This window comes from Chiloscyllium plagiosum, unplaced genomic scaffold (assembly GCF_037043375.1).
Source record: "Chiloscyllium plagiosum isolate Xiang-an unplaced genomic scaffold, Cpla_swu_hap1 HiC_scaffold_5, whole genome shotgun sequence".
NCBI lineage: Eukaryota > Metazoa > Chordata > Chondrichthyes > Orectolobiformes > Hemiscylliidae > Chiloscyllium > Chiloscyllium plagiosum.
This window is the reverse complement of record NW_028270143.1, coordinates 123,856,093-123,928,181: the sequence shown is the minus strand read 5'-3', so window position 1 is coordinate 123,928,181 and position 72,089 is coordinate 123,856,093. Positions and strand designations below refer to the sequence as shown.

The window sequence follows — 72,089 nt, the reverse complement described above, 5'->3', positions numbered from 1 at the left end:
CAAAGGGGTAGCCATGGGCACACGTATGGGCCCCAGCTATGCCTGTCTCTTTGTTGGCTACGTAGAACAGTTGATCTTCCGTAATTACACTGGCACCGCTCCCCACCTCTTCCTCCGCGACATTGATGACTGCATTGGCGCCACCTCGTGCTCCCGCGAGGAGGTTGAGCAATTCATTAACTTCACCAACACATTCCACCCTGACCTTAAATTTACCTGGACCATCTCTGACACCTCCCTCCCCTTCCTGGACCTCTCCATCTCCATTAATGACGACCGACTTGACACTGACATTTTTTACAAACCCACCGACTCCCACAGCTACCTGGATTACACCTCTTCCCACGCTACTTCTTGCAAAAATGCCATCCCGTATTCCCAATTCCTCTGCCTCCGCCATATCTGCTGCCAGGAGGACCAGTTCCACCACAGAACACACCAGATGGCCTCCTTCTTTAGAGGCCACAATTTCCCTTCCCACGTGGTTAAAGATGCCCTCCAACGCATCTCGTCCACATCCCGCATCTCCGCCCTCAGACCCCACCCCTCCAACCGTAACAAGGACAGAACGCCCCTGGTGCTCACCTTCCACCCTACCAACCTTCACATAAACCAAATCATCCGCCAACATTTCCGCCACCTCCAAACGGACCCCACCACCAGGGATATATTTCCCTCCCCACCCCTTGCCGCCTTCCACAAAGGCCGTTCCCTCCGTGACTACCTGGTCAGGTCCACGCCCTCCCCACAACCCACCCTCCCATCCTGACACCTTCCCCTGCCACCACAGGAATTGCAAAACCTGCGCCCACACCTCCTCCCTCACCTCCATCCAAGACCCTAAAGGAGTCTTCCACATCCATCAAAGTTTTACTTGCACATCCATCAATATCATTTATTGTATCCGTTGCTCTCGATGCGGTCTCCTCTACATCGGGGAGACTGGGCGCCTCCTAGCAGAGCGCTTTAGGGAACATCTCCGGGACACCCGCACCAATCAACCAAACCGCCCCGTGTCCCAACATTTCAACTCCCCCTCCCACTCTGCCGAGGACATGGAGGTCCTGGGCCTCCTTCACCGCTGCTCCCTCACCACCAGACGCCTGGAGGAAGAACGCCTCATCTTCCGCCTCGAAACACTTCAACCCCAGGGCATCAATGTGGACTTCAACAGTTTCCTCATTTCCCCTTCCCCCACCTCACTCCAGTTCCAAACTTTCAGCTCAGCACTGTCCCCTTGACTTGTCCTACCTGCCTATCTTCTTTTCCACCTATCCACTCCACCCTCCTCTCTGACCTATCACCTTCATCCCCACCCCCACTCACCTATTGTACTCTATGCTACTTTCTCCCCACCCTCCTCTCATTTATCTCTCCACCCTTCAGGCACTCTGCCTGTATTCCTGATGAAGGGCTTTTGCCCGAAACGTCGATTTTCCTGATCCTCGGATGCTGCCTGACCTGCTGTGCTTTTCCAGCACCACTAATCCAGAATCTGGTTTCCAGCACCTGCATTCCTTGTTTTTACCTACTGTTTCCTCAGTGCTCTGCTATAAAATCCTTGATAATGACTCTAGCATCTTCCCCAATACTAACTTCAGACTCACTGGTCTATGTTTAGATTAGATTAGATTACTTACAGTGTGGAAACAGGCCCTTCGGCCCAAGTCTACACCGATCCTCCGAAGAGCAACCCACCCAGACCCATTCCCCTTCATCTAACACTACGGACAATTTAGCATGGCCAATCCACCCTAACCTGCTCATTTTTGGACTGTGGGAGGAAACCGGAGCACCCGGAGGAAACCCATGCAGACACGGGGAGAATGTGCAAACTCCACAGTCAGTCACCTGAGGAGGGAATTGAACCTGGGACCCTGGTGCTGTGAGGCAGCAGAGCTAACCACTGAGCCCAATGAATACTGTTTCTCCCTCTCACTAAGCCCTGTGTTGTCCATCATTTCTAGTAATTTATTCATATCCTCCTTTCTGAAGACAGAAGTGAAGTATGAATTTAGTTTGTCAGTCATTTCTTTGTTCTCCATTTAAATTCCATCATTTCTGACTGTACCGATCTACATTAGTTTTCATTAATTCTTCTCACTTTGCATTATCAATAGAAGCTTTTACAGCCAGTTCTTACGTTCCTCACCAGCTTACTGTCATACTCTCTTTTTCCCTTCTTAATCCTCTGGTCCACCTCTGCTGACTTCCAAATTGTTGCCAATCCTCAGGTCTGTTGCTATTTTCTTACCAATTTGTACTCCTCATCTTTGCATCTAACACTATCCCTACCTTCCCTCATCAGCCATGCTCGGGACACTGTTTTTCACTTTTTGAGTGTTTACCATTGCCTGTTTACTGCCATTCCTTTCAGTAACATTTCCCAATCCATCAGAGCCAGCTCACACCTCATTCCATTGCAGTTTCCCTTCTTAAGATTCTGGCCCCTAGTCTCAGAATCAACTACCTCACCCTCCATTTTGATGAAGAGTTCTATCATTTTATGGTCACTGATCCCTAAGGGGTCTCTCACAATTACATTACCAGTTAATCTTTTCTCATTGCACAATACACCAGTTGAAGATGGTCCATTCTCCAGCTGGTTTCTCAATGTATTGGTCCGGAAAACTATTCTGTATACATTGTTAGGAATTCTTCCTTTATGGTATTCTGACTAATTTGATTCGCCCAATCTATATGCAGATTGAAGTCACCTATAATTACAGATGTTCCTTTCCTGTTGGTTTGGACTAGGCCAGACCCCCTGAAAACATTTCAAGAAGTTAACCTAACATTTCTAGTTGTCTTAAGCAGGTGTAAAGCGGATATTCCAGGAGTGATGCAGCCAGACCAATCACCTATTTTTAAACAAAACAAAGCTTATATACACATGTACAAATTAAAACCAAATTTAGAATAACATAACTATTTGAAAATCCAACTGACACAAAAATGCAATTTAACAAAGCTATTCTGATTTCCTGCAGCATCCTATAGGCACACCCCTTGGCAAAAAGATAAATTCAAACACAGGCCAGAGATGTCAGACAGAGAGAGAGGATCTGCGTGGAGCTGTTTCCTTGGTTCCCAGCTAAAGCTTGACCAGAAACTGCAAACAAACAGCTTGCTCAAACTAAACCAAACCCTGAATTGGGAGAACTGGCCATTCCCTTTTCATTGTACAACAGTTTAAAAAAAAACACTTGAAAGGTTTTTTAAGTAGATATTTCCAGACGTATTGGAACCTCTGCCTTTATAACCCCTCTGAAAAAGAAATCCAAGGACAATATAATCTTGTTAAAGGAACAGCATTGTCACACTGTATGCAACTCAGATCTCAAATTTAATGTCAATCCCAACACCAGCACTATGGTTTGGTGGTCTACATGTCACTCCCACTCATGTTTCTTACCCTTTGATATTTCTCAAGTGCACCTACAGAGAGTCTACACTCGATGAGCGAAAATCTTTCCTCACAGCGCAGTGGCTCAGTGCTCAGCACTGTTGCCTCACAGCGCCAGCCACCCAGGTTCGATCAGTTTGCACATTCTCCCCGTGTCTGCGTGGGCTTCCTCTGCGTGGTCCGGCTTTCCCCCCACCCCCCCCCCCCCCTCACTATCCAAAGATGTGCAGGTTAGGGTGAATTGGCCACGCTAAATTGCCCATAGTGTTCAGGGCTGTATTTAGTCATGGTAAATATGGGGTAGGGGAGTGGGTCTGGGTGGGTTCTTCTTCAGAGGGTCAGTGTGGACTTGTTGGGCCAAAGAGCTTGTTTCCACACTGTCGGGATTCTAATTCAAAATATTGTAATTGTATCCTATTGACCTAGTAATGCAACTCCACTGCTGTTTCCTTTATTCCTGGTTCCTCAGTTCCCATCACTGGTCACCCTGTAGCCATGTACTCATTATCCCTATTAAAGCACAGCCATTTACATTGTTTTGCATGGTCAATTCATCCACTTTATTTTGAGTGCTCTGTGGTTTCAGGCACAAAGCCTTCAGGGTGGTCTTTTTAACATTCCTTGTCCCATTCCCACTATCGTTTTACTGTTGCATTGTTTGATACTGGCTTTTGAATGCTCTGCTAAACATTTCTCTTATTCCCTTTTCTGTCAATTGTTCTTGTCCCTGATTTGCCTCCCTCTGACTCCTTCCATAGGTTTCTATCCCCCTGTCATAGAGTCATACAGAACGGAAACAGACCCTTCATCCCAATCAGTCCACGCTGACCATAATCCCAAACTAATCTAGTCCCACTTGCCTGCTCCTGCCCCATATCCCTCCAAACCATTCCTATTCATTCCTTCCAAATGTCTTTTACCCACATCCACCAATTCATTCCACACTCGAACCACCCTCCGTGTAAAAGATTTGCCCCTCATGCCTTTATTAAATCTCTCTCCTCTCACCTTAACAACATGCTCCCTAGCCTTGAATCCCCACCCTAGGGTAAAGGCAACTATCATTATCTCACGGCTGTAAGATTGTGAGCATGGACAGCAACAGGAGGGAGGGAGCGTGTGTCAATGGAGCAAGATTTGTGAGTGGCCCTCTCACCAAACCCACCCTTGATCAAAAGCTGCGCTCCCACTGTCAGGGCCAGGTTCCCCTTGAACCCGGGTAATTGCAATTTACTCTACACTGTGTTTTACTCTGATCCATTGTTGATGGGGAGTTAAAAGTAGGTGAATTGAGCAGATTTTGCAAAGGTGTCTCAACTCCCAATCAAAAATGGTGCATTTTTCCATTGACGTATTTGAAACATTAACGCTTTTGAATTTTTTTGGCTTGTTGCACGCACTCTGTTGCGATCCTCACTAGTAAGACAATAACTGTAGTAAATGTGAGTAGATATGATGCTTGTAGGCAATCAATTCAGCTGAAAAAGTTGGTGGGCCATACAATTGTTTGTCTCTTTGAAGTGTGCCTTGAAACTGAAGAGGTCAGGAGCACTTTCTTAGAGGATGAAGCTGGGGAAATGATAATGGGGAACTAGGAAATGACAGAGGAGCTGAATAAATACTTTAGATCATTAGAGGACATTAATAGCATTCCACAATAACAAAATAATCAAAGGATTATGGTCCCTATGAAAGAAATAAATGTAATAATTATTACAAGAAAAAAGGTGCCAGGGAAGCTAAGCTAAAGACTGATAAGTCCCCTGACCCTGATGGCTTGCAACCTCAGGTTTTCAAGGAAGAGCTACAATATAGGGCATGTACTGGTTATAATCTTAGATCCTGGAAAAGTGCCAGAGGATTGGAAAACTGCCCCTGTAGCCCCTTTATTCAAAATAGGGTCATAGAGCTGTACAGCACGGAAACAGACCCTTCGGTCTAATTCATCCATGCCGACTAGATATCCTAAATTAATCTAGTCCCATTTGCCAGCACTTGACCCATATCCCTCTAAACCCTTCCTTTTCATAGACCCATCCAAATGCCTTTTAAATGTTGTAATTGTACCAGCCTCCACCACTTCCTCTGGCAGCTCATTCCATACGTGCACCACCCTCTATGTGAAAACGTTGCCCCTTAGATCCCTTTTAAATCTTCCCGCTCTCACCCTAAACCTATGCCCTCTAGTTCTGTACTCCCCTACCCTTGGAAAAAGGCCTTGAATATTTACCCTATCCATGATCCTCATGATTTTATAAACCTCTATAAGGTCACCCCTCAACCTTCCTTGCTCGAGGAAAATAGCCCCATCCTATTCTGCATCACCCTGTAGCTCAAACTCTCCAACCCTGGCAACACCATTGTAAATCTTTTATGCATCTTTACAAGTTTTGCAATATCTTTCTTATAGCAGGGAGATCGGAATTGACAGCAGTATTCCAAAAGTGCCCAAAACAGAAATTGCTGGAAAAGCTCAGCAGGTCTGGCAGCATCTGTGGTGAGAAATGAGAGTTAACCTTTCAGGTCCGGTGACCGTTCCTCAAAACACATGTTCTGAGGAAGGGTCACTTAACCTGAAACATTAACTCTGATTTCTCTCCATAGATGTTGCCAGACCTGTTGTGCTTTTCCAGCAACTTTTATTTTTGTCTCTGATTTACAGCATCCGCTGTTCTTTCGGTTTGTATTGCAAAAGTGGCCTGACCAGTGTCCTGTACAGCCGCAACATGACCTCCCAACTCCTGTATTCAATGTCCTGACCATTAAAGGCAAGAGTATCAAACTCCTTATTCATTATTCCTGTCTCCCTTCGACTCCATGCTCAAGTATTTGTGAATGTGCATTCCGAGGTCTGTTTGTTCACTCACACTCCCCAGGACTTTACCATTAAGTGTCAAAAGGGAAGGAGATGAAGAAAGATAATTAGCTTAACATCTGATATTAGAAAAATGTTCGAGTCGATAATACAGGATGTAAAGCAAAGTGTTGAAAAATACATAATATTGATCAAGTTCAATCAGTATGGCTCCAAGAAGGGCCAGTCACACCTGACAAATTTAGTTGAATTCTTTGAGGATTTAGCAAGCAGGACATACACTGTAAAGGAGAGCAGTGGGTGGAATGTGTTTGGATTTCTAGAAGGTGCATGATAAGGAGGCACACATTAGGCTACTTAATAACAGCTCATGGTGTTGTAGGATGTCTGTTAGCATAGATAGAGGATTGGGTAACTAATAGGAACCCTACAGTGTGGAGGTAGGCCATTCAGCCCGTCAAGTCCACACCGACCCTCTGAAGAATGTCCCACCCAGATCCACCCCCACCAAACCTATCCCTATAACCCTGCAATTCCCATAGCCAATCCACTTAACTTGCACATCTTTGGACTGTGAGAGGAAACCGGAGCACCCAGAGGAAACCCACCCGGACAAGGGGAGATTGTGCAAACTCTACAGTTTGCCCAAGGCTGGAATCAAACCCCGCTCCCTGGTGCTGTGAGGCAACAGTGCTGACCACTGAGCCACCACGTAGTAAACAGAGTTGGGATAAGGGAGGCATTTTCAGGAATAACTAGTGGGATGCCACAGACATCACAGCGGGAGCCACAATTATTTACAATATACATTAATGACTTGGATGAGGAAGGTGAATTTACAACAGCCAAGCTCGCAGATGACACAGAAATAGGTGGAAAAGCAGGTGGTGAGGATGAGGCAAAGAGACTGCAGAGGGACATGGCCAGGTTAAACAAGTGGGAAAACTGGGCAGATGGAATTTAATGGGAAAATATGAGGTCACACACTTTAGCAGGAAGAATAGAGGGTTTGAATATTATTTACATAGGGAAAGACTGCAGAAAGATATCTTTTATCTGTTGTCACTGGAATTGTTACTAATCGGAATGACATACCAGTCTCATTGCTAATGATCATGAAACCACTGACTGTTGATAAAACCCATTTAGTTCACATTGTATGCTTACGTTGAGGATATCTGGTCTGGCCTACACATGACTGCAGATCCATAGCAATGTGCTTCATTCTGAACTGTCCTCCATAATAGCTTAGCAAGCAACATCATTGCTGAAACACCACCCAGAACAAAACTGTGTTGGGGCACTTACACCACAGGGAGTGCAGCTATTGAAGAAGCCACCTTGCTAGCAACTTCGGAAAGGCATTAAATACTGACCATGATGATGGCCAGACTGAATAAACCAAACAAAAAAAATTGTGTGCACAGAAACACGTAACTCAAAGGCACACCAAAACACATAAACAAATACACGCTCAGAAAATACACTCCACACACACACATACACGCACACACACACACACACGAACCCACGCAAATATACATGAAGGAACATAAACGGGGAAATATATATACACATTGGTTATGGGTAAATTGTTGGAGGTGATTTTAAAAGATAGGATTTGTAGACATTTAGAGAGGCAAAAATTGATCAGGGGTAGTCAGCATGGTTTTGTGCAAGGAAATCGTGCCTCACAAACTTGACTGAGTCTTTTGAGGAAGTTACCAAAAGATTGATGAGGGTAGAGCAGTAAATGTTATCTACTTGGACTTTGGCAAAGTCTTTGACAAGGTTCTGCATGGTAGACTAATTAATAAAGTTAGATCACATGGGGTTCAGGGGGAGCTTGCCAGTTGGATACATAATTGGCTTAACAGCAGGAGATAGAGAGTGGTGATGGAGGGTAGCTTTTCGGAGGCTTGTCACCAGCAGTGTTCCACAGGGAATGATTCTGGATCCACTCTTGTTTGTCAGACTGGTTGGACCGAAGGGTCCGTTTCCATGCTGTATGACTCTATGACATGTAGAAGCATATACACAACAATTAGATGCACATATACGCAGAAATAAATATGCACAGAAAATACACACAGGCACAGAAACAGTACACATGCAGCAAAACGTGCAACAAATACACATACACACTCAAAAATGTATAGACGCAAAGAAACATTCACATATACAAACACACATATGTTGACTGAAACAAACATACACACAGAAAATACATACAGATAAATATAGCTACAGACACACAAAACAAATGTATACCTGCACTCAAAACACACACAACAAATACATGTATTTACAGACAGAAACAAATATAGACACAGAGAACACACACAGAGAAACACATACATACACAACACACACATACACAGAAACATATATGTAAAGACTCAAAGCAACACATACACATGGTTAAACATTGACCTTTCAGAGTGAAGCTCTGAAACCAACTGATACAACTGGAACGGAGATGATGTGGAGGTGCCAGTGTTGGACCAGGGTGGACAAAGTTAAAAACCAGGAGAAAGTGAGGACTGCAGATGCTGGTGACCAGAGCTGAAAAATGTCGTGCTGGAAAAACACAGCAGGCCAGGCAGCATCCGAGGAGCAGGAGAATCGACGTTTCAGGCATAAGCCCTTCTTCAGGAATGAGGCTGGTGTGCCAAGCGGGCTGAGATAAAGGGTAGGGGGGAGGGAATTTGGGGGAGGGGCGCTGGGAATACGATAAGTGGAAGGAGGTGAGGGTGAGGGTGATAGGCTGGAGAGGGGGTGGGGGCGAAGAGGTCGGGAAGAAGATTGCAGGTCAAGAGGGCGGTACTGAATCCGGGGGTTGGGACTGAGATAAGGTGGGGGGAGGGGAAATGAGGAAGCTGGAGAAATCTACATTCATCCCGTGTGGTTGGAGGGTTCCTAGGCGGAAGACGAGGTGCTCTTCCTCCAGGCGTCGTGTAGCCAGGGTCTGGTGATGGAGGAGGCCAAGGACTTGCATGTTATTGGTGGAGTGGGAGGGAGAGGTAAAGTGTTCAGCCACGGGGTAGTTGGGTTGGTTGGTGCGGGTGTCCCAGAGGTGCTTCCTGAAACGTTCTGCAAGTAGGCGGCCTGTCTCCCCAAAGTAGAGGAGTTAAAAATCACACAACACCAGGTGATAGTCCAACAGGTTTATTTGGAAGCACTAGCTTTCAGAGCGCTGCTCCTTCATCAGGTGGTTGTGGAGCAGGATCATAAGACACAGAATGTATATCAAAAGATTATAGTGTCATGCAACTGAAATGATATATTGAACAAATTTAGATTGTTCAATATATCATTTCAGTTGCATGACACTGTAATCTTTTGATATACATTCTGTGTCTTTTGATCCTGCTCCACAACTACCTGATGAAGGAGCAGCGCTCTGAAAGCTAGTGCTTCCAAATAAACCTGTTGGACTATCACCTGGTGTTGTGTGATTTTTAACTCCTCTACTTTGGGGAGACAGGCTGTTAGGTCTTCCATCTTTAGAATGGGTTGCAGATTTCAGTTCATTAATATGTAAATCCTAAAACCTAGAAATCCCGGAAATGGAGATGAACCTACTCCATAAGGACTTTGTGAATGACTAACCAAACTGGCCTGATAACCTTTTCCAATCAGATAAAATAAATCCAAAAAAAATCTGGGCTGCAGACTGCCCCGTCTGTCACTAATGGAAAATGTGTGTTTACAACATGCAACATCTGCCTGTTCCATTTTTGTTTTGTCGTACTTTGGGTTCACCTTGTACACTTCCCTGGGGATAAATGCATTCTCTGCTAACCCATTATCCAGGGAGCACATGGAGAAACCCTGGGAGTGAACAGGAAGTGTGGTTCGGGGCTAATGACTACTTCCCCCTCCATTTAGGAAAAGAAACACATTTTTGACTGTATTTTTGACTGATGCTGCTGGTTACACACTGTCGCTCGTCTTAGCGACTGTTTCCTGAAAATATCCACTCTTCCAACTTTTTAAATTGTGTTGACACCTTACCTTTCCCTGGAAATCAGTGTTTGATCCCTCCCAAGATGGGGCAGTTAGAAGTAACAACTAAACTAACTTGCATTTATAGAGTTCTTTTAGTAGAGTAAAGTGTCGCAAGGTGCATTACCTGGGAGACGTAATATTGAATTTGACTCCAAGCCACATCTAGAGATATTAGCACAAATTATCTCAACCTTGAAGAGGCAAAAGAGTCTTAGAGGAGAACAGGTGGGCAGAGACTTCTGGTTTCATACCACACCGTGGCATCATCCCTCACAATCTCTGCACCCTCCTCTCGACTTACAGCTCTCCAAGGTCATAAGACTGTAGGATATAGGAACAGAAGGAGGCCATTCAGCCCCTCGAGTCTGCTCTGCTGTTCAATTGGATCCAACATTCCTCTTTCCTGCCTTTTCCCTGTAACTCTTGACTTCTCAACTCATCAAGATTTGATTTGATTTGATTTATGTTTTCACATGCACTAGAGATACAGTGAAAAGTGTTGTGTTAGTGCTTCACATGAGCTCATATTATACAAGTGCATCAGGGTAACAGAACAGCGTGCAGGATATAGTGTTACAGCCACAGAGACGGTGCAGAGAGAGATCAACGGTAACGTTAAAGAGGTCCTTTCAGATGTCTGATAACAGCAGGAAAGAAGCTGTTCTTTAATCTATTTGTACGTGTATACAAACTTTTGTATCTTCTGCCCAATGGAAGAGGGTGGGAGAGAGTATAACCGGGGTGGGAGGGGTCTTTGATGATATTGGCTGCTTTCCCCAGGTAGTGGGAAGTGTAGGTGGAGTCAGTGGATGGAAGGTTGGGTTTGTGTGATGGTCTGGACTGTGTTCACACTCTCTGTAGTTTCTTATGGTCCTAGGCAGAGCAGTTACCGAACCAAGCTGTGATGCATCTCGATAGGATGCTTTCTGTAGGAGTATTGTAAGGGGCTGAGTACACAGCCTTACAGGGGGCACCGGTGTTGGGGATTACGGTGGAGGAGATATTGTTACCTACTCTTTCTGACTGCAGTCTGTGGGCCAGGAAGTCGAGAATCCAGTTATATAGGGGGCAGCAGAGACCTAAATCCCAGAGTTTAGAGATGAGGATTTTTGGAACTGTAGTGTTGAAGGTGGAGCTGATATCCTTGTTATCCAGATATTCCAGGGATGAGTGCAGGAGAATGGAGATAGCATCTGCTGTGGAGGTATTGGTAGGTGAATTACAAGGGATCAAGGCAGTCAGGTAGGCTGGAGTTGATGTGAACCATGACTAACCCCTCAAAGCACTTCATAACTATGGAGGTCAGAGCCACCAGGCAGTAGTCATTGAGGCACGCTGCATGATCTTTCTTTGGTTCTGGGATGAGAGTGGTCTTCTTGAAGGAGATGGGGATTTCAGATCACCATTGGGAGAGGTTGCAGATATCAGCAAACACTCCTGCCTGCTGGTCCATGCAGGATCTGAGTGCACGGCTGGGGATTCCTTCCAGGCCGGCCTCTCTCCGTGGGCTCACCCTCAAGAAGATCTGACGTCTGTGGCGGTAACCGTGGGTACAGGTGCACCTGAGGCTGATGGGATAGGTGAGATCATTTCACTGACCTTCTACTCAAAATGAACATGGAATGCACTGAGCTCATCGGGGAGTGATGCGTTGTCAGCGATTCCACATGATTTAGCTTTTGAGGCCCGTTATATCGTGCGAGCCCTGCCGTAGCTGACATGTGTTTGTGTGGTTGGTTTGGGTCTCATGCTTAGTTTGCTTCTGATGGCCTGACAAAGGTAGTACCTGGATTTCCTGTACAGATCATGGTTCGTTAGACTTGTACACCTGGACTTCAGTAGGGAGCGGGTCTCCCGGTTCATCCATGGTTTCCGGTTGGGGAACGTTCGGATTAACATCACCAACACGTAGTCTTCTACACACTTACTGATGAAGTCTGGGATGGTACTGCCATGCTTGTTTGGGTTGGCCGCTGAGTTCTTGAATATGGACCAGTCCACTGACCCATAGAAGCCCTTCTGTTGCCTGAGACCAACACTTCAGTTTCTGCTTGTCAGCTAGGAGGAGGGACACAGCGATGTGATCTGATTTTGCAAAATGTGGAAGTGGGGTGGAGTGATAGGCATCTTTGATGGCAGTGTAGCAAAGGTCAAGGATGTCTGGACCTCTGGTGGGATGGGAGACATGTTGTGGAATTTGCTAGCACATTCTTCAGGTTGAAGTCACTGGCTACACTGATCAAGGTATTCTGTCTCGAGACTGTTTGTAGAGTCGGACACCTCATCAAGTGCCCTCTTCAGTTCCGCATGGGGAGGGATGTAGACTTGGAGTTAACATGAAATTTCAGGTCCTGATGACAAGGATAAAGGTGCGAGATTTCATGGTTTTGAAGAAGCAAAAATGGACGTTGCTGTGCAAAGTTAAAACAGTAATGAAATCTATTATATATGCAGCTGATATACTTACTTACCCAGATTGACTAAATGTTAACCTTTTAATGTGCTTCTACACCCCCACATCAAACAGCAAACATGGTCCTGCAAAATCCCACTGGTTTCTCAGCAAGCTCCCAGACATTAGTGACACGGTGGGTCATCAATTCTGAATAAAACTTTACAAAGGATTTCAGTTCTTCTCTTTCTAAGACAGAGTTTTGGAACTCCCTCAAAAGCTGCTCAAACACAGACTGCCTCAGCAGTAGCTCACCTCCTGGCAGTGTGCTCTTGTGATGATGACTGGGCTGTTGTCTATCAATACAGCTGACTGTCTCACTCTGCCATTTCAGACAGGAGTGAAGAGTCAACCACATTGCTGTAGGCCTGGAGTCATGTGTAGGTAAACATTGAAGTGTAGTAAATAAGGGCAGGAGTAGTCCATTCGTCCCATCATGCCACAATTATGGCTGATTGTCTGTTTCAACACCTTATTTCAGTTGATTAGATTAGATTCCTGAAGAAGGGCTTATGCCCAAAACGTCGATTCTCCTGCTCCTTGGATGCTGCCTGACCTGCTGCGCTTTTCCAGCAACACATTTTTAAGCTCGATCTCCAGCCCTCACTTTCTCCTAGATTAGAGTAGATTCCCTACAGTGTGGAAACAGGCCCAACCAGTCCACACCGACCCTGCGAGGAGTAACCCACCCAGACCTATTTACCTCTGACTAATGCACCTAACACTGTGGGCAATTTAGCATGGCCAATTCACCTGACCTGCACATCTTTGGACTGTGAGAGGAAACCAGAGCACCCGGAGGAAACCCACACAGACACGGGGAGAATGTGTAAACTCCACACAGACAGTCACCCGAGGCTGGTATTGAACCTGGGACCCTGGTGCTGTGAGGCAGCAGTGCTAACCACTGAGCCACCGTGCCACCCTTAGTCAGAGTCATCGAGATGTACAGCACGGAAACAGACCCTTCGGTTCAACTCATCCATGCTGACCAGATATCCTCACCTAATGTAGTCCCATTTGCCAGCATTTGGCCCATATCCCCCTAAACCCTTCCTTTTCACGTACCCATCCAGATGCCTTTTAAATGCTGTAATTGTACAGGTAGTTCTCATACAAAGTGTATTCAGGCAGTGTGATACGGCCATAATGTTGCAGAAGGTATTTTCGAGAACGCTAACCTCTGTTTGCAATAACGCGGTTCCAGCGATGGTGGTTTCACATGCTTGGTTCTGCACATGTGCTGACGTCAGCTGCTGTCAGAGTATGCGAGAGGTACAGTGCTATACACTGGGGCAGCTTCATCTGAAACATTAAACTCAGGAATGCTAATTGCTCTCCCTCTGAGACAAGAATATTCCTGTATCATTCCTGTATAATCCCTGCATAATTCCTATAGGCCAGCCTTACTCTTATACAGAGGAACCCCGATTATCCGGCCTTTGACTATCCGAATTTCGGATTATTTGAACAAGATCGCAAAGTCGCGATGTTTGGCTGAACTGTGTTATTCGGCGGTTCTATTATCTGAACAAAATACTCCCTGCCCGTGGCGTTCGGATAATCGAGGCTCCTCTGTATACACCATTTCCCTTTCTAATTTGTTCTTGTACCTGTGTATCACCCAATCTAAACCCACCCCCGAGAAACAGTCAGAAGACCATCAATCATAGCCATCCACTTCTGATACCGTAACTGTACCTGGAGGCGATGACCCTCTGTCCCGGCATTAACAATATTTTTTCAACATAATGTGTTAAATTTACTTTTGTTTATTTAATAAATATAATGTAAACCTTCAATCAGGCCATGTTACATTTTTGTGTGAGGTTTTTGGGTGATTTTTGAATGATCGTGAGTGATATTTTTTGTTGGTCTGCCCCAACCCCACTTTTCCCAGTATTTCTATTCAGCGATTTCCTATTATGCGAGATTTCACTGGAAAGCAACTGTGCCATTATAGGAGAAGTACTTGTGTCAGCTTCCAAAACTTCCTCTGGCAGCTCATTCCTTCCACACACCTCTTTCTGTGTGAAAAAGTTGCCCCTTAGGTCCCTTTTAAATCTTTCCCCTCTCACCCTAAGCCTGTGCTCTCCAGTTTTGAACTCCCCTAACTCGGGGAAAAGGCCTTGGCTATTCTCCTGAGTCTCTAGAAATGCATCTTATTCATTAATCTACGGAGTGTGGCAGAGAATTCCTCTGGGTTACCACCCTCCGACCAGGGACCCTCAGTCTGAGATAGCACATTTCCTTCCCTGAAGAATTATTGGATCTGGATTACCTGATTTGAGACAAATTGACAATTCCCAGATTACTAATTAGATTTGTTAGTTAATTGAATTTAAATCCCACCAGCTACCATATTGGGATTTGAACCTATCCCCAGGTAATGTGTATACTCACGAGGCCACCATCTTACTCTGTTGCTTGCAGCAGTTTCCTGGAGATTAATTGATGATTGCTGCAGAATCCAAGACTTTCCTGAACGTGAGGCACTGGGCGGCACGGTGGCACTGGGCAGCACGGTGGCACAGTGGTTAGCACTGCTGCCTCACAGCGCCAGAGACCCGGGTTCAATTCCCGCCTCAGGCGACTCTCTGTGTGGAGTTTGCACATTCTCCCCATTTCCCACAATTCAAAAACATGCAGATTAGGTGAATTGGCCATGCTAAATTGCCCGTAGTGTTAGGTGAAGGGGTAAATGTAGGGTCTCAGTGGGTTGCGCTTCGGCGGGGCGGTGTGAACTTGTTGGGCTGAAGGGCCAGTTTCCATACTGTAAGTAATCTAAAAATCTCCTAAGTGACTTGAGTCTGGAAAGAAGGAATTACCCGGAGAGGCAGCCTCACTACACAGGACTTTAATACCCCTCGGAATTAAAATCCTGTCCTGTGGAGCAGGCACAGACCCTGACTTTGGAACTATTTTATCCAGTTTAAAGAGCAAATGTGTACATTTCTAGAATTAGAATTACTACAGTGTGGAAGCAGGCTCTTTGACCCAACAAGTCCACACCAAACCACCAATGAGTATCCCATCCAGACCCTCTACCCTACCCTATATTTACCCCTGACTCATGCACCTAACCCACACACGCCTGAACACTATGGGCAATTTAGCGAGGCCAATTCACCCTAACCAGAACATCTTTGGACTGTGGGAGGAAACCCACACAGACACGGGGAGAATGCACAAATCCAAACACATAATTGCCTGACGATGGAATGGAACCTGGGTCCCTGGTGCTGTGACATAGCAGTGCTAACCACTGAAACACCATGCCACCCTTAGCACTTAGTTCTATAACACTTTTCAAGACCTTAGGACAGACCAAATCAGTTTACAGTCAGTTAAAATGCTGAGATGTGGGAAATGAGGCAGTCAATTTGTGCATAAATTGCAATCTCTTCAGCAGCCATTCACTAAATGATCAGACCATCGACGTTGAGTAATGTAGCTTGAGGGAGGACTATAACACAGACACAATGGGGAACAGCCCTGGCTTAGGCCCCAGGGTAGTCTAAAGTGAGTGCTGCCTTTTTGGAGATGATGTGAAGTGGATGTTAAATATTGCATGGGAACCAGATGGTGAAATGTCGTCCCTAATAACTGCTGCGAGAGTTCACCTCTGCCATCCTGACAGCAGTCCACATCTGAAATTTCCCATTGTGGCTGGTGACTTCAACCAGGCCAACCACAAGAGAGTGCCGCCAAACTGCCACCAATACATCCCCCTGTCACACCAGAACATCAACACATCCTCATGTCCCACCAGAACATCAACACATCCCCCTGTCACACCAGAACATCAACACATCCACCTGTCCCACCAGAACAGCAACTCATCCCCCTGTCACACCAGAACATCAACACATCCACCTGTCCCACCAGAACAGCAACTCATCCCCCTGTCCCACCAGAACATCAACACATCCTCCTGTCACACCAGAACATCAACACATCCCCCTGTCCCACCAGAACAGCAAATCATCCCCCTGTCCCACCACAACATCAACACAACCCCAGTCACACCAGAACATCAACACATCCCTCTGTTCCACCAGAACAGCAACTCATCCCCCTGTCCCACCAGAACATCAACACATCCCCCAGCCCCACCCGAACATCAACACATCCCCATGTCCCACCAGAACATCAACACATCCCCATGTCCCACCAGAACATCCACACATCCCCCTGCCCTACCCGAACATCCACACATCCCCCTGCCCCACCAGAACATCAACACATCCCCCTGTCCCACCCGAACAGCAACTCATCCCCCTGTCCCACCAGAACATCAACACATCCCTCTGTCCCACCAGAACATCAACACATCCTCCTGTCCCACCAGAACATCAACACATCCCTCTGTCACACCAGAACATCAACACATCCCCTTGCCCCACCAGAACATCAACACATCCCTCTGTCCCACCAGAACATCAACACATCCCCTTGCCCCACCAGAACATCAACACATCCTCTGTCCCACCAGAATATCAACACATCCCTCTGTCCCACCAGAACATCAACACATCCCCATGTCCCACCAGAACATCAACACATCCCTCTGCCCCACCAGAACATCAACACATCCCCATGTCCCACCAGAACATCAACACAACCCCAGTCACACCAGAACATCAACACATCCCCATGTCCCACCAGAACATCAACACATCCCCATGTCCCACCAGAACATCAACACATCCCCCTGCCCCACCAGAACATCAACACATCCCCATGTCCCACCAGTACATCAACACATCCCCATGTCCCACCAGAACATCAACACATCCCCCTGCCCCACCAGAACATCAACAGATCCACCTGTCCCACCAGAACATCAACACATCCCCCTGTCCCACCACAACATCAACACAACCCCAGTCACACCAGAACATCAACACATCCCTCTGTCCCACCAGAACAGCAACTCATCCCCCTGTCCCACCAGAACATCAACACATCCCCCAGCCCCACCCGAACATCAACACATCCCCATGTCCCACCAGAACATCAACACATCCCCATGTCCCACCAGAACATCCACACATCCCCCTGCCCTACCCGAACATCCACACATACCCCTGCCCCACCAGAACATCAACACATCCCCCTGTCCCACCCGAACAGCAACTCATCCCCCTGTACCACCAGAACATCAACACATCCCTCTGTCCCACCAGAACATCAGCACATCCTCCTGTCCCACCAGAACATCAACACATCCCTCTGTCACACCAGAACATCAACACATCCCCTTGCCCCACCAGAACATCAACACATCCCTCTGTCCCACCAGAACATCAACACATCCCCTTGCCCCACCAGAACATCAACACATCCTCTGTCCCACCAGAACATCAACACATCCCTCTGTCCCACCAGAACATCAACACATCCCCATGTCCCACCAGAACATCAACACATCTCCCTGCCCCACCAGAACATCAACACATCCCCATGTCCCACCAGAACATCAGCACAACCCCAGTCACACCAGAACATCAACACACCCCTTGCCCCACCAGAACATCAACACATCCCCCTGTCCCACCAGAACATCAACACATCCCCCTGCCCCACCTGTACATCAACACATCCCCCGTCCCACCAGAACATCCACACATCCCCCGCCCCACCAGAACATCAACACATCCCCCTGCCCCACCAGAACATCAACACATCCCCCTGCCCCACCAGAACATCAACACATCCCCCTGCCCCACCAGAACATCAACACATCCCCCTGTCCCACCAGAACATCAACACATCCCCTTACCCCACCAGAACATCAACACATCCCCCTGCCCCACCAGAACATCAACACATCCCCCTGTCCCACCAGAACATCAACACATCCCCCTGTCCCACCAGAACATCCACACATCCCCCGCCCCACCAGAACATCAACACATCCCCCTGCCCCACCAGAACATCAACACATCCCCCTGCCCCACCAGAACATCAACACATCCCCCTGTCCCACCAGAACATCAACACATCCCCTTACCCCACCAGAACATCAACACATCCCCCTGCCCCACCAGAACATCAACACATCCCCCTGTCCCACCAGAACATCAACACATCCCCATGTCCCACCAGAACACCAACACATCCCCCAGCCCCACCAGAACATCAACACATCCCTCAGCCCCACCAGAACATGAACACATCCCCCTGCCCCACCAGAAAATGAACACATCCCCCTGCCCCACCAGAACATCCTGAACTGCTGCTACACCATCATGAGAGATGCCTAACACTCCATCCCCCATCACACTTTGGAAACCCGATCACTTTGATACACGTGACTACAATCAATCAAATCAAAATGGGATCTAATTTTTGGCCCAGCCAGCGACTTTCTCATCTTGTGAATGCAGGAACCAAACGCATCTTCGTGCCCTCATTGACATGAATGCCTTGGAAGAGGAGACCAAGTCTAACCTACCCAGGTTTGCTGATGACATTAAGTTTGAGTGCACAGGCAAACTGTGCAGAGAGATGTAGATAGGTTTAAGTGAGTGGGCAAGGGTCTGGCAGATGGACTATCACATTGGTAAGTGTAACGTTATCCATTTTGTAAGCAAAAGTACTAGGTCAGAGTATTATTTACACGGTGAAAGAGTGCAGCATGCTGTTATGCAAAGGGACTTAGCATTAAAATCATTAAAAGTTGATTTGCAGGTGCAACAGGTAATCAAGAAGGCCAACAGAATATTGGCTCTCATTGCAAGAGGATTTGAATTTAAGAGCAGGGTGGTTCTGCTGCATTGATACAAGGTGTTGGTGAGGCCACACCTGGAGTATTGTGTGCAGTTCCTGTCTTGAGAAAGACTATACCTTCTTTGGAGGTGGTGCAGAGGAGGTTGAGGGAGTTACCCTATGAGGAAAGGTTGAACCGTCTGGGATTGTACTCACTCGGATTTAGAACAGTGAGAGGGGATATTGTAGGAACGTATAACATTATGAAAAGGAATAGATAAGATCGAGGCAGGCAAGTTGTTTCCGCTGGTGGGTGAGACTAGGACTAGGGGACATGGTCAAGATTAGAGAGATGCTGGAAAAGCACAGCAGGTCAGGCAGCATCCAAGGAGCAGGAAAATCGACGTTTCGGGCCAGAGCCCTTCATCAGATGATCAGACCATCGATGTTGAGCAAAGTTGCTTGAGGGAGGACTATGAGACAGACACAATGGGGAACAGCCCTGGCTTAAGGCCCATTGTAGTCCTCGTCACATCTGATGAAGGGCTCCGGCCCGAAACATTGATTTTCCTGCTCCTCGGATGTTGCCTGACCTGCTGTGCTTTTCCAGCACCACTCTAATCTAGACTCTGATCTCCGGCATCTGCAGTACCCACTTTTGCCTAGGGACCATGGCCTCAAGATTAGGGGGAGTAGATCAAGGACAGAGATGAGGAGGAACTGCTTTTCCTGGAGAGTAGTGAATCTGTGGAATTCTTTGCCCAAGGAAGCAGTAGAGGCAGCTTCATTAAATATAGTCAAGACACAGTTGGGTGGGTTTTTGCCCGGGGAATTAAGGGTTTTGGGTATAATGCAGATAGGAGGAGCTGAGACGATGGATAGATCAGCCAATAAAATTAGAACAAGGGGACATAGCCTCAAAATAATGGGGACCAGATTTAGGACGGAGCTGAGGAGGAATGTCTTCGCCCAGAGGGTTATGAATCTGTGGGATTCCCTGCCCAGTGAAGCAATTGAGCTCTGACAAAAGGTCAGTTAGACTCGAAACGTCAGCTCTTTTCTCTCCTTACAGATGCTGCCAGACCTGCTGAGATTTTCCAGCATTTTCTCTTTTGGAAGCAGGTGAGGTTTCCTCGTTGAATGTTTTTCAAGCAAAGATAGCTATTTGAACAGTGAAGGAATTCAGGGTTATGGTGAGAGGGCGGGGAAGTGGAGCTGTGCCCATGAGAAGCTCAGCCATGATCTTATTGAATGGCGGAGCAGGCTCGAAGGGCCGAATGGCCTCCTCCTGCTCCTGGTTCCTATGTTCTAATGTTACAACCAGGGCAGAAGGTGGTCGGGGAAAGGGTGAATCGGGCGTTAGTGTGGCACGGTGCTCCTTTCGGGGTTTGCCTGTGGGTCCCACCTTTTCCTGAGTCTCGAGCTGCTCGACTCCTTCCTGGACACTCCCCCTCTACTTTGGTGAGACTCGGTGGGAATGTCGCACTTCACCAGTGAGACCTTGAGGGTAACTGGGCGGAGTAACAGAAACACACCTGACCTCTGTAACCACTGCTGTACTCTGTCTACAGAGTGATGGCTCTGGTCTTGCAGTGGTAGGGTCCCCGACTCAGAGACAGGAGGCTCAGGTTTGGGTCCTACCTACTCCATCTGTGAATGGGCTCAGTAACAGAAGATCACTGTCATCGAGTGATACAGCATGGAAACAGGCCCTTCAGCCCAGCCAGTCCATGCCGAACATAATCCCAGACTAAGCTAGTCCCAGCTGCCTGCTCCTGGCCCATATCCCTCCAAACCCTTTCCTGTTCATGCACCTATCACAATGTCTTTCTAAATGTTGTAACTGTACCCACATCCATCACTTTCTCTGACAGCTCATTCCACACGTGAGCCATACTCTGTATTAAAAGACATTGCCCCTCATGTTTTTTTAAAATCTTTCTCCTCTCACCTTACAAATATGCCCTCTTGTCTTGAAATCCCCCATCCCAGGGAAAAGACACTTCCCAATCACCTTATCTATACCCCTCATGATTCTATGAACCTCTGTAGGATCACCCTGCAACCTCCTACACTCCATTGAGAAAGGGCCCAGCCCATCCAGCCTCTCCCTATAACACAAACCCTCCACCCCTGATGACATCCTGGTAAATATCTCTGAACCCTCTCCAGCTTAATAATATCCTTTCTATAGGAGGGTGACCAGAACGGGACACAGTGCTCCAGAACAGGCCTCACCAACATCCTGTATAACTTTAACATTTTCAAATATTCATTGAATATTGCACCACACCTTGTCTCCTATTGGATAGAGATGGACAGCAGTGTGTGATACATCTCCTTAATGAGACACATACATTACATTACAGCACTACCTTTAAATGTATGAGTTCAAATAAAGGAACAATCTCTTTTGTTCCTGAAGTATTTGTTATCTTCTATTATATTTTCCATTTTTATCCTCCTTTCATTAGAAAAGGTCATGTTTCTATTGAAACAAAGTGTAAAATATCTATTACCATTTGGGAATTTGGATTTTTTAAAATAGATGCAAGTGGACTTTTTTTTTAGATTACATTAGATTACATTACAGTGTTGAAACAGGCCCTTCGGCCCTACAAGTCCACACCGACCCGCCAAAGCGCAACCCACCCATACCCCTACATTTACACATTACCTAACACTACGGGCAATTTAGCATGGCCAATTCACCTGACCTGCACATCTTTGGACTGTGGGAGGAAACCGGAGCACCCGGAGGAAACCCACGCAGACACGGGGAGAACGTGCAAACTCCACACAGTCAGTCGCCTGAGGTGGGAATTGAACCCAGGTCTCTGGCGCTGTGAGGCAGCAGTGCTAACCACTGTACCACCGTGCCGCCCACTTTTGTTTCAGTTCTATAAAGTTTTTTTTATTATGAGGCCAGAATCTCATTTGCAACAGTGACTTAACAAAATTATTTATTGACTTTCGGCGGGATGTTACTCATGCCCCCTCTACACCTTAACAGCACAGAGGTTAATTTTAGCCACAAAGTGTGGCCCATTGTCTGGGCCTATTATCTCTGGGAGTCCACAGTGGGGCATTATTTCCCTGTTGCAGCCATGTTGTCCCTTGTCGGGATTACTTTAATCCATCCGCTGAAGACATCTACTATTACCAAACAATGCTTGTAACATTGTACCCTGGGTAGTTCTGTGAAATCTAGTTGTAGACAATTGAAAGGCCCACCTGGCAAGGGGGTAGTCCCAGAACCACAAGGCATATCTTTTCCAGCATTTGTCTTTTCGTGGATCAAGCATGCTTTGGCTTGTTTTTCAGGCATTGTTTTGGGATTCAGAGTGCCACCGGGTTGGTAGCAAAGTGCTGACCATTCCCTCCTTGCCTGTGTGTGTATAGTTATGTACATAATCCACCAAGATTGGTAAAAGCAAAGAAGGAACACAGACCTGTCCCACAGTTTGGTATGAACATCAAGGGTGCCCCCCATCTGTGACCCACAGTCTGTGTTCCTCTGCAGGGGTATCCCCATGTAAGTGACATATGTCACCCAGGTCTGGCATACCCATCCTCATACTTTTTTGTAGTGGAGGTTAAAAATCCCATCTGCTCCCATAAAGCATCATGGTCGTGGGCAACACTGAAAGCATAGCGAGAGACCGTATAAATATTGGCCGAACTCCCTTCCGCCAGGATGCAAGCACGAGTGAGGGCAACCAATTCAGTCTCGAGGCCTGCACGTTCAACCACTTCAGAATCCATAGCAATCGCGTATCCTGAGCATCGCTGACCTGTGGGTGAAATAAAGGAGCTGTCATCCACATAGAAAGTGAAATCTGCATGTTCAAGGGGCAGGTCCCAGTGAAATTCATCAGTACTGGCTGAAGGTGCGCTGTGATCGTGGGGGCAGCTGAACAAGCTCAGTTTTTGTGTGACCTTTAGAGCACAACTTGGGGTCATTCTGGCCATCCCAGTAATAAATAAGGGCTCTCCTCATCTGTGTCCTGGTGTTCTCAGACCAATCCGTGTTATATGTGCGGACCATGTCCACGACACTCGAGGTATCTTCTTTGAATCTGTCACTTAAATGTGGGCCGGTCCCTTTCCGTCACCCTCTCCCATTTGTTCCTGCCACTTAGCAACTTCTGGTGATAAGATCATGTCACAGAGGGCAAACAGACCCCGGGCTGTTGCATTGTCCATTTGAATTGTGCACTGGACGTATTGGGCGAATGGGGCAGGTTTATCTTTAGTGATCCAGAGCCTGATTCATTATCACGACCATCTCTTGGGATTTCCAGGGACATAGACCCCGATAATTGGTGGCTCATCTTCCTCATCTGCCCAGGGGTTCAGTAGCTGTCTTATGGTGGGGGGCGGTGACATGGAGATGGTGAGCTCCAGTGCGAAGGCATCAGGGTGCCGCTGGTTTCCTAGAGCGCACCTTAACCCGATCAGCTCTACAGGTGTTCTCGGGACTCGGGTACAGTGGCAGGGACAGAGACATAGGTAGCTCAACAGGAGGCACCGGTAACATCCCCATTCCCCCTCTACCTTGGTATCATCCCCTCCCTCCTCAAACAGGGTTGGTATGCCAGACCTGAGCTTGGGATCCCGAGAAGTGCTTAGGTTCTCTCGACAGCTTTGTTGCTGTAGACCCTCTTGTTTATCTTATTCAGTTGTAACTTCTTTATGCTGTTTCTCCTATTCCCTTTTTAAAAAACATGTCATTAATACATACAATTTCAACATCTAAGCCTCCATACTGTCCAGATATAGTAGTGTAAAGAATCCCATCAATTAGATTTAAGCACATTGTGTAAAACTAAAGGTGGCTACTGCAAAGAAGGTTAATCAACCTCTTGTTTGGGTGCCAGTGCTTTGCGTGAGGGACACAAAGTCTCACTTTCCCTTAATTATTCCTCACTTGCTAAGTTACCGACATGTTTCCTCATGTTGCCATAACGTCTGTCGCCAACTGAACATTAATCAATGCAGCCGTGCTTTAAAGTAACCATGAGGCAATGACACAGATCACTGACAATGTGGAAAGGTATAAAGCCTTGCCAATTAATTAATTAACTAACTGTGATAATGCAGTTCAGGATAGTACAAATTGTTTTAAAATAAGTAATAAGCATATTTAATGAGAGATGGGAAGTGAACAAATGACTAGACATCGCACTGTGAAATAATAAGAACGAACAAACAGATTTCAAAGTCACAGATTTGATTCAAATCTGCGTAGTGTTGTATATGAAATTGTAGCAGGATTGTTCAATTATGTGCATATCCCACTCAGCTGACCAAATCACAAGTTTTGTTCCTATCGAGTAGGAGTTTTGTTAAGAGTCTTCAATATAAACTGGAAATTAATTTAATCAAAGTCCACTCCTATAATGTACAATGTGCACATTTTCCAATTCTGAACTCCATTATAATTACCTGGTTCTAGTCTTTCAATTTAAATTCCTAATGTTTTTTTCAAGCAGTTCTGGTCAGTCATTGCTCATTTATAATGTCCTCGGCTGTGAATGGCTGCGGCAGCATTAATAAACTCTTGTCGAGAGCCTCATACGCACAAACAACGACTAACCCAAAGACACAGATACTTATAACAGCACCTTAACTTTTGTCACATGGTTTTTTTTTGCATGTTGAACTTCAGTTCTCGGTGGGGAAGGGAAATTGACATTGAATAAAGCTACAAATGGCACCCCATACTGACAAAGGAGATGCAGCAATCTTAAAATTAAATGGAGATAAACGAATCTGAAACAAAGATTCAATTCAACCAGTATCATTTTCTGAAAACAATATATTGGTATATTGTTTTGGTATATCCAGATTCAACTTTATACTCTGTTTTACAATTTTGAAATTAAACTATATAAAGTTCACTGTAATCCCTCCACTTAATGAACAAATGTTAAAGTCTGAGGTGATTTTCCTCAATGTTAGGTTTAGATATTTTTGTTAAGGATGTCCCGGGGTGGGGGGAGGCCACAGCCTTTCCCTGGCATTTTAGAGTTTCAGCCCAGTGTTCTGTAAGCAAGCAAACCAGAAACAAAGACCAAATGACAACGCAAAACCCACTCCGACACGACTAAGCACTGGCACCCTGGTCAATTGTTTTAATCCAATGGCAATGAAAAGTGCTACGTCATAGTTTTGGAATCAATTCACCATTCAAATGAAAGCTTTCACCACACATACCATCACTTTCAAACTGGATATTCTTTAATTTGCATATGAAAATTTAACAAAATGACCAATCTCTCAGAGGGGCCTCCAAACCATTTTCCCGATCAGGTATTTTCTCACAGATTGTTCCCCCTTCACTATTACATAGAGGGACTGTCCCATTTTACCTTATGACTCCTTGCTCTGCCTTTAAACAATTTACACCGGCCAGATCAACACTGCAGGGCGAGAAGTTTCCCGAGCCTGCCCTCTTTCCTTATTATATATCAATTTCCACCGGCCAGATCTGAAAGAGGCAACTCCCTAAACCAAATCCGTCAGGTAGTGATGAACGCTTCCCTGACCGGGGTCCCCAGTCCCGACCTTTGTCCTACAGGAACAAGACAGAGTAGCCAATGTCACTCCACAGCAATACAGAGCAATCTGACAAAACGTTCCAACCTTACAAGCTGGGTCTGGGTGGTTTGTTTGACCTCTTCAAGGCGCCAGTTCCACTGGGCGAGGGACAGATTGTCTGGCTGAACACAAGGAGCAGTCATGGGGTAAAATACCCTGGGGCACCCTTCCCACTCTGTCCTGTTCAATTCAAACTTTCATATCACTTACCTCAAAACAATGCAATAGCATAAAAAAACAGTAATTGCTACTCCTGGAATTCAAGGAAACCAACGGTCCTAGGGAGTGTTGCTGAACAAAAAGACCTTGGAGTGCAGGTTGATAGCTCCTTGAAAGTGGAGTCACAGGTAGATAGGATAGTAAAGGTATGCTTTCCTTTATTGGTCAGAGTATTGAGTACAGGAGTTGGGAAGTCATGTTGCAGCTGTCCAGGACATTGGTTAGGCCACTGTTGGAATATTGCAATTCTGGTCTCCTTCCTATCGGACAGATGTTGTCAAACTTGAAAGGGTTCCGAAAAAATTTACAAGGATGTTGCCAGGGTTGGAGGATTTGAGCTACAGGGAGAGGCTGAACAGGCTGGGGCTGTTTTCCCTGGAGCATCGGAGGCTGAGGGGTGACCTTATAGAGTTTTATAAAATCATGAGGGGCGTGGATAGGATCAATAGACAAAGTCTTTTCCCTGGGGTCGGGGAGTCCAGAACTAGAGGGCATAGGTTTAGGGTGAGAAGGGAAAGATATAAAAGGGGCCTAAGGGGCAACTATTTCACGCAGAGGGTGGTGCGTGTATGGAATGATCTGCCAGAGGAAGTGGTGGAGGCTGGTACAATTGCAACATTTAAGAGGCATTTGGATGGGTTTATGAATAGGAAGGGTTTGGAGGGATATGGGCTGGGTGCTGGCAGGTGGGACTAGATTGGGTTGGGATATCTGGTCGGCATGGACGGGTTGGACTGAAGGGTCTGTTTCTGTGCTGTACATCTCTATGACTCTATGACTTACTCAGCCCAGTGAAACATTCCCTATGTTGAGGTCCAAGTCATGGTACCAAATGTTGATGAATATTTTGTTCCACAAATCTGGACGACACAAGTTTCTGTTCAATAGTAGATGTTTTATTTTCGGACATCCGGTGAGAGATTCAAAATGTCCCCAAAGTAGCCGTGTGTCTACTTGGAGTGACTCTTCACGAATCTCTGCCTTACACACAGAGACAGCATATTTTATACAAGAATTAAACAAAAGGTTCGTCAGTCGCATGGGCGATTGTCATCACATAGTTTAATGGAGGTAATTATGAATTTACAAAGCCTGATGAATGTTGATGTCCTGTGATAACGTGTGAATGGATTACAGAAACTGATTAAGGTATTGTTCATGATTATACGTTGATGGGAAGAGATTAAGGCAGAAGGGCTTTGCCTGTTGTAAATGGGGGATTCACATACCTATGGAGGGGAAGTAAGACAATGGGAGCAGGGTTGTGGCCAAGGCTATCAGTGTTGTCTGGGAAGGGCAAATCCCTCTGTCTGAGGCTATAGGGGGAATCATATGTGTGGCTCCACCAGGCTCCATCTCTGATATACAGTCAGTCTTCTCCCTACTGAGATGGTCTGTCAGTATTGTAAAGAGTCCAGGCTTTCAGTTGATACTGCAGTAAGTCCTTTGGTAGTGGAATGTTTAATCCTTGAGTCCCCAATGTGTCCTGAAAGAGAAGCAAAGCATGGAACTGACCCCTCTGGCATTTTAACTTCCTCAGCTGTTGTTAGAATACTGAACGGACTCACATTCTTAACATTCGCCTGTACCTGTGTTTTTGGTTTTGCCGCTGTTTACCTATTATTTACTATCTATGCTACTTAACTCTGTGATCTGCCTGTATTGCTCACAAGACAAAGCTTTTCACTGTGCCTCGGTACACGGGACAATAAATTCAATTCAATTCAATTCAACTCAATTATTTCAAGAAACGTGGTTAGCACTGCTGCCTCACAGCACCAGGGACCTGGGTTTGATTCTACCCTCAGGCTAAATTGCCCACGGTGCTCAGGGATGTGCAGGTGAGTAGATTAGCCATGGCAAATGCAGGGTTACAGGGAGGAGGTAGAAGGATGGGTCTGACTGGGATGATCTTCAGAGGGTTGATGTGAACTCAATGGGCTGAATGGCGTGCTTCCATACTGTTGGGATTCTGTGATGTGATTCAGTTAAGGATGTAGCAAGGAATCTACGATGTTTCACAGGCTTAAAGTGTTATTCCAAGGTGACTGAAAACTTGATTCTTCTGTCTAAACTTAGCTGTGTAAATATTCCATCACTTGGCATCCGAGAATTTGCAGAGATGTTTAAATTTGTCGGAGCTGAAAAGGGGTTCAGGCCATCACAACTTGAAAGAAGTCACAAAACTGTCTTCGTAACCAAAGAAGAATCTGAAAGGGTCAATTAAGAATTAAATAGTTGAGGTGAGAGTGATATTTCTCTGGGATTGAGGAGCTGCAAAGCATATTGCTGGGAATCTGTTGAAACTTTGTTTTGCCATTTATGTTAAGCTCCTTATAAACTATCTTCTTTATGTAAAGCTTTGTTTCATTGTGTTTTGTTCTACGTAATGAACTTTCAATCTTTTGTTAAAGAACATTGGCAGCCTCATGTGAATATTTCCAGCAACTGTTCGCCACAGTAACCAACAGCAAAAATGAAACATATGATCTATCAAGCCAGGTTTTACTCTGGGGTGTGAATTGTCCATGGTTACCATCAGTCAGGGTCATAACATTACCATCATCAGTTTCCAACAGCGAAGTACTTCATTGGTTTTCAAGCACCAAAATTTCTGATTGTTGTAAACAAAGACCTATATAAACATAACGCTTTCTTTTGCAGTCCACTCTCATACCTTTATTTCGAGTAATGTTCTGGATTTAATATTACCATTTTATCCTCCATCTCACACATCTTCACTCTCTTTTGGGCCAATATATATCCCTCAGCCAACATCACTGGAGCCAATGATCTGGTCTGTCTGTGAGCAAACTGGGCCGTTTCCTGTATTACAATGCAGACAACACTTCAAAGGGTTCTCCATTAGCTGAGAAATGCTTTGGGACGTCCTGAGTCAAGAAAGGTGCTATACAAATGCAGGTTCTTCTTTCCATCTATCTACTCCTCAAACTTTTAAGACCTTCTAGGTTAAATATGAAGTGATCATGAGGTCCGCACAGTCATAATCCACTCATAGCATGTAGACCCTGGGCAGTAATACAGGGAATGACTGAGTGTGCATAGTTGCCTTTGCAAACTCTATTAACACCTGTGACCAGAGTGAATGTCTTTGTCCCTTTGTGTGGTTTTGTCACATGACCTGAAGCAGTTAGCAGACAGTGACTCTAATGTCTAATGCACAGCATAGCGCTCAGTACTAAAGAGACAGAAACATTAAACCTCCCATCGCTGATATTGATGGAAGTGCTATTGAATAACATACTCCTCATAGAGTCATAGAGATGTACTGCACGGAAACAGACCCTTCAGTCCAACCCATCCATGCAGACCAGATATCCCAACCCAATCTAGTCCCACCTGCTAGCACCCAGCCCATATCCCTCCAAACCCTTCCTATTCATATACTCATCCAGATGCCTCTTAAATGCTGTAATTGTACCAGCCTCCACCACTTCCTCTGGCAGCTCATTCCATACACGTACCACCCTCTGTGTGAAAAAGTTGCTCCTTAGGTCTCTTTTATATCTTTCCCCTCTCACCCTAAACCGATGCCCTCGAGTTCTGGACTCCTCCACCCCTGTTGGAAATAGAGTCATAGAGTCATACAGCACAGAAACAGAACCTTAGGTCAACTTGTCCATGTCGACCAGATATCCTAAATTAATCTAGTCTCATTTACCAGTACTAGGCCCATATCCCTTTAAACCCTTCCTATTCATATACCCATCCAGATGCCTTTTAAATGTTATAAATGTACCAGCCTCCACAACTTCCTCTGGCAGCTCATTCCATACATGTTCCACCCTCTGTGTGAAAAGGTTGCCCCTTAGGTCCCTTTTATATCTTTCCCCTCTCACCCTAAACATATGCCCTCTCGTTCAGGACTCCCCCACCCCAGGGAAAAGACCTTGAGAAAGATCCTTGTTGGAGCCTCACTCTGTGCTCTCCCACCTCTGTCCTCTTACACATCTTTCAAATCATGAAACCCAAGTGGTGGGTATTTGTTATCTGTGCCAGCTGCCTGAAAGGCCTATTGAGCTAGGCCTACTAATTGTTCCTAACTCAGGACCCTGTGCCTGGCTTTGTCACTCACTGCTTTCCCTAGGACAGGGGGTTGGTATCTTTTCCCTACGAAGTCAGGCATTATGGGAAAGCTCCACACTGGCTGCCTTGGCGTGGTAGGCCCAGGGGTGGGATTGAGCCCAGTCCGAGACCCAGCAGCTTCAGACAACTCATGGCAGCGATGATGTCGGCGGAGGCAAGATGGCGGCGAAGATTGGTGTCATGGTTACAGCGGTGGTATCTCAGCTCCAGGCAATGTCTGGGTTCGGATACCTAACGGTGATGTCGTGAGGGGGACTCGGGGCACCTGAGTGTTTGCTGATTGACGAAGGCAATTTGTGGCTTCAATCTTCTGCTGGTGAGGACTCTTGGGAGGGGTGGCGGGTGTGGGAGCAGGGGGAGGAGTGGGGTGTGGTGATCTGACTCTTCCTTTACTTTTGGCTGTTCCTTTTATTCCTGTTTCTGTTTTAATCCTGTCTTTTGTACACTATGATGGTGCCACAGAATGGCGACTTTGTACACGTTTCATTGTACTCCTGTACTCGATTGTACATGGCAATAAAGTATAAATCCAAATAAATAAAGTATGAATCAAATAAATCCAAATATATAATCCAAATAAATAAATAACTCTGCCAAGGTTTCGTTTTTAAGTACGTATACTATACTCTTTTGAAAGTTACCAATTCTTGAAGAGCACTTTTGAAAAGGTGGTAGCATCGAACATGAGAACTAGGCACAGCAAGTGGCCATTCAGTCCCTCAAGCCTGCCTTGCTGCTCAGCAAGTTCATGGCTGACCTACATCAGGCCTCAACTCCCTGATATTTCAAAATCTATCTTTAAATACTTACAGTGATCAAGCCTCCAGAACCCTCTGGGGTAGAGAATTCCAGACATTCACTACTCTCTGGGAGGAGAAATTCCTTTGGATCTCAGTTTTAAACGAGTGTCTTCTTATTGTGTAACACTGCCTCTCTAGTTTAAGATTCTCCAACTATTAGAAACATCTTCTCAACACCTACCTTGTCAAGTCCCCTGAGAATTGTAGGTTTTAATAAGATCAACACTCATTCTTCTAAACTCAAGTGAATGAAGTCCGAACCTGTTTAGTTATTTTTGATAAGTCAACCCCTTCATCCCAGGAAACAATCTACTGAACGTCTTTTGAACAGCCTTCAATACTGGTACATCTTTTCTTAAGTACAGGGCCCAAACTGTACACAGCACTCCAATACCCTGTACAACTGTAACAAGACTCACCTTTTTTAAACTCCAACCATCTTGCAATAAAGGATAAAATTCCATTGCTGTGCCTACATTTTGTGTTTCATTCTAAAGTACACCCAGATCCCTCTGCACAGCACTTTCCTGGAGACTCTCTCCACTTAAATAATAGCCTGCCTTTTGAATATTTGTACCAAACATGCATGACCTCACACAGACTCTGGTTGTTTGTAATAGAGCAGTGGAGACTGAGAGGAGGGACATGGTTGTGATATATTTATGAGGTACATAGAGGACTGAGAGATCAATGACCTGGGGAGCAGTTATCTAAGGCAAGGGACAGAGTGTTTAGAGGAGACGTAAGGAAATATTTATTAAAATGTATTCATTTGTGGGATATGGGTGTCACTGGCTGGACCCAGCATTCATTACCCATCCCTAGTTGCCCCTTTGAGAAGGTGGGGGTGAACTGCCTTCTTGAATCGCTGCAGTCCACCTGCTGTGGGTTGACCCACAATGCCTTTAGGGAGGGATTTTGACCCAGTGACACTAAAGGAACAGTGATATATTTCCAAAGTCAGGATGGTGAGTGGCTCAGAGGGGAACTCATAGGTAGTGGTGTTCCCATTTTTCACGCAGATGGTGGTGGGTTAGATGGTAGCCATAGAGGTCTACAGCACAGGAAAAGCCCCTTTGGACCATCGATTCTATGCTGGACCTCTTCAATGTTATAAGGATTTCTGCCTCTTCCACCCTTCCAGACAATAAGTTCCAGAGGCAGAAATCCTTATAACATTGAAGAGGTCGAGCATAGAATCGATGGTCCAAAGGGGCTTATCCTGTGCTGTAGACCTCTATGGCTACATGCAGGGCTTAGAAATGGTGGACGTTAGGTGGGGTGACTAGGACCCGTGGCACAGCCTTAAAATTAGAGGGGGTCAATTTAGAACGGAAATGAGGAGACATTTCTTCAGCCAGAGAGTGGTAGGCCTGTGGAATTCATTGCCGCGGAGTGCAGTGGAGGCCGGGACGTTAAATGTCTTCAAAGCAGAGATCGATAAATTCTTAATCTCGCAAGGAATTAAGGGCCACGGGGAGCGTGCAGGTAAGTGGAACTGAAACACCCATCAGCAATGATTAAATGGCAGAGTGGACTCGATGGGCCAAATGGCCTTGCTTCCACTCCTATGTCTTATGGTCTTATAACTTCCCTGCATTGAATGTCACCTGCCAGATATTTTGCCCACTCATTCAGACTGCTCCATTAGTCTATCTATAGACCCTTATTAGATTAGATTACATTACAGAGTGGAAACAGGCCCTTCGGCCCAACAAGTCCACACTGACCCGCCGAAGCACAACCCACCCATACCCCTACCCCTACATTTACCCCTTACCTAACATTACAGGCAATTTAGTATGGCCAATTCACCTAACCTGCACATTTTTGGACTGTGGGAGGAAACCGGAGCACCCGGAGGAAACCCACGCATAGGGAGAACGTGCAAACTCCACACAGTCAGTTGCCTGAGGCGGGAATTGAACCCGGGTCTCTGGTGCTGTGAGGCAGCAGTGCTAACCACTGTGCCACCGTGCCACCCACTTACGGCCTCATCCCATTCTGCCTTTCCACCTATTTTTGTGTTGTCCAAGCAGACTTGGATGCATTACAGTCTGTCTTTCCTCCAAGTCATTGGCACAGATAGTGAATAAAGATAGTAAAAGTATTTCTAAACTGAGAGAGACCCATTAATCCTGACTCCCCGTCTTCTGTGTGTTTACCTATCCTGAATCCATGCTAATACATTATCCTGGATGCCATGACCTCCTCTCTTGTGCAATCACCTTTATGTAGCACTCTATCAAATGCCTTTTAGAAAGACAATCTATCAATTTCCCTTCATTGATGCTGTTTATTATGCCCTCAAAGAACTATAACAAATTAGCTAAACACGACTTTCCTCCCACAGAAACATGTTTGATCGCATTATGCTCTTCTGCATGTCCTGCAATTGCTTCCTCAATAATGGATCTAGCATTTTCTCAATCACACACATTAGGCTACGTAACCTACAGTTTCTTACTTTCTGTCTCCCTCCCTTCTTGAACAGGTGAGTCACATGACCAGTTCTCCAATTGGCTGGAACTCACCCCTCCCCCCACCCCCCACCCCAGCAAGGATCCAATGAGTTCTGGGATATTTTGACCAGTGCCTCCACTATCTCTGCAGTCACTTCCTTTAAAGCCCTTGGGGAGATCTAATAGAAACGCACAAGATAATGCATGGCTTAGAAAGGGTGGATGCTGGGAAGTTGTGTCCGTCAGGCGGGGAGACTAGGATCTGTGGGCATAGCCTTAAAATTAGAGGGGGTTAATTTAGAACGGAAATGAGGAGACATTTCTTCAGCCAGAGAATGGTGGGCCTGTGGAATTCATTGCCGCGGAGCGCAGTGGAGACCAGGACATTAAATGTCTTCAAGGCAGAGATTGATAGATTTTTGATCTCGCAAGGGATCAAGGGCTACGGGGAGAGTACAGGTAAGTGGATCTGAAACACCCATCAGCCATGATTAAATGGCGGTGTGTACTTGATTGGCTGAATGGCCTTGCTTCCACTCCTATGTCTGATGGTCTTATGAAGGCTGTCAGGACCTGGACACTTGTCTCATTAGTTTGTTAAATATCTGTTACTTGTGGTAGATGCTGTTACAAGACCTTTCCTCCCATTAGCACTTTGTTTATCTTTGAGATGTTTAAACTGTCCTTCATTATGAAGACCAATGTAAAATATTGATTTTACTCTTCCCCATTATTAATTTACATCCTCTAAGGGTCTCACACTTATTTTAGCTACTCTCTTACTTTTTATATACCTGTAGAAGCTCTTTATGTTTGTTTTTATATTACTTTATTTCATCATCAATTTTCTCCTTCTTAGCTTCTTCGTCAATCTTTGCTGGTTTCTTGAAAAAAATTAATTGTCTGGTCCACCAATAGTTTTGACTGCTTTGTATGTTATAATTTGGAGATGTCGGTGTTGGACTGGGGTGTACAAAGTTAAAAATCACACAACACCAGGTTATAGTCCAACAGGTTTAATTGGAAGCGTCGAAAGCTAGGCATGATTCTTGATCATCTTTGTTAACAATAGGTGCTTCATCGTTCTCATCACAGTCCTCTTTTTCATTGGAACAAAAGTTTGCTGAGCATTGTAAAACTGTCTCACCTTCTGAACCACTGACTTTTTCCAAGTCTATTTTCCCAGCATGCTTTAGATAGCTCTGTAATTGTCTCTGTCAATGGCAGAACCCTGACCAACATTAGCATGCAGATGGATCTGGGCATGCGGGTCCACAGTTCTCTGAAAGTGGCAATACAGGTGGCCAAAGTGTTTAAGAAGGTACTTGGCATGTTTGCCTTCATTGGACGGGAGTTGGCAAACCGCGTTGCAGCTGTATAAAACCCTGGTTAGGCCGCATTTAGAATATTGTGTGCAGTTTTGGTCGCCACACTACCAGAGGGACGTGGAAGTTTTGGAGAGAGTATGGACAAGGTTCACCAGGATGTTGCCGGGTCTCGAGGGTATTGGCTATGAGGAATGGTTAAAAAGACGAGGATTGTTCTCACTGGGAAGACAGCAGCTAAGAGGAGACCTGAAGGTCTACAAAATGATGTGAGGCATAGATATGGTGAATAATCAGAGGGTTTTTCCCCCAGGGTTGAAGTTTCAATTACAGGGGGGGGCAGGTTCAAGGTGAGAGGGGGGAAAGTTTAACGGAGATGTGTGAGGGAGGTCTTTCACACAGAGAGTGGTAGGAGCCTGGATCGCACTGCCAGAAAAGTTGGGGAAGCAGGCACATTGGGGACATTGAAGAGGCATTTGGATGGTGACATGAATAGGGAGGGCATAGAGGGATAGAGACCCAATAAGGGCAGAAGGTTTGTTTCTTACTTTAGTTAGGGCATGATGATTGGCACAGCCTTGGCGGGCCGAAGGGCCTGTTCCTATGTTGTGCGTCTCTTTTCTAATTTTGCCTGCTTTTAAATTGAGGCTACAGGGTTGAGACTGGAGTTGCTCTCCATCAATCTGAATTATGAAATTCCCTTAGGTTTTGCCCGATAGAACCATTTACTACAAGATCTTGTATGTAGCCTACCACATTACTAGACCGAAAACAGCCTGAGCCCTGGGTAGGTTCTGCAACACACTGCTCTAAACAAAGGTCAATATTGCATTCTCAAAATTCATCTTCCATGTGGATACAACAGCAACATTTAAGAGGACCACTCTGATCTAAACTCTGGTTTCCAGCATCTGCAGTCCTCACTTTTGCCGTAGGAATTGGGAGGTCATGTTGCAGCTCTACAGGACATTGGTTAAGTCACCTTTGGAACACTGCATTCAATCCTGGTCTCCCTCCTATCGGAAAGATGTTGCGAAACTTGAAAGGGTTCAGAAAAGATTTACAAGGATGTTGCCAGGGTTGGAGGATTTGAGCTACAGGGAGAGACTGAACAGGCTGGGGCTGTTGGATGCTGAGGGGTGACATTATAGAGGTTTATAAAATCATGAGGGGCATGGATAGGATAAATAGATAAAATCTTTTCCCTGTGGTGGGGGAGTCCAGGACTAGAGGGCATAGGTTTAGGGTGAGAGGGGAAAGATATAAAAGAGACCTCAGGGGCAACTTTTTCACACAGAGGGTGGTACGTGTATGGAATGAGCTGCCAGAGGAAGTGGTGGAGGCTGGTACAACTACAACATTTAAAAGACATCTGGATGGGTATATGGGCAGCATGGTAGCTGAGTTGGGTCAGCACTGCTACCTCACAGCACCAGGGATCTGGGTTCAATTCTACCCTCAGGCAACTGTCTGTGTGGAGTTTGCACGTTCTCCCCGTGTCTGTGTGGGTTTCCTCCGTGTGCTCTGGTTTCCTCCCACAGTCCAAAGATGTGCAGGTCAGGTGAATTGACCATGTTAAATTGCCCCATAGTGTCTGGGGATGGTACGGGCTAGCCATGGGAGATGCAGGGGGTTACAGGGATAGGATAGGGGTGATGGGTTTGATTGGAATGCTCTTTGGAGGGGCAGTGTGAACACGAAGGGCTGAAAATAGCCTGTTTCCATGCTGTAGGGATTCAATGAATAGGAAGGGGTTGAAGGGAAGTGGGCTGAGTGCTGGCAAATGGGACTAGATGAATTTAGGATATTTGGTCGGTATGGATGAGTTGGACCGAAGGGTCTGTTTCCATGCTGGCCATCTCTATGAGTCTACAGCACCAGGTAGAGGCAGAACAGTAAGAAGGGTGACTGAACTCAAAAGTTAACTCTGTTTCTCTCTCTCTGTCTTTCCACAGAGGCTGCCAGATCTGCTGTGTTTCTCCAGCACTCTGTGCGTGTGTTTCAGATTCTCAGCAATGCTGGGATATTGAGTAGTCTGCTGCCTGGCGGGCGCTCAGAGGCCGGGAACAGCGATGTAAGGTTCAATGTTCGAGGCTCGAGTGTGGAAAACGCCTCTGTCCCCACCCCCTGAGAGAACTCCTCTATAAAAATACCTCGCCTGCTGCAGTTCCCACTAACTTTGCTTACCATCTGCTCCCCCAGGCACACAGAGGGAATAAAAGACAGTGTGGATTTTAAAAAGAGGGGGCTTTGGTGCTGGGGGAGAACAGAGGAAGTCTGAGCCCCTGACTGAGTGAATTTGGAGGGGATTGAGGATGGTCCGGGAGCTGCAGCGCCCCTCTTTCTGGAAAGCGGTCCTGGCTGAATTCCTGGGGATGACCATCTTCGTCTTCCTGAGCACCGGCTCGGCCACCAAGTGGACCCCCAGCGGATACCCCGCGGACATCGTCCAGATCTCCCTGACCTTCGGCTTGGCCATTGCCACCATGGCACAGAGCCTGGGGCACCTGAGCGGGGGGCACCTGAACCCAGCGGTGACCCTGGGGCTGTTGGCCGGCTGTCAGGTCAGTCTGCTGCGGGCTCTCCTCTACATCGCCTCGCAGCTCCTGGGCGCGGTAGCTGCCAGCGCTCTACTCCTGGGGGTCACTCCCGCATCCAGGAACAGCACCCTCGGACTCAACGCTGTGAGTACCTTCACCCTTCTTAAAGCGGTAAACACCACCGGGAGCTGGTGGGGACCACAGAGAGCGCGGGGGGCTGGGCTGGAGAATGTCTCCCTTGAGCGGGGATGTCATTGCGCTAGGGTGGAAATGTCAGTTTAGATTAGATTACCCACAGTAATGGAAACAGGCCCTTCGGCCCAACAAGTCCACACTGACCCTCCCTCTGCCCTATATTCACCCCTAACACTACAGGCAATTTCCCAGGGCCAATCTATCTAACCTTTGGAATGTGGGAGGAAACCGGAGCTCCCAGAGGAAACCCACACAGACACTGGGAGAATGTGCAAACTCCACACAGACAGTTACCTGAGGAGGGAATTGAACCCGGGTCCCTGGCGCTGTGAGGCAGGATAGTGGAGTTGTGTCTGAGATGAGATCAGCCATGATCCTATGAAATGGCGGAGTAGGCTCGAGGGGCTGAATGGCCTCCTCCCTGCTCCTGGTTCTTATATTCTAAACAAAATCCTCTGAGCTCAAATCTTTTAAAATGCGGGATTTGAACGATATTGCGCCTGTGGACCCCACCGTGAAGGGATGGCGTTGTCACAGCGCAGAGGGAGGCCATTCGGCCCGCCTGGCTCTTCGGGCGAGCGTCGTTACCGACTGCCAATCTCCTGCCTTTTGCTGGCGCACCATGTCTCTTCAAATAATCATCCAATACCCGTAACTCCTGGACTGAATTTCAGTTAATCGGGAAGGAGAGAGGAAGAGTTTGAGGTTGGGAGGGGAGCGGGGTGGGAAGAGAGAGAAATGGGATGTTGGAGGAGGGTGAATTGATCACCGAGAGTGTCAGATTGTAGTTGTTGTATGGAATCAGGTGTACAGGGACTCACCGGGGGGGGGGGGGGGGGGGGATTTTAAAAGTTGGCATTGCCCTTTTAAGAAAAACAAATCGTGGTTGTATCGAACGGTGTCTGTAGCGAAAAGGGACTCAGGAGCGTGTTCGATATTTGCAACAAAAGTTTCTGCAAACTTTACATCAATAAATCCATTGTATAAACATATGTATGAAAGAAGGGGTGACAGTGAGGGACTGACGTGCTGTAGAGCCGTCAGGAAAATGCTGTTTGCAACTCTGTCCCTGATGGAGGCACCGGACGGTGTAGCCTCTATACCAGAGAGCTTCCCAAATTAAAACCAAACTGTTATATGCGTGTATATGCGTGTATGTTATATGCGTTTTTTGTGTGTGTATATGTGGGTATATATCGTGTGTGTATATTGAATGTGTATATGCTATGTGTATATTGTGAGTGTACATGGTGGGTGCATATGGTGTGTGTATACATGATTATATATGGTATGTTTATATGTGTGTATATGGTGTGTGTATACATGGGTATATATGGTATGTGTATATGTGTGTGTATATAGTGCGTGTATACATGGGTATATATGGTATATGTATATGTGTGTGTATATGGTGTGTAACTTCATTACCATAGACCCTGTAACCTCAGCCGGTGAGTTTTAGGACCCCGTCCCTGTATGGTGTAGAGGATTTGCCATGGCTGGATTGTTAGAGAAATGATTCCGGATGAAGGGCTTATGCCCGAAACGTGGATGCGCCAGCTCCTCAGTTGCTGCCAGAGCTGCTGTGCTTTTCCAGCACCACACCCCCGTCTCTGATCTCCAGCGTCTGCAGTCCTCACTTTCTCCACAAGTTGCAGTATGCCAATCAATAGTTTGTGTCTAATATTCCCCCGCGACCCCATAGATTTATTCCCCCGCCCCCTCCCCGAACCTTAACGCGCACTTGTCTGTCCCTGTCGCTTATTTATTTTATATTCATCTTTTCCATTCGGTCCATCTGCGTGAATTACGAGCGGTTCTGAGATCTCGCTTATTCTTCAACACGAAGTCTGTTTCAGTGGAACAAATCCCAGCCCAGATTGCAGAGTGACACCCCAGCACATCCCCGCCCCCCAGACTTGAAATTCCTGTCAAAGGCAATGCTCACAGAGGTTTGTGGGGAAGTGTGTGTGTCAGACTGACTGGTGACCTGCAGCTGCAGCTCTGGCTGGGGGGAGCTCGCTAGTGACACAAACAAAGCTCTCACATTGACAATTCTGCCGCTCAGATCTGCAACCAAAAACACTAGTGCTGGCATTTCGATAGCCATGTGTCTGACCCAGAAAACAATACTGTCTCCTGTGTATATGTATTAGCATGTGTGTATGGCCTTCAGTGTATATATGCTAAGCTCCGTCTGTGATCTAAGTGTGTATGTAGGTGTATGTATGTTAGCCTGTGTACATGGTGTGCATATAAAGGTGAATATGGTGTGCGTGTATGGTGTATTCATATGTGGGTGTGCTGGATCACACTCTCAACTCTAATCTCCAGCATTAGCAGTCCTCACTTTTTCCCTGTATATGCAGGTGTATATATGTATGTGTATATATGTGTTTGTTTATGCTGTATATGTATGATGTGTGTATATGGTGTGTGTATTTATGTGTATATGGTGTAAGTGTGGGTGTATGTATGTTAGCCTGTCTGTATGTTGTGTGTATATGGTGTAAATGTATATGCGGGTGTAAATCTTGTGTGTATATTGAATGTATATGTGGCTGTATATGGTGTGTATATATGTCAGGAGTATATATGTTAGCCTGTGGTATAAGTGTATATGTGGTGTATATTATATGTGTGTATATGTGGGTATATATCGTGTGTGTATATTGAATGTGTATATGGTATGTGTATATTGTGAGTGTACATGGTGGGTGTACATGGTGGGTGTACCTGGTGGGTGTATATGGTGTGTGTATACATGGGTATATATGGCATGTGTATATGTGTGTGTATATGGTGTGTATATTTGTAAATAACTAGTCGGTCCTGCCCTTATGCTGCTGCTCAGTCTCTGGGTGGAAAGCTGTCTGTCCTGCACAGAGAGTGACTCATGGTGGAGATCGCAGCATCACCCAGCTGGCACCAGGAGTCGATGAAAGTGCAGTGAGCTGCTTTAGTATCAGCTATGTAGATCGTATCGGGTTATCTTGATAGACCTTTGACCGATCTTCAGATTGTTCCTTTCTTTAGTAGGTCCCAATGCTAACATGCTGCATAACCATGGACATGGAGGGGTTCCTCGAATATACCTCTCTACCCAGTGAACAAAAACTGAGCTGTAACCTACCTCCAGATACAGTCGGTTCTGCTATAACGTGTGTTTCTTTAACACAAACTGGCTATAATGGGATTGAAGAATTTAGACAATTATTTGCAGAACATGACCTTTCCTCACCTGTATTGGCTCTAACGCGATTCTGGCCCCATTGCGTACTGGCTATTGTACAATTTTCTTTATAACGTGAGATCACATGAGAACAAAACAATTGTGTTATATCAGAACCAACTGTACCATAACTTTCAGTGCCTCGGAATGAAAAAATTCCATCCATCCCTGATTTTGGAATTAGGCATTGGTCTAGCATCAAGTCCCAGTTGCAGATGTTGACAGTGCCTTGCACAGAGATCTGATTTTTCCAGACTTTCATCTGACAACTTTGTTTTGCTTTGATTTTACCCCCCAGTTCCAGATAACTCCATCTGGCAGAGACTGCTTTTTTTCATCGGTGGCACGGTGGCTCAGTGGTTAGCGCTGCTGCCTCACAGCGCCAGGGACCTGGGTTCAATTCAAAGAGTACAATGGGTGGATGGGGTTGGGGATGAAGGTGATAGGTCAGAGGGGAGGGTGGAGTTGACAGGTGGGAAGGGAGATTGACAGGTAGGACAGGTCATGAGGATGGTGCTGAGCTGGAAGGTTGGAACTGGGGTAAGGTGGGGGGAGAGGAAATGAGGAATCTGGTGAGGTTCACTGAATGGCCTGCTTCCACACTGTGGGGCTCCTATGGTTATATGTTCCTCATACCATCTCAATCAAATTGCTCTGAATGTCGGCAGTGAACCTAGATGTGTGTATAATTGCCACTTGCAACTTAACCCTCTTAAGTTCGGGTGTGGTGCTGGTGAATCTCCAGTCCCTCTGAGATCAGTTTGTCCTGCTGTAGATGTTGTAACTTGGTGTGAAAGCTGCTCCAGGAGTTCGGGGTGAATGTTTTGCCCCACCCTTTCACTGCTGGAAGCTGGGTGTAATGAGACCTGGCTAATGGACAGTGTGGTCCTGTTGATTCTCAGGTTCAGTTTGGATAGAGCAGTGAAGACACCTAATTAGAACATCAGCTGTCAGTTCTTTGTTCAAGTCTACAATGTCTGACACCCATAAAACATGTTGGAAGTTATGAAGCAGACATTATCACAAGTGATTGGTTTATCTCGGAGCAGCTTGCAGACCCACTGGCAGGCAGAGTCACAACATTGTGTACGACCATCGGGTAAGTGGGCCATTGAGTCTGCTCTGACAGCAAGACTAGCAAATCTTTGGATTGTGGGAGGAGATCAGAGCACCCAGAGGAAACCCATACAGAGAGTGTGCAAACTCCACACAGATAGTCATCCGAGGCTGGAATCGAACCTGGGTCCCTGGTGCTGTGAGGCAGCAGTGCTGACCACTGAGCCACTGCGCCTCCCACCTTGAGTGTCGCTGGGTCAACATCCTGGAATTCCCTCCCTCAGGGCATTGTGGGTCATCCCACAGCAGGTGGACTGCAGCGGTTCAAGAAGGCAGCTCACCCCCACAATGGGACGGTGGGAGGAGCAAATTGCAGCTCAGTCAACAACGGCCACATTCGATGCAGATAAAGAAAACCTCCTGGGAATGACAGAAGTAGGGCTTAAAATCCCAGAATATAATTCGGCAAAGGGCTTTCTGAGCCTGTTTAGACAAGTTAGAACCTAGCCTCAGAGTTCTCTCTGGCCTTATTGCTTCCTTGCCATCGCATTTTTAATATTTATTCACAGGATGAGGGCATCGCTGGCTAGGTTCAGTATTTATTGCCCATTCCTAATTGCCCAGAGGGCAGTTAAGAGTCAATCACATTGCTGTGGGGCTGGAGTCACGTGTAGGCCAGACCAGGTAAGGATGACAGTTTCCTTCCCTAAAGGACGTTAGTGACCCAGTTGGGTTTTTCTGACAATCAACTCATGGTCATCATTAGATTTTTAAAAATTGAATTCAAATTCCCCCATACGCCTTGGCAGGATTTGAACCCACCAGAACATTATCTGGGTCACTGAATTAACAGTCCAACGATAAGGCCACCAGGTCACCACCTCCCCTCCTGCCTCCCATGCAAGGAGATCTCTGTCACAGACAGAAGCAGGTCGTTTGGAAGAATTGGGTGAAACAATGCAGAGCACTCATGTGCTGGCACATTTTCCCTGGTTCACTGTTCTCTGGGAAAGAGCCAGCTACCTGACATCTCCCACCTGGACCTAGTTTTTGAGGATATTGCTGGGTTGGAGGGTCTGAGCTATAGGGAGAGTCTGAGGCACTTCCACTAGACCAAGCACTGGTTGCTGCTTTCAGTATAGGAGTTGGGACATCATTTGTAGCTGTACAGGATATTGGTCAGGGCACTTTTGGAACACCGTGTTCAATTCTGGTCTCCCTCCTATAGGAAAGATGTTGTGAAACGTGAAAAGGTTCAGAAGAGATTTACAAGGATGTTGCTGGGGATGAGCAGCAGGGAGAGGCTGGATAGGCAGGGGCTGTTTTCCCTGGAGCATTGAAGGCTGAGGGGGGGTGGCCATATAAAAGTTTATAAAATCATGAGGGGCATGGATAGGGTGAATAGATAAGGTCTTTTCCCTGGGGTTGAGGAGTCCAGAACTAGAGGGCATAGGTTTAGGGTGAGAGGGGGAAGATTTAAAAGGGACGTGAGGGGCAACCTTTTCACACAGAGGGTGGTACGTGTATGGAATGAGCTGCCAGAGGAAGTGGTGGAGGCTAGTATAATGACAGCACTTAAAAGGCATCTGGTTGGGTATATGAATAGGAAGGGTTGAGAGGGATATGGGCCAGGTGCTGGCAAATGGGATGAGATGAATTTAGGATACTGGTCAGCATGGACGAGTTGGACCGAATGGTCTGTTTCTGTGCCCTACAGCTGTATGATTCTATGACTCTATATCACTGGAGTTGTGATCCCTCAGTCTCTGTAAACCCATTTTGAAGACTATCCTGATTTCAGTGAGTCCTATTGAGAGCTGATTGGAATGAAAGGTGTTCAGCTATTCTTTCCTCCCCGGAGGGATTTCAATGCTCAATCTTTAAAGATGGTTAAAGCTGGGATAAGTAATAGCCTTTCAGGGAACTGAGGGATCGAGAGAAATGGAGTCCAGGCAGATGATGAACCATGAGGAACCATGATTGGTGGGCTAGGTTCAAGGGGCCGAATGGTTTACTCTGCACCCCAAAAAACAGTCTTTTAATCTGAAGCTTCAAGTCCTTCCTTTCTTGAAATATCACAATTAAAGTCCAAAATCCTACACTGGTGAAGTATAATGAGCAAGGTTCACTGGCAGGTGGAGAATAGGGCTCTATAAAATTATAAACACTCTGAGCAGGCAGGAAAGAACTTGTGAAATCTGGTTGATTTGTTGGTCCATATAAACCCATTAAACAAACCATGTGATTGATTTAAATCATTTATAGAGAAATTCAGCTGCAAAAATCTGGTTTTATCCTTGGGCTTTGTTTCTCAGCTTGTGCACACAGCGTCATAGAGAGATATACAGCACGGAAACAGACCCTTCATAGAGATGTACAGCACGGAAACAGACCCTTCAGTCCAACCCGTCCATGCCGACCAGATATCCCAACCCAATCTAGTCCCACCTGCCAGCACCCGACCCATATCCCTCCAACCCCTTCCTATTCATGTACCCATCCAGATACCTTTTGAATGTTGCAATTGTACCAGCCTCCACCACTTCCTCTGGCAGCTCATTCCATACACACACCACCCTCTGTGTGAAAACGTTGCCTCTTAGGACGCTTTTAAATCTTTCCCCTCTCATCTTAAACCTATGCCCTCTAGTTCTGGGCTCCCCTGCCCTGGGGAAAAGACCTTGTCTATTTACTCTATCCATGCCCCTCATGATTTTGTAAACCTCTATAAGGTCACCCCTCAGCCTCCAAAGCTCCAGGGAAAACAGCCCCAGTCTATTGGGTTGAGAGGGATATGGGCCAAGTGCTGGGAAATTGGGCTAGATTAATTTAGGATATCTGGTCAGCATGGGCGAGTTGGATCGAAGGGTCTGTTTGCCAGCAGCAGTGGTGGACTCTCCCTCTTTATGGGCATTTAAGTGGGCATTGGATAGGTATATGGAGGATAGTGGGTTAGTGTAGGTTAGGTGGGCTTGGATCGGCGCAACATCGAGGGCCAAAGGGCCTGTACTGCGCTGTATTCTTCTATGTTCTATGTTCTATGTTTCCGTGCTGCGTGTCTCTATGACTCTAACCTTCTCTGTAGCTCAAACCCTCTAACCCCAGCAACAACCTTTCCTGAACTCTTTCAAATTTATCGTTCTTCAATGTGTGATTCAACCCCTTACTTTACCCCTGGTTCCACCACAATTTGTGTGAACCCGATGAGTCTAACCTGGTGGTGGTTACAGGGCAGGAGGTGGGGAGTGATGGCGATATCGATGGGGTTGAATCAGAGAGGATTTAATTATGTCCCCTGTTGATTTTAATTGGCTTTTAAAACTCGCAACCGGAAAAAATAGTTTAATTGAAAGCCAACAAAACAGATTTGATTCCCAAAACACAGCCATGTGAGTTTTTATTTCATTTCACAAGGAATTTCTTTTGCTCAAAGTCATTCAGCCTCTGACGCACTTTGCATTCCCACTACAAAAACCTTTGTACACAAATTAACGCAATTTATCGTTTTGTGTGTGAGACCTTCCTTTCCACAAACCTTTTTAACAAGCAACGGAGACTTGGAGAACTTTAGCCTCTGAATTCCAAACACTTCAATCTTAAAATTAACTTTCTTGCTTTCAGATCTCTTGAGACCATCTCGATAGACCACAGTAACTCTCTCTAACTCTATGGCCTCCAGCCTGATATTTCTTTTTGATCTCTGCAAACCTGGGACATGATTTTTAAGTAAAAGGCGGGAGGTTTGGGGGGGATTTGAAGTAAAAATTCTTTTTCACCCAGAGGGTGGTGGGGTCTGGGATGTGCTGTCTGGGAGGGAAGTTGAGGTGGGAAACCTCATAACCTTTAAAAGGTAGAGTCACAGAGACATACAGCACAGAAACAGACCAGTCCATAATCCCAAACTAAGCTAATCTCACCTGCCTGCTCCTGACCTATATCCCTCCAAACTTTTCCTAATCATGTACTTATCCAAATGTCCTATTAAACATTGTAACTGTATCCGCATCCACCACTTCCTCTGAAAGTTCAGCCCACACACAAACCATTCTCCATGTGGAAACATTGCCCCTCAGTGTCTTTTTACTATCTTTCTCCCTCGTCTTGAAATCCCCCACACCTGCTATTCACCTTATCCGTGCCCCTCATGATTTTATAAACCTCTATGAGGTCACCTCTCAACCTCCTACGCCGCACAGAAAAATATCCCAGCGCATCCCGCCTTTCCTTGTAGCTCAAGCCCTCCATTCCCGGTAACATCCTGGTTAATCTCTCCTGTATCCTCTCCAGTTTGATAATATCCTCCCTCTAACAGGGGAGATCGGAACTGTACACAGTATTCCAGAAGTGGGCTGAGTAATGTCCTGTACAACCTCAAAATAAGAGTGTGGATGAGTACTTGAACTGGCTATTTTCCGCAGTTACACTGGCACCACCCCCCACCTTTTCCTCCCTACATCGATGACTGTATCGCGCTGCCTCGTGCTCCCACGAGGAGGTTGAACAGTTCATCTACTTTACCAACCTTCCACCCCGACCTCAAATTCACCTGGACCGTCTCAGACTCCTCCCTCCCCTTCCTAGACCTTTCCATTTCTATCTCGGGTGACCGAATCGACACGGACATTTACTATAAACCGACCGACTCCCACAGCTACCTAGACTACACCTCCTCCCACCCTGCCCCCTGTAAAAACACCATCCCATATTCCCAATTCCTTCGTCTCCGCCGCATCTGCTCCCAGGAGGACCAGTTCCAATACCGAATAACCCAGATGGCCTCCTTCTTCAAAGACCACAATTTCCCCCCAGACGTGATCGACGATGCCCTCCACCGCATCTCTTCCACTTCCCGCTCCTCCGCCCTTGAGCCCCGCCTCTCCAACCGCCACCAGAACAGAACCCCACTGGTCCTCACCTACCACCCCACCAATCTCCATATACATCGTATCATCCGCCGTCATTTCCGCCACCTCCAAACGGACCCCACCACCAGGGATATATTTCCCTCCCCTCCCCTATCAGCATTCCGAAAAGACCACTCCCTCCATGACTCCCTCGTCAGGTCCACACCCCCCACCAACCCAACCTCCACTCCTGTCACCTTCCCCTGCAACCACAAGAAATGCAAAACTTGCGCCCACACCTCCCCCCTTACTTCCCTCCAAGGCCCCAAGGGACACTTCCATATCCGCCACAAATTCACCTGCACCTCCACACACATCATTTACTGCATCCGCTGCACCCGATGTGGCCTTCTCTATATTGGGGAGACAGGCCACCTACTTGCGGAATGTTTCAGAGAACACCTCTGGGACACCCGGACCAACCAACCCAACCACGCCATGGCTCAACACTTCAACTCCCCCTCCCACTCCACCAAGGACATGCAGGTCTTTGGACTCCTCCATCGCCAGACCATAGCAACACGACGGTTGGAGGAAGAGCACCTCATCTTCCGCCTGGGAACCCTCCAACCACAAGGGATGAACTCAGATTTCTCCAGTTTCTTCATTTCCCCTCCCCCACCTTGTCTCAGTCAAATCCCTCGAACTCAGCACCGCCTTCCTAACCTGCAATCTTCTTCCTAACTTCCCCCCCCCCATCCCCACTCCGGCCTATCACCCTCACCTTGACCTCCTTCCACCTATCGCATTTCCAACGCCTCTCCCCCAAGTTCCTCCTCCCTACCTTTTATCTTAGCCTGTTGGACACACTTTCCTCATTCCTGAAGAAGGGCTTATGCCCGAAACGTCGATTCTCCTGCTCCTTGGATGCTGCCTGACCTGCTGCGCTTTTCCAGCAACACATTTTCAGCTCCTATTTTCAATTTATGGCTATGGGCCAAATACTAGAAAGTGGAACAGTGTAGTTTGCTTTGTATTTTTGGGGTGCAGATTCCATGGGCTGAAGGGCCTCCTCTGTCCTATATGGATCCATGAAACTAAACCTCCAATTCTGACCCTTCCATGTCTTTGCATTTTTAGATTAGATTCCCTACAGTGTGGAAACAGGCCCTTCAGCCCAACAAGTTGACACAGACCCTCAGAAGAGCAACCCACCCAGACCCACCTCCCTGTGACTAATGCATCTAACACTACGGACAGTTTAGCGTGGCCAATTTGTGGCTCAGTGGTTAGCACTGCTGCCTCACAGCACCAGGGTCCCAGGTTCCATTCCAGCCTCGGGCGACTGTCTGTGTGGAGTTTGCACGTTCTCCCCGTGTCTGTGTGCGTTTCCTCCGGGTGCTCCGGTTTCCTCCCACATTCCAAAGATGTGCAGGTCAGAGTGAATTGCTAAACTGCCCCATAGTGTTAGGTGCATTTAGTCAGAGGGAAACGAGTCTGGGTGGGTTACTCTTCAGAGGGTCGGTGTAGACTATTTGGGCCGAAGGGCCTGTTTCCGCACTGTGGGGAATCTAATCTAAACTGCACATCTTTGGATTTGTAGGAGGAAACCGGAGCACCTGGAGGAAGCCCACGCAGACACTGGGAGAACATGCAAACTCCACACAGATAATCGCCTGAGGCTGGAACCGAACCCGGGTCCCTAGTGCTGTTAGGCAGCAATGCTAACCACTGAGCTGCCATACCGCTCCTCAGTTTTGTCGCTCCATCAGTGTGGTGTGCTTTTGGATGTGGTTCTCTAAGCTCTGTGACTCCCTCCCGATCCACACACACTCTGTCTCTCAACTCTCTTCCTTTCACAAAGGCACTCCCTGAAACCCAACTCAGCAACCAAGCGGTTAACCAAACTTATTATCTCTGTTCGTTCACCAAAGAGGGGTTTCGCTGGCAAGGCGAACTGTCTGGGTATGGAGTATGTCCATTCTCCCTGTGTCTGTGTGGGCTCCCTCCGGGTGCTCCGGTTTCCTCCCACAGTCCAAAGATGCCCTACTATAGGAAAAATACAGAGGCTTTGGAGAGGGTGCAAAGAAGGTTTACCAGGATGCTGCCTGGACTGGAGGGCTTGCCTTATGAAGAGAGGTTAGCTCAGACTTTTCTCTCTGGAGAGAAGGAGGAAGAGAGGTGACCTGATCGAGGTATACAAGATAATGAGAGGCATGGATAGAGTCAATAGCCAGAGACTTTTCCCCAGGGCAGGATTGACTGGTACGAGGGGTCTTTGTTTTAAGATATTAGGAGAAAGATATAGAGTTGACGTCAGAGGTAGGTTCTTTACGCAGAGAGTTGTGAATGCATTTAATGTGTTGCCAGTGGTGGTGGTGGAAGTAGAGTCATTAGAGACATTTAAGCGACTGCTGGACATGCACATGGAGAGCAGTGAACTGAGGGGTGTGTAGGTAACATTATTTTATTTTACATTAGGATAAATCCTCTGCACAACATCGTAGGTCAAAGGGCCTGTTCTGTGCTGTACCTTTCTCTGTTCTATATTCTATATGCAGGTTGGGATCGACTGGCCAAGAGAATTTGCCCATAGTGTTTGGGGATGTGCAGGCTGGATGGGTTAGCCATGGGAAATTCAGGGTTACAAGAGAATGGGGTGGAGAGTGTGGTGCTGGAAAGGCACAGCAGGTCAGGCAGCATCCGAGGAGCAGGAGGGTCTGGATGGGTGCTCTTTGGAGGGTTGGTGCAGACCCAATGGGCCAAATGGCCTTTTTTCTGCACTGATTTATTAGGGAGAGTCAGAGAGATGTATAGCATGGAAATAGACCCTTTGGTCCAACTCATTTGCGCCAACCAGATATCCGAACTTAATCTAGTCCCATTTGCCAGCACTTGGCCCATATCCCTCTAAACCCTTCCTATTGATGTACCCATCCAGATGCCTTTTAAATGTTGTAATTGTACCAGTCTCCGCCACTTCCTCTGGCAGCTCATTCCATGCACGCACTCCCCTCTGTGTGAAAACGTCACCCCCTTAGATCCCTTTATAGGAGTTGAGATGTCATGTTGCAGCTGTACAGGACATGGGAGAGACCACTTTTGGAATACTGTGTTGAAATCTGGTCTCCCTGCTACAGGAAATATGTTGCGAAACTTGAAAGGGTTCATAAAAGATTTACAAGGATGCTGCCAGGGTTGGAGGATTTGAGCTACAGGTATAGGTTTAATAGGCTAGGGCTGTTTTCCCTGGCACGTCAGAGGCTGAGGGGTGACCTTATAGAGGTTTATAAAATCATGAGGGGCATGGATAGGATAAATACACAAAGTCTTTTCCTTGGGGTCAGGGAGTCCAGAACTAGAGGGCATAGGTTTAGGGTGAGAGGAGAAAGATATAAAAGAGACCTAAGGGACACCTTTTTCACACAGAGGGTGGTACATGTATGGAATGAGCTGCCAGAGGATGTGGTGGAGGCTGGTACAATACAACATTTAAAAGGCATTTGGATGGGGATATGAATAGGAAGGGTTTGGAGGAATATGGGCCGGGCGCTGGCAAATGGGACTAGATTGGGTTAAGATGAGTTGGACCAAAGGGTCTGTTTCCATGCTTTACATGTCTATGACTTTGTCATTGAACATTACAGATGGTGTCACTGGTCATCACATGTCCAAAGGGTCTGTTTAGGCGTCTATGACCACATCCTGCTAAGAAGCCACAAGATTCCCAGTTCCTGTGTTGAGGTCACTTGATCGAGAGCCTAGCCCTCTGAATGCTTGGGCCTATGCTGTAACTATCTTCCTCCTCTGATACAACACCTATTTACTAAAATAAGGGCTTTGTTTTCTCGGGTGCTGTTTCAGAGGGCTTTGGGTGAAACAACATCGACTGATCAAATCAAAGCACTTTTGTATTTCAGTGACCTTAGGTTTCAGAGCAAGGGGTCGGATGCAGCACAAATTGGCATCTGATGAAGAAAAGCCTACAGGGAAATAATTCTTCATTCCATGAGGAGTTTTTGAGGAGATGGAGTTAGTTCCCCTCTCATTGCTTCTGAGAGAAATAACACCAATATTCAGGATTAGACTGGAATGTCAGGAAGCATTTATGCAGGAACCGATTGCTACCGTTCTGATACAGTCCTCACCCGAAGATGTCTCTTTTCCTTTAATTCTTTCATGGGATCGGGGCCTCATTGGTGCAGCCAGCACTTGGTGCCCATCCCTAATTGCCCCTGAACTCAGCGCCTGAGGGGGCGGCACGGTGGCTCAGTGGTTAGCACTGCTGCCTCACAGCGCCAGGGTCCCAGGTTCGATTCCAGCCTCGGGCAACTGTCTGTGTGGAGTTTGCACATTCTCCCTGTGTCTGTGTGGGCTTACTCCGGTTTCCTCCCACAGTCCAAAGATGTGCAGGTCAGGTGAATTGGCCACGCTAAATTGCCCCATAGCATTCAGTGCATTAGTCAGAGGGAAGTGGGTCAGGGTGGGGTACTTTTCAGAGAGCCGGTGTTGACTTGTTGGGCCAAAGGGCCTGTTTCCACACTGTAGGGATTCTAATCTAATCAGTGGCTAGCTCAGGCTTTCCAAAGGTCAGTGAAGAGTGAACACCATCTCTAGGGGTCTGGAGTCACACGTAGACCAGAGCAAAGTAAGGATGAAAGATAAATGGGCAATGGAAGCAGTCCAGAGAAGGTTCACCCGACTGGTTCCTGGTATGGTCTTATGAGGAGAGATTGACTAGGTTGGGCCTGTAGTCATTGGAGTTTAGAAGCAGAAGACAACTTTATTGAAACATCCAATCTCCTTAGGGGACGTGACAGGGTGGTTGTCTCCCCTTGTGGGAGAGTCTAGGCCCAGAGGGTGCAGTCTCAGAATGAGGGGGTCACACATTTAAGATCGGGATGAGGAGGAGTCTCTTCTCAGAGGGGAGTGAATCTGTGGAATTCTTTACCGCAGAGGGCTGCCCGAGGCTGGGTCGTTAAGTTCACTCAAGGCTGAGACAGATACAATTTTAATCAGGAAGAGAATCGAGGGTTGTGGGGAAGAGGCTGGAGAGTGGGTTATCAGATCAACCATGATCTCACTGAATGGCTGAGCAGACTCGATGGGCTGAATGGCCTACTCCCTGCTCATTTCCCTTCTTTCATTCATTCAGTGGATGAGGGCATCTCTGGTTAGGCCAGCACTTATTGCCCATCCCAAGTTGCCTAGAGTCACCCATATTGCAGTGGGTCTGGAGTCAAGTGTAGGCCAGACCAGGTAAGGATGGCAATTTCCTTCCCTGAAGGTGAACCAGGTGGGATTTCCCTGACAATCAACAGTTTCCTGCTCATCATTAGACTCTGCATTCCAGATCTTTGGATCGAAACTCCACCAGGGCAGGATTCGAACCCAGGGCCCCAGAATATTACCTGGGTCAACTGGTCACGTGATGATACCACTGGTCACTGACCCCCCTGCAGTGCAGTAAGGGCATTGTTGAACAGGATGTGTTTTGACCTGAAGCGATGATGGTTATTATTATTGAGACAAGCTTTTAATTCTAAATTTAATTGATTTAATTCAAATGTATTGGTAAGTGTTTAAACCCATCTCCCTTAGCCTGGTCGAGAGGATGACTAGTCTAGTGACATTAACCACACAGCCACTGCTCTGTCCTCTGAGATCATCCGGAGCAGGAGTCTTCAATTCGACAGCACGCTTGGCGTTGTTCATGCAGGCCAGGGTACCCATGAGACACGAAGAGAACCACAGAATCATGACGGAGGCCATTTCGCCCATCCGCGTGTGCTATCTCAGCACTGCCTTAGACTATCAGTCTGCCTTCTATCCTGAATGGTACTTGACGATAGACACTCTCATGCTTAATGCTGTAATACTTCCAGAGATCCTGGGGAAGATGTCAGTGTTTACACAGGTTCCTAGCTAATGAGCTCCCTGAGGGTTCCCCGATATTGGCTGCACACTGTGTCAGTTTTCAGACAGGATGCCACGCATGCTGTCAATATTTGCAGGAGTTGCCTGGGAGTGTTTTAGTACTGGCAGGAAACTCCAGCGAGCTGCGCTGTTCACAGGGGAATCTCCCGGAAGTTGACTGTAATACCTCAGGGCTCCCTGGACTGCAGTGGTATTTGAAGGGCCTGTTTGCCTAATATCTGCTTCATTTACCTTCCAGTCAAGTGAACAGCTTAATGCATGAGGAACGTTCGAGGACTATACTCGATGGGGTTCAGAAGGATGAGTGGGGGATCTGATTGAAACTTTTAAAATACTGAATGGCCTGGACGGGGTGGACGTTGGGAAGATGTTGCTATTGGCAGGAGAGACTAGGACCTGAGGGAACAGCCTTAGAGTAAAGGGAAGGCGCTTTAGAATGGAGATAAGGAGAATCTTCTTCAGCCAGAGAGCAGTGTATCTGTGGAATTCATTACCACAGAAGGCTGGGAGGCCAGGTCATTGAGTATATTTAAGACTGAGATAGATATTTGCCAAGGGAATCAAAGGTTACAGGGAGAATGCAGGAAAATGGGGATGGAAAACCTATCAGCCATGACTGAATGGCAGAGCAGACTCAATGGGCTGATGGCCTAATTTCTGCTCCAATATCTTATGGCCTGATGGAGTAATTACGAACGGAGTGTTATTTCTGCCAGAAACACTGAGAGGGAGGTTAATTCCACTCCCTCAAAACTCAACAAATGAAGAATTCATCCCTCCTGATTTTTTTGAAGACAGATATAAGCTTCTTGCTCTGATCCATGTCATCACTCGAAAGATAAAAGTTTGCCTCCTTTGACACCTCTTGCTTTTTCACTTCCAAAATCAGGATCACAAGGAAGGCAACCCTATTTGCTCAAGACTTAACCGTGAGCATCTGATCAGGCATCATCACTGTTAAGACCCAGGGGAGCTTACCATTGGCCAGGTCCTGAGATGGCCCAGCCAATTGATCATCAGTCCCGGCTTGTAACATAATGTCAAAGCTTAAGTGTGATGACGTTGGAATATTCAATTCCGGTCTCCTTCCTATCAGAAAAAGGTTGTGGAACTTGAAAGGGTTCAGAAAAGATTTACAAGGGTGTTGCCAGGGTTGGAGGATCTGAGAGGCTGAACAGGCTGGGGCTGTTTTCCCTGAAGCGTCAGAGGCTGAGGGATGAACTTATAGAGGTTTATAAAATCATGAGGGGTATGAATAGGTTAAATAGACAAAGTCTTTTCCCTGGGGTGGGGGAGTCCAGAACTAGAGGGGCATAGGTTTAGGGTGAGAAGGGAAAGATATAAAAGAGACCTAAGGGGCAACCTTTTCACACAGAGGGTGGTACGTGTATGGAATGAGCTGCCAGAGGAAGTGGTGGAGGCTGGTACAATTGCAACATTTAGATTAGATTACTTACAATGTGGAAACAGGCCCTTCGGCCCAACAAGTCCACACCGACCCTCTGAAGAGCAACCCACCCAGACCCATTCCCCTACATTTACTCCTTCACCTAACACTACGGGCAATTTAGCATGGCCAATTCACCCTGACCTGCACATCGTTGGACTGTGGGAGGAAACCGGAGCACCTGGAGGAAACCCACGCAGACATGGGGAGAACGTGCAAACTCCACACAGACAGTTGCCCGAGGCAGGAATTGAACCCGGGTCTCTGGCGCTGTGAGGCAGCAGTGCTAACCACTGGGCCACCGTGCCGCCCCTCAGGCATTTGAATGGGTATATGAATAGGAAGGGTTTGGAGGGTTATGGGCCGGGTGCTGGCAGGTGGGACTAGATTGGGTTGGGATATCTGGTCGGCATGGACGGGTTGGACTGAAGGGTCTATTTCCGTGCTGTACGTCTCTATGACTCTATGATGGGATTTGACAGCATTTGCTGAGCAACTGCACTTGGGCTGTTAGTTGTGTTAAAGTGAAATGTAAGGACAAAAGAGCAATGCAGCTCAGGAACAGGCCCTTTGGCCCTCCAACCAATCCAAGGTTCTCAGTGAGGCATGAACTGTGGTTCACTCATACTGAAAGGGATATACGTCCAGAGGGTGCAGTTCCCTGTCAGAACCTTGGATATGTCCAGGCATTCTATGGTGATTCTATCCTGATGAAAAGCATCAGCAGCCCATCTCCTCCAAGAGGAATATTCACACTCTGTGCCCCAGGGGTGTGTAATAACATCTCTGAACAGGTTCTGTAGAAAATAGGTCAAAGGGAGATTGAAGGGTCCTCTTTGTGGTGTGGTTGTAATGTCCCTACCACTGGACCAGGAGCCCAGGTTCAAGTCCTAGCTATTCCAGAGGTATACAATAACATCTCTGAATGGTTGATTAGAAACAATATACAAGCTCTGCACTCCAGGACCTGAACAAGGTTTACACCGACCTGAGCAAAACACGGTTAGCACCACATTCAACCCTTTCAACATCCACCCCCTCCCCCACCGACACTCAGTAACAGCAGGGTGTACTATCTACAAGATGCACTGGAGAAATTCACCAAAGATCCTCAGACAGCACCTCCCAGACCACTTCCATCAGAAGGACAAGGGCAGCAGATACACGGGAATACCACCGCCTGCATGTTCCCCTCCAAGACACTCACCATCCTGACTTGGAAATATATCCATCCTTCACTGTCACTGGGTCAAAATCCTGGAATTCCCTCCCTCAGGGCATTGTGGGTCAACCCACAGCAGGTGGACTGCACCGGTCAAGAAGGCAGCTCACCCCCACCTTCTCAAGGGGGCAACTAGGGACGGGCTCTAAATGCTGACCCAGCCAGCGATGTTTACATTTCAGGAACAAATAAACCAAAGATTCTATTGAACCTGCATTGTTACCTGGATGTTAATATTCCTCCTATAGTGTGGAGTCCAAGGCTGAAAGCTGTACTCTCACTGATTTGCTATGAAGGTTTATATAAGGAAGGACAGACTTGCATTTAGATATCCTTACTGTCAGTCTAAGCCCATTGCAAAGTGATTCAGAATCTGCTGAGTAATTTCAACAAGTTGTTCCGGTTGACACAGTGGAGAAGCTGTCCTCTTGAAAATAGTGACATGGGATCAGAGGGTGAGAGCGGAGTGCGTGCCGCACTGTTGGAGGGTCAGTGCTGAGGGAGTGCCACACTGTCAGAGGCTCAGTGCTGAGGGAGTGCCGCACTGTTGGAGGGTCAGTGCTGAGGGAGTGCCGCACTGTCGGAGGGTCAGTGCTGAGGGATTGCCGCACTGTCGGAGGGTCAGTGCTGAGGGAGTGCTGCACTGTCGGAGGGTCAGTGCTGAGGGAGTGCTGCACTGTCGGAGGGTCAGTACTGAGGGAGGGCCGCACTGTCGGAGGGTCAGTGCTGAGGGAGTGCTGCACTGTCGGAGGGTCAGTGCTGAGGGAGTGCTGCACTGTCAGAGGGTCAGTGCTGAGGGAGTGCCGCACTGTCGGAGGGTCAGTGCTGAGGGAGGGCCGCACTGTCGGAGGGTCAGTGCTGAGGAAGTGCTGCACTGTCAGCGTTAATATTGAGGGTCAGACGGGGAGTAGGGAGTCTGGGGTGTGGTGCAGATTTGTGGGTCCAGTCTGATTGGCTGTTCGATATCCTTGCTGGTTGAGAATTTCATGTCATTGCCCTTCCTATGTCTTTCAGCTTGCAGAAGGAGTTACCCCAGCACAGGGTCTGGGTGTTGAGATTATCATCACCTTCCAGCTCGTTCTCTGTGTCTTTGCGACAACTGATAAACGGAGAAAGGATCTTTCTGGCTCTGGTCCTCTGGCCATTGGTCTCTCGGTTGCTATCGGTCACCTAATGGCGGTGAGTGACATCAGCCAGATGGTGGTTGTTCTGTTTCCTCGGGCACTGACTCTGCAGCTAATCGTGTAATTGTGGCCATGGCTGGCCATGAAGTGGTCTAATGCCCATGTTGTTCTCTGCTGTTCTCAGATTGGCTTCACTGGCTGTGGGATGAATCCTGCCCGATCCTTCGGACCTGCTGTCATCACCGGCAACTTCAAAGACCATTGGGTGAGTTGCAGGATGTCTAACCAATGATCTCGATGCAGTCGGATGTGGTACTGGATGCCTTGGCTCGGACACACAAGCAGCCCCGCTCGATTGGCACCACACCCGCTAACACCCACCCCCTCCACCACCAACGCTCAGTCGCAGCAGTGCGGACCAGATGCATTGTGGAAATTCACCGAAGATCCTCAGACAGCACCTTCCAAACCCATCGCCACTTCCTTCTAGAAGGACAAGGGGCAACAGATTAAAGGACAGTTAAAGCTATCTCACAAATCAGTGATGTTCACATCCCATGAGACAATGAAGGTCTCTCGCAGCTCCCAATTTTCAGATTGGTCACAGCATTTTTCAACCTGACCACTAGAGGGAGGTAATAATTCAGAAGAACGAATCAACATTAACATTTAAACACACACTGACACTGACACACTCACACTGACACTGACACACTCACACTGACACTGACACACACACTGACACACTCACACTCACACTGACACTGACACACTGACACTGACACTGACACTGACACTGACACACTGACACACTCACACTGACACTGACACACACACTGACACTGACACTGACACACTCACACTTACACTGACACTGACACACTCACACTGACACTGACACTGACACACACACTGACACTGACACACACACTGGCACACTCACACTGACACTGACACACTCACACTGACACTGACATACACACTGACACACTCACACTGACACTGACACACGCTGACACACTGACACTGACACTGACACTGACACACTCATACTGACACTGACACTGACACACACACTGACACACTCACACTGACATTGACACTGACACACTCACACTTACACTGACACACGCTGACACACTGACACTGACACTGACACTGACACACTCACACTGACACTGACACTGACACACACACTGACACTGACACTCACATTGACACTGACACACACACTGACAGACTCACACTGACACTGACACTGACACACACACTGACACTGACACACACACTGACACACTCACACTGACATTGACACTGACACACTCACACTTACACTGACACACACACTGACACACTCACACTGACACTGACACACACACTGACACACACACTGACACTGACACTGACACACTCACACTGACACTGACACACACACTGACACACTCACACTGACATTGACACTGACACACTCACACTGACACTGACACACACACTGACACTGACACACTCACACTGACACACACACTGGCACACTCACACTGACACTGACACTGACACACTGACACTGACACACACACTGACACACACACTGACACACACACGGACACACTCACACTGACACTGACACTGACACACTCACACTGACATTGACACACACACTGACACACTCACACTGACACTGACACTGACACACTCACACAGACACTGACACACACACTGACACACTCACACTGACATTGACACTGACACACTCACACTTACACTGACACACACACTGACACACTGACACTGACACTGACACACTCACACTGACACTGACACACACACTGACAGACTCACACTGACACTGACACACACACTGACACTGACACTGACACACTGACACTGACACACACACTGACACACACACTGACACACTCACACTGACACACACACTGACACACTCACACTGACACTGACACACACACTGACACTGACACACACACTGACACACACACTGACACTGACACACTGACACTGACACACACAATGACACACACACTGACACACTGACACTGACACACACACTTACACTGACACATTCACACTCACACTGACACACTCACACTGACACTAACACATTCACAGAAACTGACACACACACTGACACACTCACACCGACGCTGACAATGACTCACTGACATTGACACTGACACACACATTTACATTGACACACTCACACTTACACTGACACTAACACACTCACACTGACACACTGACACTGACACACACTCTTACACTGACACACACACTAACAATGACACATTCACACTTACACTGACACACCCACACTCACACTGACACACACTTACACGGACACACTCACACTCACACTGACACTGACGCACTTACACTCACACTGACACTGACACACACACTGACACACTCACACTGACACTGACACACACACTTACACTGACACACTCACACTTACACTGACACACTCACACTCACACTGACACTGACACACTCACACTTACACTGACACACACACTGACACACTCACACTCACACTGACACTGACACACACACTGACACTGACACTGACACTGACACACTGACACACTCACACTGACACTGACACTGACACACACACTTACACTGACACTGACACATGGACACTGACACTGACACACACACTGGCACACTCACACTGACACTGACACTGACATACACACTGACACACTCACACTGACACTGACACACTCACACTTACACTGACACACACTGACACACTGACACACTCACACTGACACTGACACACACACTGACACACTCACACTGACACTGACACTGACACACTCACACTGACACTGACACACACACTGACACACTCACACTGACATTGACACTGACACACTCATACTTACACTGACACACACTGACACACTGACACTGACACTGACACACTCACACTGACACTGACACACACACTGACACTGACACTCACACTGACACTGACACACACACTGACAGACTCACACTGACACACACTGACACTGACACACACACTGACACACTCACACTGACATTGACACTGACACACTCACACTTACACTGACACACACACTGACACACTCACACTGACACTGACACTGACACACTCACACTGACACTGACATACAAACTGACACACTCACACTGACATTGACACTGACACACTCACACTGACACTGACACACTCACACTGACATTGACACTGACACACTCACACTTACACTGACACACACACTGACACACTCACACTGACACTGACACTGACACACACACTGACACTGACACACTCACACTGACACTGACACACTCACTGGCACACTCACACTGACACTGACACTGACACACACACTGACACACACACTGACACTGACACACACACTGACACACTCACACTGACACTGACACTGACACACTGATACTGACACTGACACACACACTGACACACTCACACTGGCACTGACACTGACACACTCACACTGACACCGACGCACACACACTGACATTGACACTGACACACTCACACTTACACTGACACACACACTGACACACTGGCACTGACACTGACACACTCACACTGACACTGACACACACACTGACAGACTCACACTGACATTGACACACACACTGACACTGACACACACACTGACACACTCACACTGACACACACTGACACACTGACACTGACACTGACACACACACTGACACTGACACACACACTGGCACACTGACACTGACACACACAATGACACACACACTGACACACTGACACTGACACACACACTTACACTGACACATTCACACTCACACTGACACACTCACACTGACACTAACACATTCACAGAAACTGACACACACACTGACACACTCACACTGACACTGACAATGACTCACTGACATTGACACTGACACACACATTTACACTGACACACTCACACTTACACTGACACTAACACACTCACACTGACACACTGACACTGACACACACACGTACACTGACACACACACTGACAATGACACATTCACACTTACACTGACACACTCACACTCACACTGACACACTTACACGGACACACTCACACTGACACTGACGCACTTACACTGACACTGACACTGACACTGACACTGACACTGACACACACACACTGACACACTCACACGGACACTGACACACACACTTACACTGACACACACACTTACACTGACACACTCACACTCACACTGACACTGACACACTCACAGACACTGACACGCACACTGACACAGTCACACTGACACTGACACACTCACACTCATACTGACAATGACTCACTGACACTGACACACACTTACACTGACACACTCACACTGACACTGACACACTCACACTGACACACTGACATTGACACTGACACACACACTTACACTGACACACTCACACTGACACTGACACACTCAAACTTACACTGGCACACTCACTCACACTGACACTAACACACTCACACTGACACTAACACACTTACACTGACACACTCACACTGACACTGACACACTCACACTTACACTCACACTGACACACTGACACTGACACTGACACACTCACAGTGACACTGACACACTCACACTTACACTGACACCGACACATTCACACTGACACTAACACACACACTGACACACTCACACTGACACTAACACACTCACACTGACATTGACACACTTACACTGACACTGACACTCACACTGACATTGACACACACACACTTACACTGACACACTCACACTGACATTAACACACTCACACTGACATTGACACACTTACACTGACACTTACACTGACACACATGCTGACACTAACATACTCACACTGACATTGACACTCACACTGACATTGACACACTTACACTTACACTGACACACTCAAACTGACATTCACACTCACACTTACACTGGCACACACACTTACACTAATACACTCACACTTACATTGACACACTCACACTGACACTAACACACTCACACTTAACTGTCACATTCACACTTACACTTACACACTTACATTGATACACTCACACTTACACTGACAAACTCACACTGACATTGACACACACACTTACACTGATACACTCACACTGACACTAACACACACACTGACATTGACACACTCACACTTACACTGACACACTAACACTGACATTGACACACTCACACTTACATTGACCCACACACATACATTGACACACACACTGACACACTCACACTGACACTAACACATCCACACTGACTTTGACACACTCACACTTACACTGACACACTCACACTGACATTGACACACTCACACTTACATTGACCCACACACATACATTGACACACACACTGACACACTCACACTGACACTAACACATCCACACTGACTTTGACACACTCACACTTACACTGACACACTCACACTGACATTGACACACTCACACTGACATTGACACACACACTTACACTGACACACTCACACTGACACTAACACACCCACACTGACATTGACACACACACTCACACTGACACTAACACACTCACACTGACATTGACACACTCACAATTACACTGACACACCCACACTGATATTGACACACTCACACTGACACTAACACACTGACACTCACATTGACACACACACTTACACTGACACACTCACACTTACATTGACACACTGACATTTGTACACGTTCACCTATTCACACTCATAAACACTTACACACTGACACTTACATTTACACACACTTAGACACTTATACATGTACACACTTAGTTATACACATAATTACACACTCACATATTTGCATGTTTATACACACAACCATACGCACTCAGTTATACACATTTACACTCATGCACCCACTCATATACTTACACATTCACACTCTCAAACTCACAAGCTCACACTCAGTCAATTATATATTCACACAGACACACACTATCTCTCACACACACAGTCACATATACACATACTCTGTCATATACAACACATGCAGACACATATAACAGCATATGGTCATACTTGGACTCACTAACACACACTTATCCATACACTGAAGATCCTGCAGACTCACAGTCACACACAGTCCCACACTCTCACACACTCACACATTCGCAGTCACACACACTCTCGCTGCCACACACATTCAGTCACACACGTTCTCACATTCACTCTCACACACACTCACAATCACACACGTTCACACAGTCACACACGTTCTCACATTCACTCACACACACGCAGACACTTTGTCACACTAATGTGAGAACCCTGACTGAGTGTTCATTAATTTCCCACTGATGCTCAATGTCAGAGTTCACCCTTCCTTCTCGTTGCCGATTTCATATAGTCCATTCACCTCTCCTCAACGCATCACACCTCCCGGGGCAGGCCCTGTTCCCGCGCTCTCTCTGCTCCCTCTCCGCTCCCTCTCCACTTTCCCTCCACCTTCTCTCCACTCCCTCTCTGCTCCCTCTCCACGCGCTCTCTCTCTGCCCTCTCTCCAATCTGTCTGCTCTCCCTCTCCACTGTCTCTCTGCTCCCTCTCTGTTCCCTCCCTGTGCCCTCTCTGCGCTCTCTCTGTCTGTGCCCTCTCTGGTCTCTCTCCACCCCCTCAGTTATCTCTCTCTCTGGTTGTTTCTCCCTCCAGGTGTACTGGGTGGGCCCCATCATCGGAGGAGTAACTGCCGCCTTTGTCTATGACTTTGCTCTGACCTCGCGGTTCGGAGACCTGTCTGAGCGCCTCACGGTGCTCACTAGCGGCCAGATCCAAGACTATGACGTGGAGGGAGAAGACGACAGCGCCCGGATGGAGATGAAGCCGAAATAAGATACGAGAGAGAGAGAGAGAGAAAGGGGTGGGGGATGAGAGGCAACCACTTTCAGAGGGACTAACAAACAAGACTCAAACCCATTGGAGGGGTGGGGGGAGGTTCTGGGGTGAGGGGGTGGGGAATTGTCTAAGGTTCTCCTCCCTGCAGATGTTGGCTCAGGAAGATGAGGGAGTTGTGAATGCAGATCTAGAAGGATTTACACTACCCACCCCTCCTCCTTTTAGCTCCCGGGGGGCTCGAGTGGGATGCCGCGCTGGTGGTGAGGTTCATGGCCTTCCTTTGGGATGAGGCGTCTGAGCCCAGCCCTGAAGGAGAGTCACCGGTAAACTCCCTATCTCCCTCCCATCGTGGATACTGTGCAGTTCCCCAACACTTCCTTCCAAGGTGCTTTGACCCCTCATGGGTCTGGGTGCGGAGTCTTTGTGTGGCCTAGCCTTCAGGCCTCTCACCCCCCCCCCCCCCACCTCCCAACCTCAATCCCACTGCCCGTGATCTCCAACATCCTCTTCCATCCTGCCTGCAGCAACCTGCCTTTATCCCACACCATTGCCTTTGGTCAAAGAGTTAGTACAGGAACGATAAGCCAACTGAGCTTCCCCATGGCCCTAACAATTCCATGACCTTTCATTTCCCCCTTTATTCAGTCAGAGGATGACGGTGTCACTGGCCAGGCTGTATCTGGTGCCTAGCCCAAGAATCATCGAATCCCTACAGTGTGGAAACAGGCCCTTCGGCCCAACAAGTCCACACCGACCTTCCGAAGAGTATCCCACCCACACCCATTCCCCTATTACTCCATATTTACCCCTGACTAATGCACCTCACCTACACCTCCCTGAACACTATGAGCAATTTCCCATGGCCAATCCACCCTGACCTGCATATCTTTGGACTGTGGGAGGAAACTGGAGCACCCGGAGGAAACCCACGCAGACACGGGGAGAACGTGCAAACCCCACACAGACATTCGTCTGAGATGGGGATTGAACCCCGGTCTCTGGTGCTGTGAGGCAGCAGTACTAACCACTGAGCCACCGCGCCACCCTAATTGCTTGGAGGGCATTTAAGAGTCAACCTGTGGGTTTGGAGTCGCATGTAGGCCAGGCCAGGTAATGACAGCAGCTTCCTTCCCTCAAGGGCATTAGTGAACCAGGTGGGTATTCCCCAATAACGGCTCCGTGGTCATCATTAGAATCTTCATTCCAGATTTTCTTTCAATTGAGTTCAAATTCCACTATTTGCTGTGACGTGATTTGAACTTGGGTCCCCAGGATGTTACCTGGGTGTCTGGATTAACATTCCAGAGATAATACCACTAGGCCATCGCCTCCTCTTTACCTTTTGACCTCAGCCATTGACATACTCTGGAAGGTGACTTATTGGTGGAAAGTGAGGAATCCTGGCAGGCAACTTACACACAGCAAGCTCCAAACACAATAATTTAACCAACGACAGGAGAATCTCTTTTGTTTTTAGCTCGGGGGATGAACAGGGGCCTAAGACATTGGGCGGGAGGGTGGGGGGAGATGTGGTGGTGAAGGAATCTCTCACCATCTCTTATACCGAACGGTGGCTCTTGGATGTTACACACCCAGGCGGAGACTGACTTCAATCAGACAATGGCACCTCTGATAGTGCAGCCCTCCCTCAGCGCTTCATGACCCTGTTCCACGTGTACCTGACTGAGTCTCCGGGCAAGGGGACATGACCCTGTGAAACCCCGATTCAGAGGTCAAAATCTAACCAAAGCCGCCAAGCTGCGACCTCTGACCTCCGGCCTCCAGCGCTGTAGCGGGTTGGTGGAGGCCGTTCCTCCGTTTTCCCGACCCGGGCGGGGGCGGTCCCGCTACGGTGGGGGGAGGGGCAGTCGGGGTTCACCCGTCCTTGATGCTGTCCCCTGCCACATACTCCGGAACCTTCTATCCACTTTCTCGTTCCTGAGGAGCCACCTTTCAGCGTGTGCCCCAGTAAGACCGTTGGATGTCGAAACAGAAGCAGGCCATTCGGCCCTACGATTCTGCTCCGCCATGCGATGAGATCACGATAATTCTCAACTTCACTGGCCTGCCCTTTCCACATAACCCTCACAGATTAAAACTCTGTCCGTCTCAGCCTTGAATATACTCAATGACCTAACATCGACAGCTCTCTGGGGAAAAGGATTCCACAGATTCACTCCCCTCTGAGAGAGGAAATTGCTCCTCATCTTCATCTTAAATGTGTGACTCCTTCCTCTGACCCTTTCCGTGTCTACCCTGTTAAATCCTCGAAGTATCCTGTACCTTTCAATAAGGTCACCTCTCATTCTTGCAACCCCCAGCGAGTACAGGCCCAACCTCCTCAACCTCTCCTCACCAGACAGGCCCATAGCTGGATCGCCTCCGATGCCGATATATCTTTCCTGGGATAACAGGCCCAATACTGTCCACAATGTCCCAGCTGTCAACACAACACTGGCCTAGTTTGACTGCAGTAGTCTTTAGACCAGGTCTCCCACTTCCTCCCTGGTCGATTGACATCATCCTGTATCGAGGAGGTGAAAGGGCCTTTCTGTAAACATCTGCCCCATGTCCAAGAGCTGCTCTCAGGCTTCACCTTACACTCAAACCCTCACACTCAAATCATCCAATGTTCTCTGTGTGTGTGTGAGTGTGTGTCTGTGTGTGTGTGTGTGTGTGTGCGTGTCTGTGTGTCTGTGTGAGTGTGTGTGTGTCTGTGTGAGTGTGTCCGTGAGTGTGTCTGTGTGAGTGTGTGTGTCTCTGTGAGTCTGTCTGTGTGTGTGTCTGTGTGTGTGTGCGTGTCTCTGTGTATGTGTCTGTGTATGTGTGTGTGTGTTCGTGTGTCTGTGTGTCTGTCTGTCTGTGTGTGACTGTGTGTGTCTGTGTGTATATCTGTGTGTGTGTGTCTATGTGTGTGTCTGTGTGCGTGTCTGTGTGTGAGTTTGTGTGTGTGTGTCTCTGTGTGAGTGTGTGTCTTTGTGTGCATCTGTGTATTGTCTCTGTGTGAGTGTGTGTGTGTATGTCTGTGTGTGTGTGTGAGTGTGTGTGAGTGTGTGTGTCTGTGTGAGTGTGCCTGTGTGTGTATGTCTGTGTGAGTGCGTGTGTGTGTGCGTGTCTCTGTGTATGTGTGTGTCTGTGTCTGTGTGTGTGTGTCTGTGTATGTGTCCGTGTCTGAGTGTGTGTGTGTGTGCCTGTGTGTGTTTGCCTGTGTCTGAGTGTGTGTGTCTGAGTGTGAGTGTGTGTGTCTGTGTGTAAGTGTGTCTCTGTGTGTGTGTCTGTGTGTGTGTGTGCCTGTGTGTATGTCACTGTTATGTCTGTGTCTGTTGTCTGTGTCACTGTGTGTGTCTGTGTGTATGTCACTGTGTGTCTGTGTGTGTATCTCTGTGTGTGTGTGTCTGTGTGTGTCTCTGTGTGGGTATGTGTCTGTGTGTGTGTGTCTGTGTGTCACCGTGTGTCTGTGTGTGTGAGTGTCTGTGTGTGTGTGTCTGTGTGTGTGTGTCTGTGGGTGTGGTCAACTACTTGCAAAAGTGAGTTCTGGAAATGGCCTTGGAACCGTGATGGGAGCGTGTGGAGCTCATAGAGTCATAGAGATGTACAAAACGGAAACAGACCCTTCGGTCCAACCCGTCCACGCCGACCAGATATCCCAACCCAATCTAGTCCCATTTGCCAGCACCCGGCCCATATCCCTCCAAACCCTTCCTCTTCATATACCCATCCAGATACCTCTTAAATGTTGCAATTGTACCAGCCTCCACCACTTCCTCTGGCAGCTCATTCCATACACGTACCACCCTCTGTGTAAAAAAGTTGCCCCTTAGGTGTCTTTTATATCTTTCCCCTCTCACCCTAAACCTATGCCCTCTAGTTCTGGACTCACCTACCCCAGGGAAAAGGCCTTGTCTATTTACCCTATCCATGCCCCTCATGATTTTATAAACCTCTATAAGGTCACCCCTCAGCCTCCGATGCTTGAGGTGTTAGGATTGAGTGTGAGAAAAAGTTGCCTTGGCGTGTAGCCTTTCCCTACTTCAGGAACCCCCCCTCAAATTCCCCACCCCTGACAAAGCCTGTCGAGAAAAGTACGGTTCAAATGCTGGAAGGGTATGTGCACAGCAAGATCCCAGAAGCAGAGCGGGTCAGTTTCGGAGAGATGAGTACTGACTGGAGGACACTGGGGAGATCTGCCTACTCTGCTTCTCTTAGGCAGTATTGTAGGACCTTTCACACCCCGCTGTGAGGGTGGGCTGGGGGAGGGGGGGTTGTTTGGGGGTGAACGCACATCCTCAGGCAGTGCCCGCCTGCATCCCACGCTGGAGAGTCAGACTTGGCGGTACGTGTGGGTCACCCAGTGAGCTACAGGCCCCGCCAATCCCCTTCACTCGATCGATTCCAGAAATGGGTGGGGGGGGGGGGGGGGGGGGGTGGTCTGTCTTCTGAAGCGAGATTGAGCAGCTGAGGCAGAGAGGAGGTCTACCTGAGGTCCATAAGATGACAAAGAGGGATTGACAAAGTAGGCCTAGAGACGATGTTCCCCATTGTGGGACAATCTAGAATGAGATGTGACGGTTTTAGGATAAGGGTGGGGGGTGGTGTGGTGGGGGGGAGCAGATTATAAACAGAGATGAGGAGAAATTACTACTCTCAAAGGCTCATCAACCTGTTGAATGCACTCCCCCAGTGTGGGGTGGATGCTGGGATATTGGGTAAATCTCAGGAGCCGATAGACAGATCTTGAATGAGCAATAGTTTGAGGAGATATGGAGAGCGGGCGGGAAAGTGGAATTGGGGATGAGGTAAGATTAGCCTTGAAGGTATTAAATGGTGGAGCAGGCTAGGGAGCTGAATGGCCTCCTCCCTGCTCCTAGTTCATTCAGATTCACTCGTGTTTAGAAGGATGAGATGAATCTGATTGGACCGTGTAAAATTCTAACAGCGCTGGACAGAGTAGTCAGAGGGAGGATCTTTCCCCTGGGTGAGGGGTCTAGGCCCAGGGGACACAGTCTCAGGATTGGGGATAGACCGGTTGGGACTGAGATGAGGAAAGATTTCTTCATTCAGAGGCGAGTGAGGGGTTCTCGACCACAGGAGACTGTAGAGACCAAGTCACTGAATAAATTCAAGAAAGAGATTTTAAAGACAGCAAGGGGAGGATGTAGGAATATGGTATTGACATAGAATCTCTACGGTGTGGAAACAGGCCCTTCAGAGCTGAAAATGTGTTGCTGGGAAAGCGCAGCAGGTCAGGCAGCATCCAGGGAACAGGAGAATCAACGTTTCGGGCATAAGCCCTTCTTCAGGAATGAGGAAAGTGCCAACAAGTCCATACTGACCCTCCGAAGAGTATCCCACACAGACCCATTCCCCTACTCTATATTTATCCCTGGGTGGCACGGTGGCACAGTGGTTAGCACTGCTGCCTCACAGCGCCAGAGACCTGGGTTCAATTCCCGCCTCGGGTGACTGTTGGTGTGGAGTTTGCACATTCTCCCCGTGTCTGTGTGGGTTTCCTCCCACAATCCAAAAATGTGCAGGTTAGGGTGGATTGGCCATGCTAAATTACCCGTAGTGTTAGGTAAGAGGTAAATGTAAGGGAATGGGTCTGGGTGGGTTGCTCTTCAGAGGGTCAGAGTGGACTTTTTAGGCCAAAGGGCCTGTTTCCACACTGTAAGTAATCTAATCTAATCTAATGCGGGTTGCAGTGAGGCACAGCCAGAGGATGTGTGTTCACCCCCACGCACCCTCCTCCCTCAGCCCGTCCTCGCTGCAGGATGTGAAAGGTCGCATGATATTGTTTGAGAGAAGCACAATGTGGAAACAGGCCCTTCTCCAATCAGTACTCAGAAACTGACCCTCTCTGGTTCTGGGATCTTTCTGTGTGCATTCCCTTCCTGCATTTGAGCCATATTTTTGTGGACAGGCTTTGTCAGGGGTGGGTCCCTGAAGTAGGGAAAGGCTCCACATCCCTGAATACAATGGACAATTTCCTTTGGCCAATCCACCCTGACCTGCACATCTTTGGACTGTGGGAGGAAACCGGAGCACTCAGAGGAAACCCTCAGACACGGGGAGAATGTGCAAACACCACACAGACAGTTGCCTGAGGCGGGAATTGAATCCAGGTCCCTGGCGCAGTGAGGCAGCAGCGCTAACCACTGAGCCACCGTGCCATAACTATTGAAGGAATGCCTCCATTGAACCTGCCCCCCCCAACCCCCACAGGCAATGCACTCCTGGGCCATCAAATCCTGGAGTGGGACTTGAAACCAGACCCTCTGACTCAGAGGCAGGGACACTACCTGGAGTCTTCCTATAGGTGGCAGCTACAAATAAATAATGGAGTTGGGAAACTAAATGGTCAACTCCAATGCGGGAGGAAGGGTACAGTTCAAACTGGAGGCTGAGCGGACTCACCGTTTCAACATTCCGGAACATTCCTTTATTTTCCCAAAGACGGTGAATTGCCATTTGCAATGCGCTGCCTGAGAGAAACATTGTTTGAGGTGGGGGGGTGCGGGGGTGGGGTGCGGGGGGGTGCGGGGAGGGGAGAACGGCACGGTGGCACAGTGGTTAGCACTGCTGCCTCACAGCGCCAGAGACCCGGGTTCAATTCCTGACTCAGGCGACTGACTGTGTGGAGTTTGCATGTTCTCCCCGTGTCTGCGTGGGTTTCCTCTGGGTGCTCCGGTTTCCTCCCACTGTCCAAAGATGTGCAGGTCAGGTGAATTAGCTATGCTAAATTGCCCGTAGTGTTAGGTAAGGGGTAATTGTAGGGGTATGGGTGGGTTGCGCTTCGGCGGGTCAGTGTGGACTTGTTGGGCCGAAGGACCTGTTTCCACACTGTAATGTAATCTAATCTAATCTAAAAAAATATCATTTGTTGGGCTGTGAGGGGAGTGGTGGCAGGGGAGTGGGCCCAGGGTCTGTCAGATCTAGAGTCAGTATAGCACACGAAGAGGCCAGTCAGTCCATCTAGTCGGTGCTGCATCTACTGGGCCACCCTTCACTGGACACAATGGACTGAATGGTCTCATTCTGTACCCGTGTCATAATTACAATTCCACAGCAGAGATACACAAGCTAATTTCACTTATCACTTGGTCATCTTCGACATTATGGAGAGGGCACACACCTTTATAATTGTCATTATCCTGGAATAATCATACTGTTCCATTTCACCCACATTCCTGGAAGGTCTAGAGGTCTTCGGGGTTGGCAGATTGGATGGGGAGGAGTAGGGATGGGTGTGGCAAGAAATGGGGTAAAGGCTTGGGTGGGGTTGGGGGGGAAGGGTTTGCTGGTAGACCCAGAGCAACACTCACTGAGTGCAACATGGCCTCAGTAACCTAGGCCTCAGGCTTCAACCACTCCCCTCCTTCAGCATCCTTCAGTTCCAGACATTGGGCCAATGAGGATAGAGTTCCTGGAAAGTATTCATTATAAACATCTCTTTCTCTCTCTGTGACTCTGTTTAAGCTGTTTCAGTCACAGACAGCTTTTGCTTTCTATGCAAGAATGGGGTCAGAAAATAGTGTTAATGTGAGTGGTTGGCCGCTGAAGGAGTTAGGCCATTAGCTACAGTCAGTGAGGAGTATATTCCTGTTAAAATGAGGGTAAAGTTTATCTTAAAAGTTTCAATATCTGAACATAGTGCCTGAATATTGCACTTAAAAATACCCAGCTTACATTCAGTTCCCTCTGTGTATTGTTCCCCCACATTATATAGATAATATTTATTGGAATAATTCAAGTATCTTTTTATTGTTATTCAAGTAAACATCTATGTACAGTTGTGCATGTGTGTTTGTGTTTTTAACAACATGGAAAGAAATGCTCCAGCCCATCATGTCTGGGCTGGTCAAGAACTTTCTATCAGTGTGAATCCCATTTTCCCACACCTGGGGCTGTTGCCGTGGTGTTACAACTGCTCATAGAAATACCTTTTAGATGTCTTGAGGCTTCCTCCGTGTCAGACTCTGAGCAAGGTGGGTTATGGTGTGTGGGTCAGCTGAGATGTCTGACAAGGTCTATCTTTGATTTGGAGGAGCCGGTGTTTGGACTGGGGTGGACAAAGTTAAAAACAACACAACACCAGGTTAGAGTCCAACAGGTTTATTTGGGAGTACATCAGGTGGCTAGTGGAGCAGGATCATAAGACACAGAATTTATAGTAAATGATCAAAGTGTCATACAACTGATGTAATGTATTGAACAAACCTAGATTACTTTTAAGTTCTTTCTTTGCAAGAAATTCTGCATTTACATATTAATCAATCAAAACCTGCACCCCCATTCTAAGTCATTAAAGACTCAACAGCAATTTAGGTTTGTTCAAAAGATCGCATCAGTTGTATGACACTTGGATCTTCTATTATAAATTCTGTGTGCTATGATCCTTCCCCACTGGTTACCTGATGAAGGAGCAGCGCTCTGAAACTTAGTACTTCCAAATGCACCTGTTGGCCTATAACCTTATGTTGTGTGATTTTTTAACAAGCTCTATCTTGATGTGGAGATCATATAGCCGAGTCTTGTAAGATGCAAAGTGAAACTCTGACTAAGTAGTAACAAGTTCCCAGTAGACACTCTTTCTTGCTGGTGACTTGCAGTGTTACTTCAACCTTCCATCGAATCATGGAATCCTACAGTACACAAGCTCCATTCCACCAAAAGTACACCACTACCAACACTGGTCTTCAACGACAC

At 47.4% G+C, this 72,089-nt stretch overlaps 1 protein-coding gene across 2 annotated transcripts; it reads left to right on the top strand.

Moving 5' to 3' along the window:
• The first annotated feature begins 37,082 nt into the window (after positions 1 to 37,082).
• On the top strand, positions 37,083 to 71,175 carry LOC122550334 (aquaporin-1-like). 2 transcript variants are annotated; one of them, XR_015757280.1, is made up of 5 exons: positions 37,083 to 37,598; positions 56,402 to 56,566; positions 56,696 to 56,776; positions 63,201 to 65,655; positions 65,918 to 71,175. XR_015757280.1 is itself a non-coding variant. In XM_087987626.1 (4 exons), exons 1-4 carry the CDS (start codon positions 37,230 to 37,232, stop codon positions 63,378 to 63,380), a joined length of 795 nt encoding a protein of 264 aa, XP_087843752.1. In that variant the 5' UTR covers positions 37,083 to 37,229; the 3' UTR covers positions 63,381 to 71,175. The 2 variants fall into 2 exon arrangements, 1 of the variants encoding a protein (XP_087843752.1); XM_087987626.1 differs by having other exon boundaries at positions 63,201 to 71,175.
• Positions 71,176 to 72,089: the final 914 nt, after the last annotated feature.

What these genes read in the sequence shown, in the direction of transcription:
- LOC122550334 (XM_087987626.1), top strand. Translation starts at nt 37,230, where the DNA reads ATGGTCCGGGAGCTGCAGCGCCCCTCTTTCTGGAAAGCGGTCCTGGCT. An exon ending in CTATCGGTCACCTAATGGCG is followed by an intron (nt 56,567 to 56,695) that starts GTGAGTGACATC and finishes TGCTGTTCTCAG; the next exon opens with ATTGGCTTCACTGGCTGTGG. An exon ending in GCAACTTCAAAGACCATTGG is followed by an intron (nt 56,777 to 63,200) that starts GTGAGTTGCAGG and finishes TTCTCCCTCCAG; the next exon opens with GTGTACTGGGTGGGCCCCAT.